Consider the following 72,089-nt stretch of genomic DNA (forward strand, 5'->3'; position numbering starts at 1 on the left):
GCGAGTTCTGGACCAATCAATATATAAGGTCATATTAGTAATTGTATATTTTAATTAAATTAAAATAAAATAAAATCAATCAAATTCTCTTAAATTTAGGATCAATTATAAAAAAGAAGGAAATATTTGATTTTTTATTTTTCTTATTAATGAAATATAAAAAACATTTTTATCAAAAAAAAAATTTAAAACTAAAAAAATTTAATTTTTTTTTTCTTAAAAAATAATTTTTTTCTCCTATTTCACGTTTTTTTTTGAAAAAATTAATAGAAATCCAACCCCAAATCAATACATTTGTATTCATAAACGATTTTTTTTTTCAAAAAAACTAATACTACTACAATTACAAATGAATACGTATCAATTTACAAGTAATCCATCTCTCTTTTAATCAACCGAAAATAAAAGGGGTGTAAAAATTATCATTTCTTCATAAAAGAATACCTTTAATAATAAATAAATACACTTATTCACACATGATTACACTGCTATTTACAAATGAATACATTGTTATTAACAAATGAATACCCTGGTATTCACAAATGAATAAAAAAAATACATCTAATCATAAATAAATATTCCCATTCACACATGATTACACTGCTATTTACAAATGAATACATTGTTATTAACAAATGAATACCCTGCTATTCACAAATGAATACCTCTCTCACGCATTTCATCAAACAACCCAATCGTCCCAGATACAAAGCCAATGAACCCAATGTCAAATACGCCCTCCACAACCAAATCAATAACCCACTGTTCTACGTTTACATAAGTCAATTTTGACTTTTATGGTTTTGACTATGTAGAATAATCTTAACCATTCCGACTTAGCTTTATCACAGATTGCGAATTAACCGGTGTCTTAAGCCCCGAATGTAAAACCCATTTAGTGATTGCGAACCAGTCATCAAATTAATTTCGATCAAAATCAGAATCACTATAAACAACCAAGAATTCGATAATCCCAGCAAAGCAATTCAGTCTTCACATCCGATTGGTTCGTCCGTTCATCACCAGACTTCGAGATTAGCATTCAATCAAACACCAAATCGATTCTTCAAAGATCGATTTCACTCACAGATCATTAGAAATTTTCATGTTCGAGACGAATCAAATTAATAATCATGAAATCAAATTGACTATAAGAACAGGAACGAGAAAATTGATGAAAAAAATATGATCTTGGATTAAAATTAACAAAACTCGATTCATGAGAATTGATATACACACGATGAAGACCATTAACCTCAAAAAAATCATCGATTGTAGATTTAGAACAGGAGAATTGATATACACCCATGTGCGTTCGATTTATTCCCTCTGTATCTCGATTTCCTTCAACCAAATTACCTCAAATTGTGTTTCATGCTTCGAATCCACTCCCGTCTCCTCGTCTCAGATCCTCGTCTCTTCTGAGACGCCTCAATGGTCGGGGAAGTCGACGTCGCTGCACCATCTTCGGCGAAGCTTGCGTTGTCGGGGCTAGGGCAGCAGAAGGAGGCGGCGGCGTTGCAGATTGGTGAGAGGTAAATGGATTGTTGAAGATCGAAGACGAAGGAGAAATGGGGTGCTTTCTGGATGAGTAGAGAAACAAAGCGACTCCATCAATAGTCTTTATCTTCACAGTAGCTTGCAGGTCCGATTAGGGCTACAAAAATCGTTTGATAGGGGAATGAATAGGGAAACGACATTCTTTAATGGAAATAAGAATGGTAATGAGAAATTATAGGATTGACCTAAAGTTTCAATTACTGTTATACCCTTATGCCATTTTAAAAGTTACACTTTACTACCGATAGTTTTAGAATCAACATAAATTACCCGTTTGATAATAGCCTTAGATTTGAATACTTAAGTGGCCCAGATGTGTTCTCGCGTTCTCAACCTTTTTGGTGTTCTCAACTGATCCTACTCCTATATATATATATATATATATATATATATATATATATATATATATATATATATATATATATATATATATATATATATATATATATATATATATATATATTAATCAACGAACCAATGAACCAATCCAAAACGTCGTAATTTAAAGCGATCAACGGCAAAAGGAGGGTTGTAAACTTTTATAATGGACGCACATGTATCAGATTATAACAAAACCCACTTCCTTTTTTTCATTAAAAAATTTTTTAGGCCAAGTTTTTTATCGAAAAAAAAACCGAATATACCGTTGTTCACGATTTTTCGTCCTCTTTCCATAGAGATCCATGATGATATATAAAAAACGATTTTTTTTTCGAAAAAAACTCACTTAATTTTCTTAATCTTTTTCAATATTTAAGTTTATTTTATCAAAAAAAAAACTAATTATACCAAAAATATTAATTTTTTGTACTCTATTAATAAACATCAACACCGATTAAAAAAAAAAAAAACCTCGAACAGTGTAGATTCACACTGTAAATATTTCAATTTTTAACATTCACAATATGAAAAATCTCGAACAGTTCATACTCACATTGTGAATCTGAATTACTATTATGCACACTGTAAATCTGAGAGGGTTCAAAAAAAAAAAAACCTTGATCAGTGTAGATTCACACTGTGAATCTAAACTGTAAATATTTCAAATTTTAACATTCACAATGTGAAAAACCTCCGATCAGTTCAGATTCACACTGTGAATCTGACTTATTATTATGCTCACTGTGAATCTGAGGAGGTTTACAATGTGAATCTGTACTGAAATATATGAATTTTGATATATTTATTAATTTTTTTCTATAAAAAATAGACCTTAACTTTTTTCATCAAAGAAAATAAAGTGGGTTTTTTTCGAAAAAAAAAGTTCGTTTTTTATATATCATCATGGATCTCTATGGAAAGAGGACGAAAAATCGTGAACAACGGTATATTCGGTTTTTTTTTTGATAAAAAGCATGGCCTAAAAAAAATTTTAAACGAAAAAATGTGGTGGGTTTTTTTTGTAAAGGTTGAATTTTTTGATATAATCCGGTGTGTGTGCGTCCAATGTCAAAGTGTCCATCTATTTACTTGGCCGTTGATCGTTAGGATTTTCGACGCTCACGATTGGTTCATTGGTTAATTATGGTTCTCTATTGAACCTCACCATATATATATATATATATATATATATATATATATATATATATATATATATATATATATATATATATATGGGGATAGGGAATATACATTACAGCCCCACCTAAGCTTAGGTACTAAACCTCTAAAATATGTCGTTTTAACATGCTAAATATGCCCGGTTTGGTTTCACTTGGTAAATATATCATCCTCCATAACATTTCTTTCTTTCATTATCGTTTTACCATCTCTGTTTTCTTTCCTCAATTATCGTTTATTACTTCACCCAAGTGAACATTACTAAACCCTAAACCTAAACCCTAAACCCTAAATTTAAACCCTAAACCCTAAACCTAAACCCTAAACCCTAAATCTAAACCCTAGACCCTAAACCTTAAACCCTAAACCCTAACCCTAAACCCTAAACCTAAACCCTAAACCCTAAACTCTAAACCTAAACCCTAAACCCTAAACCTAAACCATAAACCCTAAACCCTAAACCATATTGTGTCGATCTTGAATTTACATCTTGAAGTATTAACCGTGAATCCATTAACCGTAATCTTTATATAGTAAAATAATGTATTTTCAAGAGGTTTAGTACCTAAGCTTAGGTGGGGCTGTAATGTATATTCCCTTTTCCCTACATATATATATATATATATATATATATATATATATATATATATATATATATATATATAATGGTTACAGAAATCGGGATTAATCGGCGATTAATCGTGGATTAATCGTTTGGCGTTCTCCAACCGTCGAGGATTAGGGCATTAATCGGAAATTTAGGATTAATTGAGTTTGGCGGGATTAATCGGCCTTGGCGGGATTAATCGGTCAACAAAAGTCAACAAAAGTAAAAAAAAGTCAAAAAAAGGTCAAAAAAAGGTCAAAAAATTTTAAATTTTAAAAAAAAAAATTTTAAAAACCAACTTTCTTTTTTTACTCCAAAATTTTCAAATTTTCAAAATTTCAAATATTATACCAAAATGTTCATATTTTCGTATTTCCAAATTTCCAAATTACAATTTTTCTTATTTTCTAATTTTGAAGTTTTTGTTGTTCTTAAGATATATTAATATTTAATTAATTTTAATATGTTATTAATAATCTATGGTCCCCGATTAATCCTCGATTAATCCCCGCCAAGACCGATTAATCCCTTAACACCAGTCGACCGTCGAGCTACCGTCAAACGATTTTTACAACCTTTATATATATAACAACAGTAAACCTCACACGAGTTAACTTTGTTCACCCAAAAAAACTTAGGGAGACACTACTTTTTAAACATGCATGTAGACCAAGCTAACCATCTTCAATGAGAAGCATTGGTCATCTAAAAGTTAAAGCGTATGGTAATAGCATCTAAAGTAAATACTTTTATGTGTCTTATCTAAAAATCTTTTATCATTATATAGGGTTATAAATAAATCGATCTGCTGCACACGAATAAGGATTTGTTCATATTTGTTCAATTTAGTGTGATTGAACAAACAAACGAACACAAGAAAATAAATGAATCAAATTTTATTGTTCATATTCATGTTCGTTCTTTTAACAAATTACATAGTTATTGTTCGTTAAAATGTTACACTACCATAAATGACTATGAACGAAAACAAACAAACAAACATAAATAAACACAAAAGAACATAAGCGTCCAAATCAAAAAATATAAAACTTGATCGTGAACACTTATAAAGTCGTACTTTTAATGTCATTTTTCATATATTTACCAAATCTAAAAGTTATAAAACTTGAACCACTTTTAAAAGCACAATTTCCACTCTCACGAGTTGTAATAAATAAATATCAATAAAGCGACATAAAAGAAGGTTCACAAAAGTAAATGTAACACTTAAACGAACATAAAAGAAGGTTCACAAAGCAAATGTAACACGGTTGTACGTGTTCGTTGCTTTAAATTATAAACATACAAAATTTTTTGTTTATAGTCATTCATTTAATAAATAAACAAACTTTTCACCAAAAATGTCACAAATGTTTCACTGAACATTTTATTCGTTACGTATATTATATTGTTATATTAAATATAACCCGCACCGGTTTATATATGAGTAGTAAATTTGGGTGCCTTTACACCCTAATAAACTTTTGACAAAACTTCATAAATGACCCCTATGGTATTTCGAAATCTGAAGTTTAATCCCTAAGTTTAAAAAACCTCATAGATGGTCCCTTCAAAACTTTTAACAAACATCCCTTACTCACATAAAAAGACTTTTATGACATTTCTATTTCTTTTTAGAATTAATACAAAACTTCATAAATGGTCCTTGTGGTATCCTGAAATCGGAAAAGGGCAACGACATCGCGCTTTCTTCGGCACAAGCCCTTGATTTTCCACGAGCCGTCGACAACATTGTTCTACGATCGATGCATCTCCCTCTTTAAACAAAATTGAAATCGGCATGAGTACAAGATGCTCCTTCTTGTTCAACCCATTGAAGTTTTTGTAAGCCCTGTCACCACTAAAACCCTACCTGGTCCTTATTTATCGATGATTCTTGCAACCACATCCAGCAGAGGCCGATTCAGAGGCCGCTTAATCCTAGCCATGATTTCCTCTGCTGTTGATTCAAGTATTCTAACATCGATTGAAGCTCTAGTTATGGAGGTTTGATCGTCAAAGTTATACCTTGTTTTGAAAGCCATTTTCGAAATCCTAAATATCTATGCTCGTTTATTTGGTTTAATCGATCCAAATCGGAACTGGTAAACTCTAGATCACCAGTCACTCGTTTATTTGGTCTATGTATTCACCTCTTCCCCTTACTCTGTCCTTTCATTCATGTTTCAGTTTCAGTTTCCCTACCTAGGATTTCTTCATAAACTGATGATTCCTCCTTAGAATCACCTATTCTTGTGTTATCCTGATTTGAAAACATTGATAGTCTGCTGAATTTTTCGTTTTCTTCTGGGATTCCAGTGAATTGAAGACAATTACTTTGATTCCTCAAGGAGTCGGAGCTGCAACAACGCTCCCGTCATCCACCTCATTCGATAATAAGTAATTGCAATTCTCTTATATTTTTTATGTAGATAAAGGAAGTTCCCAAATTTATCAACTAAATCTTCATAACAAGAATCATTAGCATTAACATCAATTCAGAACAAAAGAAAAAAAAATCAAGATGGGGGTTTTACATATTTGGATTTGGGTTAATGTCATAAAAAACCCTCAAGTTTTCAGAGTTTTTTCGGTTTTGCCCAAAGTTGAATTTTATGTTCGTTTTTACCCTCATATTTCCAAAAAATGTTTGGTTTTACCCTTTTAGCGGTGATAACAGGTTTTCCAAATTACAATTATATTAATTTCGCAAAAAAACCCTTAAGTTTACAATTTTTTTAAAATTTACCCTAAAATTTATAATATTTTTATATTTTTACCCTAAGAATTTTTTTCACATTATATGCATTCATGTAGAAAAATCATATTTATATACGAAAAAAAGTTATTAAATCTTGTATTTACCTTTTTTTAAGGTTATATAATATATATATATATATATATATATATATATATATATATATATATATATGAGTTTTTTCCTAGATAAACCGTTTAAAATTTAAAAAAAAACAAGTAAATATGTTTTTAGAACTACAAATACGTATTTTTATGTATTTAATATATATATATATATATATATATATATATATATATATATATATATATATATATATGTGTGTGTGTGTGTGTGTGTGTGTGTTTTATTAATATTAATATGTATTTTAGAAGTACATATATTTGTTTTTACGTTTTTATGAGTATATACATATATTTTTGGAAGTGTAAATATGTATATATATATAGTGACATCCCCAAATTCACGGCCAGAAAAGACCGATTTAATTTATACTTTTCAAATAATTTCAAAGTAATCGTTTGATTAAAAGAGTTGCAGAATTTGTTCCCAAAACGAAATATGATAAAATAAGATTTACCAAAGCATTTCTTAAAGAAATGTATTTTCATTATATAACAAAACTCGGGATGTCATGTTCCGATACAGACCAAAAGCATAAACGACACATTATAAGCCTTACAACAGTTATATACTCTACAGGCCTATAATCAAAATATCTTGATAAGTCGTTCAACTTATGCCCTCGCGCCACTACCTGTAATACAAAGAAAACTGAGTGGGTCAGGCTTGGGAGCCTGGTGAGCATATAGGGTTTTCAACCCACAATAAATAAATTTATTAATTTCATCAAACAATAACAACCTGATTACCCATTCCCGTTATCCTCACTTTACGTCCCTAAAACAACTATCACAAGGGACCTAGTCTAAGGATTTTCATCGGGGCGACAACACTGCTTTGGGGGTTTCCCAGCAATTTATGTCAAATAAGGCAACCATGTGGGGGATGGAGTACAACAAATGAACACCCAAGCTCATTAACACCTACAGGTTGCGAGTCTGCCAGCGTTCCACAGGACTATCTAGAAAAGTTCGTGGTCGTCATCCATTCTCCGCTAGATGACTGGATCACAATAACATCGAGGCCTCTCATCATTTTATTTCATCACACATCAACTATCTACCCATATTTTACCCAATATTTTTGTAGATAAAAATACATATATATTTTAAAACCTGTATAAAACATTCATTCAACATTCATCTCAAATAAACAATTAATATAATTACACATAGCATGTATTTTATAGAAGATACTTCATATCTATGTGTAAGATGAAAGTGACTACACACTCACTTGATTTAACGATAATCGGGCAGCACTTCCTTTCCTAAAACGATCGTTTCCGATGAAACCGATAGCTTTTTAATGAAAAACCGGGCCTTGCGAAGGTTGAGCTTCAAAACCGAAAAGATAAATTTCTCGGGCTCTTCGGGCACTCCGGAACGTGTTTCAGGTGTTGGGTATGATTCTGGGGCTTTGGGGGAAGTCGAAATGATAAAAATATTGTTTAAGGGGTGAAAAGTGGCAATTTTCCAAAATTACCCGGGAGATCTCGCAACCCTTCTATTTATAGGGGGAGGCTTCTGACCGAAGGGAGCACGTGGCTCGCATGCGAGGGTGCCAGGTGTCGGATGCGAAGCAAGGACAGATGGCGCGCATGCGAGGCGAGGCAGTTGGCGGACACGCGTCGTCTTCGGATTGGTCCAGCGCTCCAGATGACTCACTTGCTTCGGACACGGGGCGACTCGCAAGGGAAGGGCGACGTGGCTCGCTGCGGACGCCTCCACAAATGCGATACGCGTCGGATTTCGGCTGGACCGCGCATCGGATGAATCATCGGGTCTGACACGAGGCAAGCAGCGAGCGAGGGTGATGTGGCCGAACCTGAGCCATGCGAAATTCCTCGGTTTTAGCATTTTTCTCGAATTTTGTGTCCCAAACTTCTAAAATCCATAACTTTCGCATACGAGCTCCGTTTTTGACGTTCTTTATATGCACGCGTAGGTAAAATTATGCTCTACAAATTTCGTTTAGAGTCCGTCGGCTAATTTTGATTTTATTTTTAATATTATTATTTTTAACAGACCGGGACAGGAAAATCCGTTAAAAATTCACAACTTCTTCATCCGACGTCCGTTTTCGTCTGTCTTTTTACCGTTGTACTACTAATGACGAGACCTTCGATTCTCGTTTCAGTTGTGTCAGCTAAAAATCACTCGATCTAATATTCGAGTTTTTAGCTATCTACTACTAAGCTGAAACTTAGAAAAATCATAACTTCCTCATACAACGTCAAATTTGGATGTTCTTTTTATGAAAATTATCGGTTTAACGAATACTACGACTTTTATTTAGATCGTTAAGGCTAATAATCGTTCTATCGTAAATTCACTATTTACGTCACGCAATGGCATACCGGTTCTGTCGCGAAACTTTGACAGGTCATAACTTCTTCGTTATAACTCGGATTTCGGTATTCTTTATATCTCTGGAATCCTTGTTTCGGCCACTATAACTTTCTTAATAGATATCAGCTTTATCTATTATTTATTTTCGACGCTTATTTTTATTTTTAATTCATTAATCATAATAATTAAGCAGATAAGCACATAATTCCTCTTTATTATTTCAAAATGAGTTACAAAGGTTAACCTAGACTATTACGTCAATATTAATGCCTAGCCTAGAAACACGGGCCTTACGTCAATATTAATGCCTAGCCTAGAAACACGGGCGTTACATGTATATATATATATATATATATATATATATATATATATATATATATATATATATATAATGTGCTATTCAATGAGAATTAAAAAGAAAATAGGTTGTTTGGTAATATTGTGAATACGTTCTACTTTACACAATTATTGTTATTTTCATACATTCTCACTAATTCTTATTCATTTTTGTTCTCACGCATTATTTTTCATTCTTACAGAATACAACTCAATAAACATTCTGACAACATTATGACAGAATGAGAATAATAAAAAAATCTATAATAAATTTATAGTCGATTTAGTTACTGAGAATGCGTAATAATAACAATAGTTATATAAGATTAAACGTATTCACATTATCAAACATCATATTTTCTTTGTTGTTCTCAGAGAATAGCACTGTACACACGTCCGCATAATAGATATCAATCCACATCTGAACCTAGGTCTCTCTCTCTCTCTCTCTCTCTCTCTCTATATATATATATATATATATATATATATATATATATATATATATATATATATATATAACAGTAAAAAAATGTAAATACAATGTTTAATTAAACATTTTTTTGTATATAAATATGATTTTTTTGCATGAATACGTATATTATGAAAAAAATACTTAGGCTAAAAGTGTAAAAAAGTTATAAACTTAAGGGTAAAAACGTAAAAAAAAAACTATAAACCTAATGGTTTTTTTGTGAAGTTAATATAATGGAAACCTGGAAAAACTGATATCACAGGTAAAAGGGTAAAACCGAACATTTTTTTGGAAAATGTGAGGGTAAAAACGGACATAAAATTCAACTTTGGGCGAAACCGATAAAATCCTGAAAACTTGAGGGTTTTTATACCCTTTGGATTTTATCAAGAATCTTGACACAAAAGTTTTGTGGTTACATAAAATGTAACGTCCCAAAAATTTATAGTAAAATTTTTATTTTTAAAACAATAAACCATACAAACGAGTTGTTCAAAACCGATCAAGGCAAATATATTATTTAAACATCAGAGTAAATATTGAAAACTGCCAATGCAGAAAACTTTGGTGGATGCGGAGCAGTCATGCCGGGCCCTTCCATTTCGTATCAAAAATACTTGAAGTCATAAACATAAACTGTAAACACAAAGCTTAGAGAATTCCCAAAGTACCACATACCATAAGTAAGAAAGTGAATGTTATGGGCCAAATCATCATCTTACAATCATTTCCTGCCCTGGGCCAAATCATGGTCTTACCTTGCAACGTCGAGGGCCAAATCCTGGGCTTACATACAAGTACCAAGGGCCAGATCCTAGTCTTTCATGCAATTGCCAGGGGCCAGATCTTGGTCTTTCATGCAATTGTCATGGGCCAGATCTTGGTATTTCATACAATTGCCAGGGGCCAAATCCTGGTCTTTAATGCAAGTATCACAGAGACAGCTAGCATTCTACACAACAAAGTAATGGGTCGGCATTGGTGTCTTCGACCCATGGATCTAGTGAGGAGACTCACCTCACAGTCCGAAAGAATAGCTGCACTGATAACTGCTCTAAAATTTATCTCTATCCGTCACCTATACAATTAACAGGAACCCAAATATCAAACTATAAATAAAATTACCCAAAATGCATGTAGGTCATACTTGGTCAAAATCCTGATCAAAGTTAAAAGCCAACCGAGTCGATCGGGTCAACTCAGTTGAGTACACTGGGCGTATTCAACACGTAAGTGGGGCGTACTACGCCTTGCCCAGAAGTCGAGGGGCTGACCACGTATGTGCAACGTACCCTTTGGTACGCCCAGCGTACGCGGCTGCCATCCTTCCAATCCATTAAGAGCTTAATCCTTTAAGCTCTTTCGCCCAAAATCCAGATCTAACCCTCAAATGATATCCTTAACCATAAAGTTTCCAACTTTATGGTCTTGCATGGCTATTAAGTCTTCAACATCCAAAAACCCTAACTTCTTAACCCATTAAGACGTCTAAGACCATGCATGGAGGAAAACTAGGGACTAACGTCACATTTTTATGTTTCATAATGACTCCATAATGGATAAAGTTTCCAACTTAATTCATTAGCATGGTCCAAACAACCAAGATCTAGTCTTTAAGTCTCAAAGAGACCAAAAGTGCATGTTTTTCAACTTAATCCATTAACTCCAAGTCTCTAACCTGTAGAGCTGAATCAGTATGATGTTTAGATGGATAAAGTTTCCAACTTTATCCATAACAAGGTCACAAACTTTGAAGATCTAAACTTTATGCACTAAAGTGACCAAAAGCTCATAACACCCAAAATTATCTTGATCTTACAAATGCATCATCAAGATTCAAGCTTTATACCTCTAGAAGAAAGATCAAAGTGAACAAAGTCTAAATCTACAAGATCTAATGCAACCAACACTTCTCCAATGAGCTCCTTCGTCTCCAAGATGCACCAAGAACACTCCAAAGCACTCAAAAACACTTTCTTTTACTCACAAGGCTCAAACTAGGGTTAGGGTTTCAAGGGAGGGTGTTGGAGAGGTGGAGGCTGAGAATGGAATGAGTTTGGGGAAGTTAAGGAGCTTAAATAGGGCTCAAACCACGAAAATAAGGTTTAGGCACTGATCGCGTACGCCCAACGTACTCTAGGTACGCCCAACATACTTCAGGTATGCCTAGTACGCCCATCGTACATCCTGTACGCCCAACATACTAGACTAAGCCCACAACTTTCCTAACTTCAAACGGTCATAACTTCTTCGTTCCAACTCCGTTTTCGATGATCTTTATATCCACATAAAATTATTGAAGAGCCCCACAATATTATCTAGACATCTTGGACTAAAAACTTTCCGAACAAAAATCCATATTTCATGTAAGAAGTCCGAAACATCACTTTTCCAGTTACCTTTTGACTCCAACACAAACCAAACTCTTGGATCCCGTAATGTACATTATCCACATCTAAACGGGTCTAAACCTCTCTTGTTTCCCAAAGCCCGAAGCCTTATGATATTTGATCTTCAAGTCACGGCCCCAAATTATACAACGAGTCGGAACAGGGTGTTACATAAAATCGAGTCAAGATCCAAAATCAAAAGTTTTGTGATTTATCATCGTCTTTCTCTCGGTTGTTTGGACTACACAAAGAAAAGATGGGGCTGCAGATGTGGAATAAGAAATGTGGGGGTGGAGGTGTTTTTTTGGGTGATGTGAGAGAGAGAGAGAGACCCTTTATAAATTAAACAATTATATATATATTTTTTAAATAAGACAAATTCATAAATGGTCTCTATGGTAGTGAAATGACATAAATGCCATTCAGTTAACGGTCAAAAGCTAATGGAGTTAGCGAAAATGACCGTTTGTTAAAAGTTTTGAAACCACATGGACCATCTGTGAAATTTTTTGAACATAGGGACTAAACTTCAGATTTCGGGATACCATAGGGACCATTTATGAAGTTTTTTCTAGAATTAATTTTACCTAATCCTATAAAAAAATAGAAAAACAAAATAAATAATTCATTGGGCCCACATCTCTCTCTCTCTCTCTCTCACTCACTCACTAACACACAAGTAAGATCCCTGTAAAGTCAACTTCCAACATCTTTGACCACAACCTCTGAACCACCACACATCTTCTACTATTTGTACAATTATCTCTCTATCCTCAAATCATCCACCCCCGTCCGTTAAATCCCAAACCATCTTTTCTTCCGTTCATCATCTCTGATCGAAATCATTACTCTCCACATCGACGATCGTCTCCTTTTTCGATGCGTCTTTGAACTGAAGTTGATTAAATAATGTGACTTCACGGCCAGAAAAGACCGATTTTGTTTATGCTTTATAAAAATCAGAGTACCTCTTTTAATAAAAACGTTGCGGAATTTGTTCCCAGAAAAACATGATAAATACGTTATCAAAGCATTTCCGAAGAAATGTATTTTTATCCATTTTAAAACATTTGGGATGTCATTGTCAATACAGAAACATAAGCATAAACAGATCTTACATTCATTTACACTAGTGATCTATATCTCTTTTAAATCCCTCAGTGTAAAGTAGCTTCATATCGACACCTGTGATACAAATAAGCTTGAGTGGGTCAGGTTGGGAAACCTGGTGAGTACATAGGGTTTTCAACCCACAATAATTTAATTATTATGTTTAAACATCAAACAATCAACCCAATTACCCATCCCCATTATCTTCCTTACTCTTAAGGATCTACCCTAAGAATCATCTATCCTGCATTCGTTCATTTCGAAGCCCATTGCTTCAAGGGTTTATATGATAGACACTAAGTCCATAGCTGCCAATGCTTGTTCGTAAAGCACTAATTTCATAGCTGCTAAAGTTCATTCATCGGGTACTAAATCCATAGCTACCAGTGTTCAGCTAATAGGTACTAAATCCATAGCTACCAACGTTTATTTAACAGGTACTAAGTACATAGCTACCAACGTTTATCTAATAGATACTAAGTCCATAGCTACCAATGTTTATTCGATAGGCACTAAGTCCATAGCTGCCGATGTTATTTGTTAGGCACTAAGTCTATAGCTGCCAATGTTCACTCATATCATCTTTCATCTCTTATCATTCATCTACCCATGTTTTACCCAACATATTCGTAGATATAAAATACATATACAGTTTAAATTATTTAAAACATGTATAAAATCGTTCATCAAGCATAGAAAGCAAGTATTCAAATAATATACACACATAGCACGTAATTTATATAAAATACTTCATATCTATGTGTAAGATGAAAGTAACTATGCACTCACTTGTTAAAGTGATGATTCCAAACTCGGGCAACGCTTCACTTTTAACGATTCTATTTTCCTTTGACGAAACCTAGCATTATTATCGCTAAATTTTAGTCTAATATTTACCGTGACTAATTATTAGTCTTAGCATTATTATTATTATATAAGCGTTTAAACAATATTTTCCAACCACTATATACAGACAGGGGCAGACATAAAACACCGGAGGGCAGGACCATTTTGGCATATAGCACTTCTGAAATCCAACAACCCTATGCGGCCCTTTAAACCAGATTCCCTGTACCGCAAGTAGTTAAAAAGATATTATAACGACACTTATATAACCCATAATAATAGCTCAAATAATTATTATAAGGTCCTAATAACGTTACTATATTTAAATAAAAGCTATATTAAAAATTAGGTAGGCGTATCTTACCTACGAGGGGGTTTGGCTAGAAGTCAAGCTCTGCAGGGGCAGGACTTCCGAGCCGAAAGCTCTTCTTCTCGGAGCCGTCGAGCGCTCCGGGGCTTTCTTTTAGCGCTAGGAGAGTTTTTGGGAAGTTTAGAGAGAGTGTAGAGAGAAGAAAGAATGTGAAAGGTGTGAAGAAAATGAGGGTGAGAGAGGTTCTATTTATAGGGTGAAATATGGCTGAACTTGGTGCCACATGTCACCATCTGGTGGCAAGACTTGGGGAGAAAGCAATGGCCAAGATTGTGCCACATCACCCATTTTCGCACAGCACACTTCCGACTTCTAAAATCCGTAACTTTCGCATACGAGCTCCATATTTGACGTTCTTTATATCCACACCTAGGTAAAAATAAGATCTACAACTTTCCTTTTGACTCCGTCGGCTAATTCTCAACTGATCTTAAATTTAACAGTAGAAGGTGACTACACTGTTAAATGTCCGCGTAAAATTCATAACTTCTACATACGGACTCCGTTTTCGTCTGCCTTTTTGTCGTTGAGTTAATATTAATGAGATCTTCAATTCTCATTTAGGTCGCGTTGGCCAAAAACCGCTCGATCTAAAATTCGAGTTTCGGGTTGTGCACTGCTAGGCCAAATCTTAGAAAAATCATAACTTCCTCATACGAAGTCAGATTTGGGCGTTCTTTTTATGCACGCTCTCGGTTTAACATATACTACAACTTTTGTTTATATCACTAAGGCTAAAAGTCCTCTATTGTAAATTCACTATTTACGTCGCGTAGTGTCGTGCCGGTTTTGTCGCGAAACTTCGACAAGCCATAACTTCTTCGTTATAACTCGGATTTCGGCATTTTTTATATGTACGGAACCCTTGTGACATATTCTACAACTTGGTTAAGATTACTCCTTCTAAATAATCTTCCATCAAAAACTCATTTTTGATGCTCATTGTTTCTAAATTGACTAGCCCGAATCTGCGGGCGTTACAAATAGAGAGGAATCAAAATTATTTTTCTGCAATTGAAACTCACACAAATTAGGGTACGAACTAAGAGAGGAGGTTTAAAGTAATGTAGATCTATGGAGCTAACGATACCTCTATGTTCTCTCGCAACTTGCTTCAGGTCTCCACCCCTATCTCTCTCATCAGTTTAATGTGTGCTAATGTTGATTTGTTGTTTATTGTTTTTATAGTTGTAATGCAAATCGTGTTCGATGGCCAAATAAGAAATTGAAAGAATGGTGAATCAGGGTTGAATCGATGTGTTTGTTGTGTATGATTGGTACCACCAAGAACTCCCAAAACGAAATTTCAGATAAGAAACTAATTCAGATCAAATTTAGATTTTGGTTTCATATTAGAAATCGATTCAGATTAAGATAAGGTTTCAGAAATCAATTTTTTGACAGTGACGGTGAAGGAGGATGAGGGAGGATCAAAATAAGGTTTGATTCTGGGGCTTCCGATCTCGTCAAGACTTCGAGGATGTTTATAGATTTTGGGGCTTCATACGCTCGTTTCTTGGATGTTAATTTTATCGAGAAGGAAAGATGGAGATACACAGCTTATTTAGTTTGCTGCTATAGGCAACACTCGATGCAACACCTTAAAGCAACGATGTTATGGATGAATGCACCAAAACCAGCCGTTAATCAATTTTTTGAGGAGTTCCTTTGGTTTATTTATAGACTCTAGCTTACAACAAAATAGATACACCATTGTTCCTGTTTAGCCGGTGGCAGGAAGCCATTAACGGTGCTGAGATTGTAGGAAATGTAGACTGAGAAAAAGATGAAATCAACCTCGAAGATTTATAGAAGTAATCGGAAAGGGGATAATGAATTGCGACAAATCCTATCGTTTAGATGCTGACACCATCGTCTCTATACAAGATCGATTCCAAAGTTTCCTCCTCCCACCCCATGTGTTTTCTCTCCAGGATGGTGGTCAACCATTTTGCTGAAATCGAACCAAAAACATACCTAAAAATCTCCAAATTAATGGCGATGGCGGAAAGATGGAAATTTGGTGACCTTCAAGATGTAATCGAAACGAAAATCTGATGAAATGGAATTGATTCCAGTCGCCTTCAACCTAACATGTGCAGATTATATACACATTGCTTTAACACCTTGAAAAAATCTATTAACAAATTTGTTGTGTGTGTTTGTGTGTGTGTGTGTGAGAGAGAGAGAGAGAAAGAGAGAGATGTAGGCCCAATGAATTATTTATTTTGTTTTTCTATTTTTTTAAATAGGATTAAGTAAAATTAATTCTAAAAAAATAGAAAGGGCATATAAGTCTTTTTATGCGGGTAAAGGATTGTTTGTTAAAAGTTTTAAAACCATAGGGACCATCTATGAGGTTTTTTGAACTTAAGGACTAAACTTTAGATTTCGAAATACCATAGGGACCATTTATGAAGTTTTATCTTGATAGTTATGTTTACAATCCTAATTTTAATTATAAATAGAGAAATTAAATCTTTCTACATGTTACAACTTACAGTATGGGTGAGCAAGAACAGAACCGAAAACCGAAACCGCGCCAAAAACCGCATTTACCGCTACCGCAAAAAACCGCAAAGCATGGTACGATACGGTTTTAGCTTGAAAAACCGTGCAAATTTACCGAAACCGCACCACAAAATTTATTATATAATTAAATTATATATATAATTCTATATTTGATAATTTAATAAAATTAAAGTATAAAGATAAATATACATATCTGTTTAGTTATTTACAATTGAAGAAAGGGAATTAGAGGGAAAACTGAAAAGAAATGGGGGGAACAAAAATACCACTTCAAAAAAAAAGTCCTTATCTTTTCACTTTTTCAGCCCCTCAAAACTCTAACCCTAAAATCACGTATACTACTTTTCTCTTTCAGCCGACTTCCAAAATTGATATAATCAAAATTTCCTGTGGTATCTTCTCTCGCTCGTTGTCATCGAAGTCGAGTTGTTGACCCCTCGCAACTTCGTTCGCACCAGCAATAGCAACTAGCAAGCAGCGAGCTAGCGACCTGCACAGTGAATCCAACGACTTGCTCACCAGCGACCAGCACTCCGGTCTCTGACGCATCTAATCGACACTCTAAATCTAGGTAAGATTAATTTTTTTTTGGCTGACTCGATGCACAACTATTCTGAATCTGTTCGCATGATCACAGTTAGTCGAATTTGAGATGATTTGAGTTTTAATTTCTATTGAATTTGATTCAATTTGAGCTGATTTGAGTTCTGATCTAGTCGAATTTGAGCTGATGTCTCTTGAAATGGTGTCCAACTCTGTTACTCTGATAACCTCTCGTCTATTCTCTTTCCTGCTATAGGCATAGCTTCTATATTGTCCCAGTTTTAGGCATCAGATGACACATTCGTATATTTTCTTTCATTTTGGAAGGATTGGGCATCCATTTCACGGTTAAAAGCCATGAAAGTCTTCAAATTTCATAGTTGTCTGTGTGTAATTGTTTATGTTTTTAACAATATGGCTCTAATTACAGTGTATGTTTGTTGTTTTAGAATGGCTACAAATGAAAGTGTAATAGATGTAGACGATCAAAATGATGAAGTTGAAGTCCCTGTAGAAGAAAATAAGCAAAAGTTGAAGTCGGTTGTATGGCAACATTTTCCATATAAGAAAGGTGCTAAAAAGTCAAAATGCAAATATTGTAAAAAGGTTTTAGCTTGTGGAACTAGAGATAATGGTACCTCTGGGTTACTAAGTCATCTAAGAAATTCTTGTGTAAGATCACCCCTTTATAAAAAGGAAAAAAATGATTTAAAAAATCAGTCAACCTTAAACTTCAAGCCCAAAGAGACGGAGGGGGTTGGGTCTTTGGCTAAGCATTCCTTTAGCCAAGAGAAGGGTAGACTAGGCATTGCTAAAATGTGCATTAAGGACAATCGACCCTTTAGTATTGTTGATGATGAGGGCTTTAGGGAGTACTCGTGGGAATTGAATCCCGAGTTTATTATGTCATCTAGAGGGACTGTTGCTAGAGATTGTATATCTCTTTTTGAACAAGAAATAGAAAAAGTCAAAAAAATGTTGAAAGGTCAAACAGTGTCTCTAACTACCAACACATTGTCATCCGTTCAAAACATTAATTATATGTGTCTTACGGCACATTGGATCGATGAGTTGTTTAATCATTACAAGGGCAAAGCGGAAAAAAAGAATGTACCAAACTCACAATATCCGATTTTTGGTGAAAAGTCAAGTATTAGTGAGATGGATATTGATTTGGAGCTAGAGTTTGACAAGTTTGATGATAGGGGTCAAGACATTAAGACTAAGGTTGATATCTATCTAGCGGATAGAAAGGAAAAAAAGGGACCCAAAGTTTGATCTTTTGGGATGGTGGAAAGCAAATTCAATCAAATTTCCTATACTATCCAAACTAGCTAGTCATGTTTTGGCAATGCCAATATCAACAGTTGCATCGGAATCAGCGTTTAGTACGGGTGGTAGAGTTATCGACAAGTATAGAAGTTCACTTAATACCGAAACCGCGGAAGCTTTGATTTGTACACAAGATTGGATAAGATGTACAATGGTTGATCTTGAACTCGGTTGCTCTATGAAGAATAAAGACATAGATGAGTTTAATGAGAAGATGGCGAGTTTAAAAATTGGTAATGTTTTCTTTATATGTTTGTTCATATTTCAAATATACTAATATATTTTTTTTGCTTTTTTTTTCTTCTAGGAAGCACTAGTGGAAAATGATGGATTTTGGTTAAGTTGTGGAAGTTGTGGAATTTGGCTATAGATGTCTATTGTCTGATCCATAGTTGGAAAGTGAAAAACTGAAAAAACTTTATTTTTGTTCTTTAATCTCTTGCAAGTTTATCGATTTTGGGCCAATCTAGTGGCTATGTTGTTGACTTGTTTAAACTTGTAATTTTCTACTTTGACTTGTTGCAATTTGTGCCATTTAAATGGCTACTGGCCTACTGCCATGGTTAAGTAGTAAATGATATTATTGGCTTTTAAGATGCTAAATGAATATGGTCATTTACTTATTTTAGACATTTGAATTTTCCTAGTATTGGGCCATTTTAGTAATTTGCGGTTTAAAACCGAAACCACACCATTACAAACCGCAACCACAAATAAAACCGCAAAAACCGTACCGCAATAAAACCGCACCTAACAGTTTTACATAAAGAAAAACCGCACCTAGCGGTATGAGTTGCGGTTTTAGGCTAAAACCGCACCATACCGCACCATGCTCACCCCTAACTTACAACAACAATAACCATTAATAATAGTTATTATTAGCTTTTTATTATTTAATTTATTGTGGTTCTACAACTTACATCAACAACGACCATTAATAATAGTTGCTTTTTATTATTTAATTTATTAGGGGTAATAAGTGAATATGGTATATCGACATGAATAATCAATTAGTTGCTTCTTTACTATTTCGCATTTGATTTGCATATCTTTTATTGTGTGTGATAATAAATGAAACAATCAAAACACACTACAAGAATAATGGTCGTTTTACCCAAAACTTTCATGTTAGAATGAAAAACACAAAAAAATTAAAAAATTAAAAAATTAAAAATTAAAAAAAATTAAAAATTAAAAATATCAATTAATGGGAAAGTGTAAAACAAAATCAAAACCTTAACGATTAAGCATATTTTAGTGTTGTATATAGAAAAAATTAATATATTAATGAACACTCTTTCTAACCTTGAACTGAGTTCATATTCATCTCATCTTTAAGATCATCCTACTTTTGGCTTTTTCCTTCACATACTGCACAAAATTTTGGTATTTAATCCGGTTGAAGAAGAACCCAAGCGTATAGTTCAAATTCGAAACGTTTAAAGAAGTTCTCATACAAATATGGATACTTGCAACTTTATTAAGAATTTTTTTTGATGATTTAGAAGAAACCAAAATAGTCTAACATTAATACACAGAAAAAAGCTCCGACGGGATTCAGTTCTCTAATCCGCCATTAAAGATATTCGCAAACGCCTCCATTTCCACACTCGAAAAACACAATCCAATTTCAACATCTTGTGTTGATTCTTTACATGCATTGATAGAAACCGATCCATTATAGTCAATCGAAACAGCTTCATACTTTTTCACCTTCCCCCATCCAAAATCAATGCCATAGAAATCGAGCTTCGGTGTCCCCGCAACACCAATCTTCCTCGCCGGAATCTTGAAACCATCGTGCCACCTCTCCACATCTTTCAAGATTCCGTCCTTATTTTTCACCATTTTGCTTATAGCCTCTCCGATGAACTTAGCAGCGATTACAGATCCATTTTCACCGGCTAAAACTGTGTTTTTTATGGTTGCGATACATGGCGCACCGCAGTTACCAAAATAGGTCGCCGGCACCGGCGGGTCAAAACGGGATCGACAATCGACGGTGAGAATGAACTGTTCTAACTCGTCTTCACCCTTTTTTTCTCCCATTTTGACTCGTGCTTTCGCAATGCAACTCCATATGTAACCACATGTTACTGTAAAAGATGATATGTATTCAAGTTCTGGCTGTTGGGTTAACACCCGTTTCTTCAATTGATTGATATTTGTTCGGGTTAACACGAATGTTGCCCGGACTTTATCAGAAGAACAAACAAGGGCAGGAGGTTGATAGAAAGTGTCAAGATTTGTTTTGTTCAACTTATTTTCATCTAATTTCGGGAAGTCAATCAATCTTTCGTAGATTGGTTGAGATCCAGTCGCTAAGAATGATTCATCTCCACCAGATGTAGCAATCGAACTCCAAGCTTTCAAGAAACCGAAACGGGTGTTGGCGTCACCGAGGCTATGATGATTCGTCATTCCGATGGAGATTCCGGCGTCCCGGAAAAACGTCACTTGGACGGAGAAAAGTGGGATTGAGACGTAATCAGATGCTTTCACGGCATTTCCCAATGGAGGAACGAGTGGATAGAAGTTTTCACATTTTCGTTGATGATTTCCTGATAAATCATCAAAATCAAGATTACATTCTGCGATAGTAAGAGTAACGGAATCACCTTCTACGTGTTGAATTTCTGGTTTTCTGATGACACCGGAAGTATTAGGATTGGGGAATACAATCAAATTGCCAACGAATGGGAAAAAGTGCTGAAGGGTGAGGGATAAAGAGTGTTTTAAATTGGGAACAATGGTTTCCATGAAATGGGATTTAGAGTGGGGGAACTCGTAGAAGAAAATATGGTGGACCGGAGGGAAGAGTAGCCATGTAATGTCGAAGAAAGTAAGCGGAAGTGAGCGGTGGCCAATGGTGGCCGGTGGTGGCGATATTTGGGAGTGTTCAAGAACTGTGAGATTGGGATCGGAAACCATTGGAACAATTGACACAGGAGTCAGGACATGGGTGGTGGGTGTTGACGGTGGAGGTGGCGGTGGTGCGTATGTATATATGGACGAAGTGGGGGTTAGAACAAGGTGGGGGTTAGGGGGGAAGGGGGAATTGTGTTCATGAATGAACGGTGGTTTGGTAGATGTTAGTTATTTGTTAAAAATAAATAAATAAATAAATAAATAATCTTAAGTTCTTAACTACAACTAGTTGTTTGCGGACATTTGATTGTTAGCAGCCAGATTTCCAATATATTCGTAATTTTTGTTTAGATAAAATTATGCAACTGATCCTTGTGGTTAAACAATCGTAGTAGTAAGGAAAATTATTAAAATTTCTATGTGGTTGGTTGCCCATGTGGTTTCAAATACTTGATCGTATGAGCTTTTCGATCACAAAAACACTTTTTTGTCTTTTTCATTTCATTTTTTAATTTCATTGTTGATTTTTATTTTACTGTTTTTTACTTGATCGTATGAGCTTTTCAATCACAAAAAACACTTTTTTGTCATCATCACCGTTAAGCATTGTTAATCGACGATGACGGTTCTTGTAACCGTAACACGATGGAAGTTCGTAACGGCAGCAAAACCTTTCAATTTCAATTTAACGACAACATCGTTGTACGCCGTCACAGTTTCCTTAGGTGAATCAAACGTCAATAGTGAAACTCGTTTCCATTTATTCAGAGCACAAATATTTGCCGCCCATCGTCCCAACGGCCTCCGACGAACTGATAATTGTGGGAAAAAGCCTCACGTGAGGTGTGTACGGTGTCAAGTCCCGTTAGGTACATAGGTGAATTTAAGAGTAATTTAGGACTAAATAACTAACACACCCCTCAGTTTGAACATAGCGTTTACAAATGTTTAAACTGTCCCGAAAATCTAAAAACAACTAAGTGGAAAGACCCTTAGTAAATATATATGCATACTCATAAGCTGAAGGCACATGCAAAATATGTGCATGTCCAATAGCAACACGTTCCCTAACAAAATATAAATCTATTCCCACATGCTTGGTACGTTGGTGTTGTACAGGGTTAGAAGATAAATACATGACACTCACAAACCGTAGCTTTAGATAATGGACAAGATAACTCAAGAAGAAGGTCACGAAGCCAAGCAACTTTAGCAACGACATTTGCAACCCCACAATACTCAGCCTCAGCCGAGGAACGAGAGACGACATGTTGTCGTTTGGAAGACCAGGAGATGAGATTAGTGCCAAGATAAACACAGAACTCGGAAGTGAACCGAAGAGTTTGAGGACAACCGACTCAATCAACATCAGAGTAAGAAACCAAGCAATCAATAAATGAGGGCCTAATAAAAAGACCATGAGATAAGGTACCCTGAATGAAACATCCCAAAAATATGGTCCAAAAATTTCGTTTTTAATTATTCATAAAACCATAAATACCATCCATCATCTAATAAAAACATAAGTAATGTATCTCAAATCATCATCATAAAATATTGTATCAAAATCATATGTCAAAATATCAGAGTCTAAAACATCTCAGGTTGAACAAATGGTGCGTGCACTGCAATCATCCCGAGCTCTTCCCTTTGCTACCGGAAGTACCTGAAACCAAAAATGAAAACTGTAAGCACAAAGATTAGCGAGTCTCCCCAAACTACCACATACCAAATAACATACAACTAGGAGACACGGGTCCCGCCCACACTCATGGAGATACGGGCCCCGCCCACACTCCGTTGGCTATAAGATACGGGCCCCGCCCACACTCAGTTAATAATCATACATACAAGTATCACACAGACAACAAGTATAGCTAAATCTTTTAATCAGTCATATATCCATGCTTAAGCTAAACTATGAGATATGGGCCCCGCCCACACTCGGCTAACTGGGAGATACGGGCCGACCTTGGTGCCTTAGACCCGTCCTACTGGAGGAAAACTCACCTCGCAAAGCTGACTGCTGAAATATCGAGTGAGGAATCTATGACGGCTGCTCCCACGACTCCCCGTCTATTATTATCACAATAACTCTTAATCAAAAACCTGATAATTCTCCTTAGGGTAAAATGACCACTTTACCCCTGGTCAAAGTCAACGCTTGGGTCAAAGTCAACCTTATGGTTGACCCAACTCGTCGAGTTGCTCCATCAACTCGTCGAGTCCTAGAACCTGAAATCACGATCTAACTCGTCGAGTCTCCCCCCGACTCGTCAAGTTCCAAGGCTACTTATAGTCGCGATCTACCAATTTAACTCGTCGAGTCCCTTCACCGACTCGTCGAGTTCTACCTTAAGCTAAAATGGGACAAACCAACTTAACTCGTCGAGTCCCTCTATGGACTCGCCGAGTTCCTCTGTCTGATTGAGCCATCTCAATGGATTAAGCTCCTACCCTTCAGATCTAAACTCCATACTTCACCTACACGTTGGGAATACACTTTTAAGGGCAAAGTTTCTAACTTTACCCGCTATTAGTCCTTCTTAATGGGTTTAGCTCAAACCCTAACTCTCTAGAACATAAATCTTGGTCCACAAGCCATAATACTCTAAACCAAAGCACACTATAATAGATCTAGGCCTTGGACATCATTTGGACACGTAAAGTTCCAAGCTTTCCTTCCATGCATGGCCTTTTAGGGCTAAAAAGACCATAATAACTCTTTTAAGCTTGCATGGGGCTTCCATGGTCATAAATTTTGCACCTTTATGCCATGGAACTCCTTCTAGATCCCAGATCTAAAATGTAAGTCACTTGGGACGTCCAACTCCCAAAGACCAAGGTTCTTGAACCAAAACCCTCATAAAAATGGAAGTAAGTAGATCTAATGAATGAATGATCAAGTTAGAGACTTGATTACCAGAAAGTCGTGAGGATGGAAGGAAATCCCTGGATCTACTATCTTCTCCTTGAACCTTCTAGCTCCTTCTTCTTCTTTAGGAACTAGACGTTACACTCAAGATAGCGAAGAATGCGCTTTAGGAAAAGAGGTAAGGTTCACACAAATCCTACATGAAGAGGCAGATTGGCTGAATGACATAAGCAATACCAGGACGCGTGAAGGTGAGATATTGTAGAGCACCAACAAGACTCCTGTAAAGAGTGGGATCAGAAACAGGGGTAACATAAGGAGATAGTTTGGATTTTGTGTCAGTAGGGGTACTGAACGAGCTGTAGGAGGACATATCATCACGCTATAGAATTTCCTTGGAAAAAGTAGTCTAAGATAAGAACAGACCCTTGTCAAGATGAGAAGCGGCTATACCACGAAAAAAGGAGAGAGGACCCAAGTCAAACATTAAAAATTCAAAGGAGAGATAAGAGATGATGCGAGAGATAAGAGAGGAAGAGGAGGTAATGAGGATAATATCATCAACATATAGGAGAAGAAAGATGTGCTTAGAACCGTTGTGGTAAGTGAATAAGGAACAATCTGAGAGACTACGAGTAAACCTAAGAGATGTGATGAGAACAGCAAAACACTGGTATCAGGCACGAGGGGCCTGTTTGAGACCATATAGCACCTTCCGAAGGCGACATACATGATGAGGAAAGGTGGGATGAACATACCCAGGAGGTCGTTTCATATATACCTCCTCAAATAGGTCACCATGGAGGAAAGCATTTTGACATCCATCTGATGAATGGGCCTATTTTTGGATATCACGATGCTCAGAACAATGTGAATTGTGGCGGGTTTGATGACCGGACTGAAGGTGTCATCAAAATCTAGGCCAGGAAACTAAGAGAAACCTTGAGAAACAAGGCAACCTTTATAGCGTTCAAGGTTACATTGTTGTCAAACTTATGATGATAGATCCAATGACTGAAGGTGTCATCAAAATCTAGGCCAGGAAACTAAGAGAAACCTTGAGAAACAAGGCAACCTTTATAGCGTTCAAGGTTACATTTGTTGTCAAACTTATGATGATATATCCAATGACAACCAACAATGTTGGCATGAGGAGGAGGAGTAACAAGTTACCAAGTGTGATTGGAGTGAAGAACAGCCATTTAAGAGTCCATATCTGCCTTCCAGTTTGGGTCACAAAGGGCTTGAGCAGTGGAGTGAGGGATGAGAGAAATATCAGCGATGACAGACAAGTTAAAAATATTTTTAAGTCAAAGAGATCCAGTGCACAAGCGAGTGACCATAGGATGGGTCGAAGGAGGAGGAGTAAGAGTAGAAGGAGTAGTGATGCGAAAGTACTACTACTAGGAGAAGCATATTCACTGGTAGGGTTCTTAGTAAGAGGAACAAAAGTGAGGATCAAGGGAGTAGGGAAGTAGAATCATTTGAATGAAAAGTGGATGGTTTGTCATGAAAGTTATAATACGGGAAATAATCTTCATCAAAATTGACATGACGATAGATTATTACACGTTGCGATATCAGGTCAAGATAGCGATATCCATGATGATCAGTGGAGGGGCCAAGGTAGACACAAGTAGAAGATCTAGGAGAAAGCTTGTGAGAAGTAGTGGAAAAGAGGGAACCGATGAGGGACGATAGGGTAGAGATCACCAACACTATCACATCTTTGGATAAAGCATCTGTGTTAAAATCCTTCATAATGAAACCAAAGGGGTCAAACGTTACAGAGACATAATTATCAGTGATGAATTTACGAACCGAAATAATATTTTTAACAATTTTGTTTGAGATAGACACATTATTTAAAGTTAAACGATTATGAGAGTGCATAAAAAAAGTTTGACCAATGTGAGTGTGACATCCCCATTTTCACGGCCAGAAAAGACCGATTTTGTTTATGCTTTATAAAAATCAGAGTACCTCTTTTAATAAAAATGTTGCGGAATTTGTTCCTAGAAAAACATGATAAATACGTTATCAAAGCATTTCCGAAGAAATGTATTTTTATCCATTTTAAAACATTTGGGATGTCATCGTCAATATAGAAACATAAGCATAAACAGAACTTACATTCATTTACACTAGTGATCTACATCTCTTTTAAATCCCTCTGTGTAAAGTAACTTCATATCGACACATGTGATACAAATAAGCTTGAGTGGGTCAGGTTGGGAAACCTGGTGACTACATAGGGTTTTCAACCCACAATAATATAATTATTATGTTTAAACATCAAACAATCAACCCAATTACCCATCCCCATTATCTACTTTACTCTTAAGGATCTACCCTAAGAATCAAATATTTCTCGTTCATTCATTCCTAAGGATCATCCTAAGGAATCGGCACGAAGTCCATCGTCACCGGGGTTTAGGCACTAAGTCTACATAGTCGCCAGGATTTATACTACAGACACTAAGTCCGCATAGTCGCCAGGGTTTTAGGCACTAAGTCTGCATAATCGCCAGGGTTTATACAACAGAAACTAGGTCCGCATAGTCGCCAGGGTTTTAGGCACTAAGTCTGCATAATCGTCAGGGTTTATACAACAGACACTAAGTCCGCATAGTCGCCAGGGTTTTCGCACCAAGTCTGCATGATCGCCAAGGTTTAGGCACCAAGTCTGTATGATCGCCAAGGTTTAGGCACCAAGTCTGCATGATCGCTAGGGTTTAGAGTACACCGGGTGAACACATCGTTCACAACACCTACAGGTTGCGAGTCTGCTAGTGTTCCACTGGACTGTCTAGAATAGTCTGTGACTGTCATCCATACTCTGCTAGATGACAGGGCCAGCATTTGGGAACAAGGCTTCTCACATCGTCCACCTCTCACCCTTACCTCATGGTCTATATCACCTCTCAACTCATCATCCAACTCATATTTCATCTACCATGTTTTACCCAACATATTATGTAGATATAAATACATATACAGTTTCAATCATATAAAACTTGTATAAAATCATTCATCCAACATAGATAGCAAGTATACAGTTTATATGCACACATAACACGTAATTTATATAAAATACTTCATATCTATGTGTAAGATGAAAGTAACTATGTACTCACTTGATAAGGTGGTGACTCAGTACTCGGACAACGCTTCATTTACTTGAAAATAATTTCCTTCGACGAAACCTACTATTATTACCACTAGATTTTAGTCTAATATTTACTGTGACTAATTATTAGTCTTATTATTATTATTAGACAAAATTACAAAAATGGTCCCTGTGGTTTGCCAAAAGTAACAAAGTCAGTCCCTATTAATTTTTTTATGCAAATGGCCCATGTGGTTTGCAAAACTTGCATAGATGGTCTTTTTTACTAACGCCGTTAGTATTCAGCCATTAGGGACTGAATTAGCAAGGGTATTTTCGTCTTTTCAAGTATAAAGGGACTGGATTCGCAATTTTGGGTAAACCATAGGGACCATTTTTGTAATTTTGTCTTAAAATGATAAAAATGAGGGGAGGAGGATTCGACCTTGGGACCTCCTTCCCCCCTCCTTGTATCGAGCCAAAGCTCTAACCAACTAGGTTAGAGCCAAACTTGTTATATAATTCCGAAGATTAATTAATATTATATAAAAGCGTAAATAATTAATAATAAAAAAAACATATTTAAAAAAAAAGTTAATAAAATAAAATATATTTTTAGCAAATTGTTAAAGAATATTTTTTACAAAAAATTTACTTGTTTTTTTACGTATTTTTTTTACATAAAATATTTTTTTAATGTATTTAAAAAAATACGTTTTCGTATACTATGTTATTACATTGTTATTGCTATGATCCTAAAACATATTTTTACGTTTTAATATAACGTAAAAATGTGTTTTAGGATCATAGCAATAACAATGTAATAACATAGTATACGAAAACGTATTTTTTAAATACATTAAAAAATATTTTATGTAAAAAATACGTAAAAAAACAAGTAATTTTTTTGTAAAAAATATTTTTTTACAATATACTAAAAATATATTTTGTTTTCTTAATTTTTTTTAAAATATGTTTTTTTATTATTATTATTAATTATTTACGCTTTTATATAATATTAATTAATTTTCGGAATTATATCACAAGTTTGGCTCTAGCCTAGTTGGTTAGAGCGTTGGCTGAATAAGGAGAGGGGAAGGAGGTCTCAAGTTCGAATCCTCCTCCACTCATTTTCTATTATTTTAAGACAGAATTACAAAAATGGTCCCTATGGTTTACCCAAAGTTGCAAATCCAGTCCCTTTATACTTGAAAAGAAGAAAATACCCTTGCTAATTCAGTCCCTAACGGTTGAATACTAACGACGTTAGTAAAAAGGGCCATCTGTGCAAGTTTTGCAAACCACAAGGGCCATTTGCATCAAAAAAAATTAATAGGGACTGACTTTGTTACTTTTGGCAAACCACAGGGACCATTTTTGTAATTTTGTCTTATTATTATTATAGAAGCGTTTAAACAATACTTTCCAACCACTATGTACAGACAGGGGCCAGACATAAAACACCGGAGGGCAGGACCATTTTGGCATATATCACTTCTGAAATCCAACAACCCTATGCGACCCATTAAACCAGATTCCCCGTACCGCGAGTAGTTAAAAAGATATTATAACGACACTTATATAAGTCATAATAATAGCTCAAATATTTATTATAAGTTCATAATAACAATACTAATTTTAAATATAAGCTATATTAAAATAGGGTAAGCATAACTTACTTACAAGGGGGTTTTAGCTAGGAGTCGGGCTCTGCAGGGGCAGAACTTCGTCGCTGAATCTTTCTAAGAAAGATTCGTGCAGCGCTCCAACGCTCAGTTTATATACTAAAACTACAGAAAGAGAAGTCGAATCACGAGGGACCGAAATGCTCGGGGGATAAGAAGAGAAAGACTCTTGAATCAAGAGAATGGTGCAATAAATATGAGAGTCCAAGCCTCTTATTTATAGTAATTGAATTTACAAAAATTACCCTCCATAATTACTTAATGACCTTATAGTTATATAAACGACTAAACACCCATTCATAATACTATTTTAAATAGATTTAACGATATTTGTACTAAACTAATGTCGAAAGTACTCAACACTAGTCTTATAATAACCGCATCTTCGATACCTTTCTAATGATATATACATTTGTATATATATGTGTACGTATATATGATTTATACTTTATTTTAATACGTAAATATGCTATTATAATTTGTAACTCGTTCATACGAACTCCATTTTTGACGTTCTTTATATCCACGCGTTGGTATTTACGAGTACTACAACTTTCATTTAGACGCCGTCATCTAATTCTCATTCTATCTCAGATTTACAAAATTGTATCGAATTTATCGCGCTCGAAGAGTAGGGACCAAGTTTCGTCCATATATTTAACATACGAGCACTACTCTCGACATTCTTTATATCCACGCGTAGGTAAAAACAAGATCTAAAACTTTCATTTAGACTCCGTCGGCTAATTCTCGATTGATCTTAAATTTAATAGTAGGAGGAGATTATACTGTTAAATGATACTGCAACTCTCATTTAGGTCGCGTAGGCCAAAAATCGCTCGAACTAAAATTCGAGTTTCGGGTCGTGCACTGCTATGTCAAATCTTAGAAAATTCATAACTTCCTCATACGAAGTCTGATTTGGGCGTTCTTTTTTTGTATGTTCTCGGTTTAACGTATACTACAAATTTTGTTTAGATCACTAAAGCTAAAAAGTTTTCTACCGTAAACTCACTATTTACGTCTCCCGGTGTCGTGCCAGTTTTGCCGTAGAAGTTCGTCGGATCATAACTTTTTCGATATAACTCGGATTTCGGCGTTCTTTATATGTACGGAACCCTTGTAACATATACTACAACTTGGTTAAGATTAATCCTTCTAAATAATCTTCCATCAAAAACTCATTTTTGATGTTCATCGTCTCTAAATTGACTAGCCCGGATCTACGGGCGTTACAGTGAGTGACGGCGAGTATAGCACCATTACCAATCATTATAGATTTAGATGTACACGGTGTTAAGGAAATCATGTTACCTGAATTGAAATACATATGAGAGGTGACATCTGAATCCATGTAAGCATTGTTTTCTGTAGGCGTTTGTACGGACATGGCTTGAACAACATATGCTAGATTAGTGAACTGCCGAGAAGTGGATTGTACATGGCCACCAAAAGAAGCACCACCGGAAAAATTGGGTTGTTGGAACGAAGCTGGAGGCTGTTGAGAAAAAAATCCAGAGTTTGTGTGATTTTGTTGAGGAGCCTGTCCGAGAGCAGGAGTTGCTGAAAGTGAGCTCGTTGCATAAGGTGGTTGCTGATAGTAAACAGACTGTTCGCCGAGAGGTTATTGGCAGAAAAGATGCGCATGCGAGGGAAACAAGGAAGCGAGCTACTACTGTGAGGATAAGGAAGCATACGGATGAGCAGATAACGTCAGCAGGTTAAACCCTAGAGAAGAGGCGTTGACCGATCACAATTAATTAGGGTTAAACCCTAGCTCTGATACCATTATAATTGTGGGAAAAAAGCCTCAATGTGAGGCGTGTATATCAGTATGTATATTATCAAATAAAGTTACAATAAGGTCCATAGTCTATACAAAAAGTATCAAAAATAGTATAAACTAACACGAACACCTTTAAATTTCTTCTCTATAAATCCTGACATTTCGGTCCTGCCCATCCTTCCATAGTCTCCTTTTCTTGTTACATTTCAGATCTATGTTGATTGAGCATTGATTTTTTTTAAAGGATTTTGTTGGAAATTGTGTTTAAGAGCTAAATGTAAGATTTTGATATATGTATTTGATCTGAGATCCATTTTTATAGTGGCTTTGATTTGTGGTTAGGAATTGATTTTAGTTTCACTTTTGATTTTAGCTTAACTCATGGAGGTTGTGGTTATGTTCGAGTATTTTGGCTGTCTCTAAATATCTGCTTGTTATGGTGTTGGTAAAAGTGAAGTTTTAATTGAGCATATAGGGATAGCTAATGGAAGTAAGGGTGAGGAAAGAAGATTGTGAAGAGATGGAGAGAGATACTTTATTTATTTTAATTTTTTTTAAATCAACTAAATTAAAAATCATTTAAGAAAAATCTAAAAGAAAATAAAATTAACAAAAAGGTCTCTTTATAAGTTTGGGTTAATGACTTAGGAGGGTAATTAGGTTTACAGTTTGTCCGCATTAGGTCACTAAGGTTTTTTTTGTGCGCATAAGGTCACTAAGGTTGTTATTACCGTTTAAAAATAGTTTTTTACCGGTTTCTCCCTGTTTAGCTTAGTTGGCAGCTTACATGTCCGGTGGCATGCCTATAACCACCCCATATTTCTCGTGCCCTAAATTGAAGAGTTGAATAAGAACAGAAAAAGATGTCGCAAGCCTCCATCGCCTCCACCTCAAACAACCAAATCATGTGCTACTGTGGGCTATTTTAAAAACTCTATTTTAAAAACTCTACCACAGTTATGACTTCATATAAGTGACTTAATCTGAAAAGTCATTTCCTCTTGCATCCAAGAAGCCCACAACCGAAAAGGACATGTAGGTTCTTTATCTTTGCAACACTTCACTAAAAGTCTGTTTTTATCATTCTTTTCATACCACAAATCATAACCATGCTTAACAGCATAGTTGGTAAGACATTGTTTAAGTTCAGCAAAATTGGTGAATTTCATACCTAACACAGGAGCCATTTCATCCCATTGTTGCTCAGAATTGTGCACAGGGTATACAGGTGGTAGTTGCTCAACTTTAGACTCTTTTTCCTCTTCAACATTTGGGCAAAGTTTGTTCAAAAACCTGTCTTTCTTCTGAATAGTTGATGTTGCCCTTTTCATCGAAAAATCCTCATCATCCACCTCGTGTTCCCAACACTCTTTATCTAGTAACATTGAATCAACATCTTCATCTGCGTTGAAGTTGGTACATCTTCAACTTCAGGCTCTTCCATTTCAATCCAGTCAAACAGGGGTTCATGAAAATGGTCCACATACACAGTTACTTTCTTTTTCTCATGAAGACACTCAAGAAATTCATGGTAATCACATTCGTTCTGCAATGTGGCCAATCCTTGACACAATGTTTGGCCATCTGGACAATAGTATACATCTTTGCACATTCCTCTAGTAATCACGTTGAGGTGAGCAATGAATTCAGCATACCCCTTCCCCCTGAAATCGGCGTACATTATCTCCTTTTTATCTGGATCAAAATAGATAAATGGTTTTTTGATGAACATCCTGTTGTACTGGACTTCAACGACCGGTGTATCATGTTCAGCCATCTGATCGTGGATTGATCGAAGTAAGAACAGTGGGTGGGGACGATCGAGTGAGAGTGAAGAGAAAGTGAGTGGGGATTCGTTTTGCCCTAATTTAAGGAGAAGAAATATACATTAAATGTCACCTAATAATCCACGTAATGGCCTAATAACCACGTAACACCCGTATATAACATGTATTCACTTTGTAACCGGTTAAACAGGTAAAAAACTATTTTTAAACGGTAATAACAACCTTAGTGACCTTATGCACACAAAAAAAACCTTAGTGACCTAATGCGGACAAACTATAAACCTAATTACCCTCCTAAGTCATTAACCCTATAAGTTTTTGAAACCATATGGATCAAACACGTAAAAAATTTTGTAGTTATCTTTACTGCATGTGTCTTGAAAAACTACAAGGAGGAATCATACAATGTTTGATTGTAGTTTATTTGCAAATAGCATTTCATTTAATTTAGTGATATTAGGATATAAAGAAGTACTTTTTAATATATCTACTTAAACTTTAATAATATATATTTATACTATATTATAAATCATTTGGTTCCAAAGTAACACAAATTTATGCGGTACAATCTATATATATATATATATATATATATATATATATATACTAGGTGTGAGACCCGTGTATTACACGAGTTTAGTAAAAATAAAAATTTAATATGAATATATAAACATTAAATATTTTATAAAATAATGTTTTCCATAACAAAATGTAATCTTTTGGAGCATTTATGAAAGAAATCAAATCGTTTGGAGCATTTATGAAAGAAATCAAATCGTTTGGAGCATTTCTGAGAATTTATTATCAAATTAATAGAATGATAACCTTACATATATAAAACTCATTAGATTTTTTTTGGAAATTTATTTTAAGAAAATTGAAATCCCCAAAAAAGGACAAGTGGAAAATAACAATTTTAAAAATTTTAGAAAATGACATTTGTCAAGATGAAGAAGAAGATGACAAGTGGCAAAAGTATTTTCATTTATTAGGTAGGATATATATATATATATATATATATATATATATATATCCCTATTCTAATAAATGAATAGTGTTAATCTCATTTTGCCAAGTGTCACTCTAATACAACTTCTCATTAATATTATGTCATGTGTCATGTAGATATATTAGGCAACTCATTTCAAAATTCAAATTTACATTTTCTAATTATATGTTAAATTTGAAGTTATAATAACTTTAAAAATTTGATATATCTCTTAATTAATAATTTATTTAAAATGATTTAATTAAAATAATTGATTAATAATTATAAATTATTATTATGAAAGTTTAATTAATTTTATAACCCGTAACCACGGGTTATAAACTAATATATATATATATATATATATATATATATATATATATATATATATATCATTTTCTTCTATTTTTTTACCAAAATATAAGTAATCCCCTCAAAAACCACCAATTTCAAACGATGAGCTGAAAAATGGGAAAGACCACGTGAAATGATAATAACTAGGGGTGTTCGCGGTGCAGTTTGGTGCGGTTTAGAGTCAAAACCGCAAACCACACCACATATGCGGTTTGAGTTTTTCGAAAACCACAAACCGCACCGCGAACCATGTAAACCGCATTATGCGCTGCGGTGCGGTTTTGGTCGGTGCGGTGCGGTTTTATGCGGTTTAAAAAATTATATATGTTATAAAATTATTATACGATATAATCATAATGAAAATAAAAACATCTAAACAATTAGCACGAAAAACAAATTGTCTATCATAATTGTCACACACATAGAAGTTAAACTATAATTATCGTCTATACTCTACACAATTATCAATAATTAGAATTACTTTAGTTATGAAATCAATTCAAAACCATGCAATCTCATGAACTTCTATCCTTCAATCTATTTCTTCTTTTGTTTGTATATATATACACGAGCGATTGGTTATTATATATATATATATATATATATATATATATATATATATATATATATATATATATATATATATATATATATATATATTGCGGTGCGGTTTGAACCGCGGTTTCATATTTAAAAACCGCAAACCGCACCGCGTAGTGCAGTTTGACAAAAATAGAAACCACAAACCGCACCGCTAATGTTCCAAACCGCGTTATGTGGTGCGGTGTGGTGCGGTGCGGGCGGTTTATGCGGTTTGTGCGATTTTCTGCACAACCCTAATAATAACGACACCATAGGAAAAACCATGTGAAATGGTCATAGCCGCATCGTTTTGACATTTCTCAATGTTTTTGGGCGGTCTAAATAGGTTTTTTTTGGTTAAAGTGTTTATGTGAAAAAGAAAAAAAAAAGTGTGGTTGAATGGTTAGTATGTTATAGGGTAAATTACATGAATGGTCTCTATGGTTTAAGGTAATTTGCGCGTTTGGTCCCTAACTTATTTTTTTAACTTGGAAAGTCCCTACTGTTTGTTTTTGTTACGTGTTTGGTCCTGTCTTACCTAAAAAGACTATTTTGCTATTGATTTTTTAATTAATTTAAATAAACACGCCCCAACCCCACCCCTCTCACCTTACCTTACCTACCCCACCATTTTTTCCTATTTAAATAATAGTCTTTTTATGTAAGATAGGGACCAAGCGCGTAACAAAAACAAACAGTAGGGACCAAGCGTGTAACAAAAACAAACAACAGGGACCTTCCGAGTTAAAAAAATAAGTTAGGACCAAGTGCGCAAATTACCCCAAACCATAGGGACCATTCGTGTAATTTACTCATGTTATATCCTCATAAAAATAAACTCGAGTTTGACTCTTTGTTTCAGCAACCCCTCCACCCCTATATTTTAGTTTTTAGGCGTAAATTACATTATGTCCTTCATTTTCTAAAATTTATAGTATAGCCTTTAAATTTATGTTTATTATAATCCTAGCCAATTAATTAGGAAGTTTAAAAAAATTATGGATTATTTGAGAATTTTCAAAGTGTGACGTTGGATGTATGTATCTCTCCAATAATGTATACAATCTAATAGTGATATTGCATTCTAAAGTGTTGAAATATGGTATCAATTTATCGAACTAATCCAACATCGTATAACCGTCGTATGTTGCCATACTTTAGACATCATGACTTGAGTTAACTCCTCGACAACCAATATGTATATGGGACATTGATAGGAATATACACATGCCCAAAATAATAAATATCCAAATTCGTCAGTTGATAACTTTAATAAATATAAAAATATTAACGAAATTTATTCAAGTGATCAATGATCCACCAGACCGGTGATAGGGTCCCATCAGCATCCCTTGACCACTCGTCCCCCAGGAACTGATTAAAGAATCGTGTCGACATGAATATTGTTCATCATGCACAATTCAGCCTCGCATCCCATTTATTTTAACTAAACTAAAATGTTATGGATAAAAATAAAAGAGAATATTAGTGATTGAATAACATTTGTCACTTTAAATTTTTAATAGATATTTAAATTTTACCCCGTTGCTTACCAACCCCTCTCTACCACAGCTCCAAAAGGGTTGGAAAAAAGCATGTGACACTCCTTTATCACAAAGCATATGGTTTAATCAACAGATGAATGAGTATGAGAGGTACATGACCCATATGGAGGTGGACTAGTTTTATATGTATTTAATTATAATTTATTATAATTAAATTTAAATATAAAAATTTATCAATATATTAAAATTTAGCAAAAGACTTCTAGTCCAGCGGTATCTGGTGTTGCTCTGTAGGTGTCATTAAATCATCAACCTGGAATTTATTTGTTTCCATACTAACACCTTAAATTAAATATAGTATGTATATTAGCTAAGTAATACTATTACTATTAGTAAATAAACAAGTTAAGTAAAATTGACTCATTGATAACAACGAAGGTTCTGCTACTGATGGCTTCACATTTTTATTTAGGTGCAAAGAAAATTGGAAGTGTGAATATGTAACATATCAGTATCTTAATATGTTAAATCAATTTTATTTAAGTTATAAGTCATTTTTAACTAATTGAATAAAACAAAGTGAGTGTTCAATGCCCATTTTCCTCTTACAAATCCCATTTTGCATATAAAATAGGCTACTAAATAAAAATTTAATAACGACTAAAGAAGAGTAAAGTTCAATTTTGACGTAGATTCCATTAAAACATCTGGCATTATAGTAAAAAGATGTGGCTGCTGGGATTCGAGCCCAGGTCTCCACGGCCACAACGTGGAATTCTTACCACTAAACTACAGCCACAGATGTTTATTAGCAGCATATATATATTTATTATCTTCAATTCGTTTCGTTAAATTGAATAAGCTTATGTATTCAAGGGTTTAGTACTTTAGTTGCCAAAAAAACTGATATAAAATTGAAAACATTTGTTTGGTACTTGCAATATCAGGTGCATCAGATTATTTTATATATATCTTTTTATTTTTGACCAATGTTGTAAGTTTTGTTTCTATTTTTGTTCAAAAATTTTAAATTCGCCATAAAACTAGTTTTTCTTTTCCTTTTTTTTTTACAAATTAAATTTTTTAAAAATTTCAGAACTTTTTATAATAAAAAATACAACTTTTGTACAAATTTTAAAAATACTTTTATAACTTTATTTACAACTTATTGTAAAATCTTTTAAAAAATAAACTATTTAAAAAAATGCATAATCAAAGCAAAAATAGGCCGAATGTGGAAATAGGTTTAAATTCATAGACCCAAATAAAAAAAAAACAATCTCATAAAACCAACTTTATTATTGGATCCATATAATTTCTCTTTCAACAAATAATTTGAATAATAAAGTTAGTTTTATGAGTTTTGTTATTTGTTGTGATGGTTGGTTCTATGTTTTTTGATGTATTACTTGTATTTATTGTAAAACAATTTCAAAAATGTTATAAAAAAAAGTTCTAAGAGGTACTAAAAACCTCGCTTTATACAATCTGAATTAATATTCGTAAACTCATACCATTTTCCTACGGGCTAGAAACTCAAAATATAAGGTGACACCATCCATTCTCTTCATTAATATTAATCAAAAGAGCATGTAGGATTTGAATAAGCAATATGTAAGATCCTACTAAGGTCCCGTTTGATTCGTATCTTTCTAGGTCCAAACAGATCTTTCTGGCTGAATGGACCGGAAAGACTGTTTGATTTGCACAAAAGAAGGGGTCTTTCCCTGTAAGATATGTCTTTCCTAGAAAGCCCCAAAATCATATCTTTCTGGCTGAATTGGTTGGAACGACAATTATACACCAAACCCCGCCTCTTTCTTTCTTTATTGGATTATTAATTTTTTTAAATAACTTTTTTAAAATTTATTTTTTACTGAATTATTACTTCTTTTCATCATTCAGCACAGTCAATCAGATGTACAATCAAACAGCATGGTTTCTTTCCCAGTCAGAAAACTTTCTCAGACAACACTTTACCAGACAGCACTTTCCCAGACAAAAACTATCAAACGGGACCTAAGTGTGTTGATGGTCGAAACTTGTCAAAAGTTGAGAGTTTTGCTTATTTTCACCATCCCAAATTCTCAATATCGTTAATCACTTTAAGGACCATTTTATTGAAATTTACTGGAAAGGACCGATTCAAAGCATAAGAAACTTTGTTCAAACATTAATAACGATATTACATTTAAATTCACCAGTAAACCCGAGTTTTCGCTATTTTCATCTCATAAACTCAACTACAAGTCAATTGGAGAGGTGTTCTTACTTTGATGACATGCTCAATACATTCAACTCTATAAAGTTGAATGGATTGTTACGTCCTCATTCCACATTTCAATAATTTTGTCATTTATGTTACAATACATTGAACTTATAAAGTTTAATGAAACATATATTAAAAAATTTATACTGTTTTTTGTTAATTATTTTCTCATTCAACAGTTCAGTGCGCATTTTTTTAAACGACCGAATAAAATTAAAAAAAACTCGACTCTAGCAAATAGTTAGAGGAAAAACCCAATTACATCATAGGAGAAATTAAATATCCTCCTACTTATTCTTTCTACTTATCCTCCTATCACTTTAAGATGATGAAAAGTTTGATAAAAATGTATTAATTTGATTAAATATGACAAATGTCATCATCTTAAGTGTAGGAAGATGGTAGGAAAAAAAAGTAGGATGATATTTGATTTCTCAAAAGAAAAGGGTTTTGAATCCATAAATTTCAATCTAAATGAAAGTTATGCTTCCTATGTCGTCAACCCACCTAAAAGAAAAGGAAACAACATCATCAAAAATCCTATCTTTTCTCGGCTTCTCTGAAAAACAAAACTATTCCTAAATGTAAACATACACCACCATGTAGTAACCAAAATTGTTTCCAAAACCACCTTCTTAACTAAAGAACCATTTATCAAATTCAAGAACACACCAACATCGCCAACGGAGAAGACACTCGAGAGGTCAAGATCGCACCAATGGCCAACTCTAGTCATAACCGCCACATCAGCCTCACAATCCAACAAAATATGATTCAAGGACACTTCAAAGCTGTCACAGACAGGGCTAGGGCTGTAAACAAACCAAACAAACACGAATAAGTGCTTGTTCATGTTCGTTCGTTTAAGTTAGTCGAACAAATGAACGAACACGAACGGATAAACAAACGAGTTTTCTTGTTCATGTTCGTTCGTTTAGCAAATTACATTGTCCATGTTCATATTCGTTCGTTTATGTTCGTGAACATGCTAAACGAATATAAACAAACGAACATAAATGAACAAATATATACAAACATAATTGAACATATATGAACATAAATGAACATATAATATACTGATGTAATCAAACACAATTAAGCATATATGAACATAAAAGGAACTTATGAACGAACATAAACGAACGTAAACGAACAACATAAATGAACGTTCACTAACATAATTGAATGAACGAGTCCATTGTTCATGTTCGTTCGTTTAACTAAACAAACGAGGCTTTTTTCATATTCATTAATTTATTAAATAAACAAACATACATAAACTTTCCGCCGAACGGTTGACGAACAATTCATTGAATGTTCAGTTTGTTTACAACCCTAGACAGGGCATACATTATTAAACTGGCATATTTATACATTTGTTTAGGCATTATTTTAATACATTTAAGCTATATTTTGGTGAAATGTTAAAATATTTGGTACTTATAATGTTAAATTGTATTTTGCAGCAAAAAAGGATATTCTCAAGGAAAAAGAGTTAAAACTGAAGAAAGTTGGATACTTAGAGGACTGAAGCTGAAATTGAGAGAAGGAAGAAGAAATCGATCAAATTGAAGTTCCCACGACGTTGACAACTATATTCCACGACGTGGCATTCAGAAGATTCTCGATTCTTGCATAAAGATGTATTTCACAATGTGACGCATTACTCGTTACGTCGTGACCACGTATCAACAGAAGAATCCTCTACGAGCATAGACAGTTTCCCTGGCGCATACGAGATTATATATTACGATTTGTACGTCGTGACACACAGATGGTCACGACGTGGCGACCAATTTTATGAAAACTATATAAACCGATCAATAGATCAAATTTGAGGACTTTGGGTGAGAGTTGTTTGAGGATAAGCTAAGGACTGTGTAACACCCGTATATTCGAGCTACTAAATTAAGATATAATAAGCGTTAAAAATAACTTTTTGATAGAATATTATTTAGGATAAATAATCTTAACCAAAGTTATAGTATATATGACAAAGATTCCATACATATAAAAGAACTCTAAAATCCGACTTCATATGAAGAAGTTATGTTTCTTCGAAGTTTTACAATTAAACCGACACGGCTCTACATATCGTAAAAATTGAATTTTTGGATAGGTTTCTCTTTATCTTAAGTAATCTAAGCTAAAGTCGTAATAATCATAAAACCGAGAGTGTGCATATAGGGAACACCCAAATCTGACTTCATATGAAGAAGTTATGATTTTTCGAAGTTTCAGCGTAACAGTATACGACTCAGAAAACGAAATTGAAACCGGACGGTTGTTAGGAAAAACAAACTAAACAAGAGTTGAATATCTCGTCAATACCTATCCATCTATATAAAGATAGTCGAAAACGGATATCGTATGAGAGAGTTATGATTTTTATACCGACTTTAACAGTTTAAGTCTGTTAAAGATATAGCTTTACAAATAAAGTGAGAATTAGCTGAATGAGTCTAAATGAAAGTTGTAGATATCGTCGATAGCTACGTGTGGATATAAAATGCAAAAAAACGGACCTCGTATGAAAAATATATGAATTTTGAAGAAAATAAGATTTTTCGCATGCAGTCGTGCGCGCAGACAAGAGGCACGACGCTCATCTGACAAGCCACGAGATTGCGATACGTGTCAACACTCAGGAATCTCCACGTCACCCGGTCTAACCATATACGCGACGCGCACCGACCATATAAGCGGCGTGCACTCCGATTTTGCTATAAATACTTGTGATTTTCAGCTCATTCTCCATCCCTTTCACCCGAAATCCTCTCTAGATCTCTTTTGAACTTTTAGCCCCTTACTGACGAGTTCCCGACCGCTTTATCGAAGCCCTACGGTTTCAGATAGCTGGAAATTAGAAGCTCTCAGGTCAGAGTTCTACCCGCGTAATTCCAGGTTTTCATCAGAATACTTTGTAAGTTAAACCACACTTACTCTGCTTTAAGTGTAAATTATAATTATAGTCATAGTCGTTATTATGAACCTATAATTAAGATTTATCAGTGATTCCAAAGTCATTATACTGATTGATCTACTTACGGGGATGATGTCTAGGCTGGATTTAGTGAGGTGTTTAAAGTGGGAATTCCAAAGAGTATACTATGTATGACAAACGGACCCTACCTCCAATATGATCCTACCTAGTTGTTCCTTACATGCTAGATCTTGATGTGGAAATTGGGATTAGTGAGGAATCTAGATTATCATTAGTCGCCAGGAATATAAGACAAAGACTTAGTGATATGAACCTAGGTTACATTAAAGGAAAATCTAAGTACTGAAGCGAAGCGCTGCCCAAATTTTCTGTCGTCCACTTTTATCGAGTGAGTGCATAGTTACTTTCATCTTACATATAGGTATGAAGTATCTAAATAATTAAATATTGTATATGCTTATGTGAAAAGATGTTATGTGTCAGATGAAATATTATATGATTTATACCGTATATGTAGTTTTATGAATATAATACATAGGGTAACGAAGGGTAATGAAAGATACCATAGTATAAGGAAAGATAAGATGCCATAGTACGATGATATATGTAGGCAATAAGAATATGCCAACGATATAGAAATGGTACTAGTGTGCCAACGACGTAGAAATGGTACTAGTGTGTCGATGATGTAGAAATGGTACTAGTGTGCCAACGACGTAGAAATGGTACTAGTGTGTCGATGATATAGAAATGATAATAGTGTGCTGACGATGTAAAAACGGTACTAGTGTTCCAACGATGTAGGAATGGTACTAGTATACCAATGATGTAGTCACCTAGCAGAGTATATGTGATAATCACCGAACTAACTGATGACAGTCTCGTGGAATGCGGGCAGCAATGGACTTCGTGCCCATTTCATTGCATAGAAATCCCTATAACAGTACTATCAGCAATGATGATCATGATGAACCGTAAGATAGGACCTACTAACATGTATTGCGGATAAATCCCTGTAACAATATTGTCAACAAAAAGGGCTTCTAGCCCAGCAGTATCAGGTGTTGTCCTCCTTGCTTGAGGTTGAGGGCTCAAGTCCCGTTATGGACATAAATGGAATTTAGGATTAGATTAGATAAGTCGTTAAAAAAAACAATATTGTCAGCAACGATGATTAAGATGATCCTTAGGACAAATCCTTAGGAATGAAAATAGAAAGAAAACCTACTGACACGTATTGCGGAGAAATCCCTGTAATAATATTGTCAACAACGATGACTATTATGACCTTTAGGTAAGAATAAAGAAGAAAACCAGGATGTGTAATCCGGTTAATTGTTTGATAATTAAACATATTAAATATATTATTGTGGGTTGAAAAACCTTATTTACTCACCAGGTTTCCCAACTGACCCACTCAGCTTCTTTGTATCATAGGTAACAGTACAAAGATACATGAATGAACATGAATGATGAGAGATTCAAGGAGATGTAGACTGATAGTCTAAGATACTCTAAGACCTATTTATGCTTATGTTTTGTATTAGTTATGACATCCTAAGCTTTTATAAATCATTGAAAAACATTTCTTAGGAAATACTTTTATGGGGCTAAATTTCGCATTTATAAATAAACTCTATTTTGAATAAGCATAAATAAAAAGTTTTAAAATGACCATAAAAATAGGGATGTCACAGACCGTGACCAAAAACCTCTAGAGAACCATTGGAAGATCAGAAATCGTTTGGAGTTCAAGCATTGAATAGATTTAGAAGAAGAACAATATTCAATTATTCGGTTTGCTAGTTTTTACTATGTCTTATCTAGCTAAATCAGATTTACTGCTTGTTTCTGCTTTAATCATTGGCTAATCACCCTATACTTTCGTTTGGTAATGATGAACCCTTAACCTATGTGTTGATTTCAAATTTATGGATATTTTATGTTGGTTTTACTAGTGTTTGATAAATCATAATCCTTGCATGTTGAAGTTCTAGCTTATATTGCTTATTTTACAAGTTTTGCGTAGTTGATGATCACTCTATTTGCATAAATTTGTTATCTAATTGTTTATGAACATTAAATAATTAGATCTAGTGCTTGAACAAATCTTAGAGTTAGGTGAATAAAAGTTAGCTACTTGAATTGTGTTAGAGAACATAGTTAATCCATAATTTGTGATTGATTTACTTGTCTTGATCTTTGATAGGGAATTCATAGATTTATCATTCATAGTCAAATTCACACTTATATCAAATTTGTGTCTAACTTGTACTTGATCATTGCATGGTAGTTCATAAATTGGCAAAAAAAACTAGGAATCAAAACATGATAACTAGTAACTTAATAAATTGGTAATTAATATAATTTATCAACTAGAAATCAACCATAAGAGAGGGGGAATTCAGAACTAAACGGAAGTACTCTTTAATCTTGAATTAAAATTGTTTTCTTTGTTTGCTTAGTCTTAATAGTTACTTAATTGATAGTTGTTTAATTTAAGTTGTTGGACTTTCAAAATTAGTAAAAATCCCCTGTTTAAAGTTATTTTCTTAGTTTAACTTTTAGTAGTTATTTTATTATTTAAATATCGTTCATGTGTTCGATACCCGACTTACTTTACTATAATTCGACCAGGTACACTGCTTAAATGCGATTAGTTAGTTAAACTTTGTTAGGTTTATAAATTAAAAACTAGTAGGTATATAATTAGCACATCACAATACTAGGAATATCAATCCAACGCAAAATAAGATTATCTATCATAGGAAGTCAATTCAGTGAGCCTATTAAACTCCAAATTCATTGCATGTAACTTTAGCATCCTAATATGGTTGTGTTTAATCTATTATATACCAAGTAGGCATTTTATCTTATTCAACTATTCCATTCAACCATGCATTGCATATTTAAGGCTAAGTACCAAAATAGCATTGTGCTTTAATTCTCAACATGCCTAGATTTTTATGAGTGGAATCTATTTGATTTGCCATCTTTGTTTACTTATTATCACTCATTTTACAAATTAAGATCATTTAAATCCATTAATGACACTTTTCACATTTTTAACATTAAAACCGTCTAACCGCAAATTACATTGTTTCATCTACACCTCATAACTTATCAAAAAAATATTACTAGGTACATTTACTAAAGATAATAATGTCTCTGGAAAATTTGCTCCTTACTATGGACGCTCCATTTGAGGAACGTTGATTCGATCAATCTCTACTCAATGTCAACAATACTTCTTCACTTCACAAAAATTTGGTCGTCTCCTCTCATCTTTTCTGGAACTCAAGTATTGGAGATTCGGGCACTTCTGTTTTATCTTTTCATAGGTTGCATGATTTCATTCGATACAACAAGGAGCTTAACTTCATATTTTGTAATTCTTACGAAATTAGTAACTTCATATTTTGGATACTTCCCTAAATACGTAGGGTATCAGTCTCTTAACCATACTACCTACAAAATCATTCTTTCCTATGGGAGTGAGATTTTTTTCCCCGGTCAATAACCCACCCGTACCCCATGTCATACTCGTTCCTCAACCTAGCCCCCATCACTCGCTCCGAATCCAAAGCCTCTTTTTATCAAGGTTATCAAATTATAATAGATTGCTTCATTTAACACGAACCATCAAATCTTTTTTTTTTTCATTATGTTGTATTAAATTATGTATAAAATCAAAAATGGATAACATGTATCTCGTCCTTACTATTTGCAACTAAAGGCCCAAAAGTTGAAAGGAAAACCAATGTTCACTTTGGTAAAACCAGTGGCGTACACACACCAACCAATTACATCATAAATTTGATGTTTTTAAGAAAAAACAATAATCCAAAACAAAATTTGTGTTCATAACAAAAGACAAAAACATTATCTACTTACATCATACCCGTACCAAGCCTATCACCAACTTGCACACAATGAAAAACCACCAGCTTCTCCCACTATACCTCGGCCTCCATAGCTTCATCCACTCCGGACTTTTAAAATTACCAAAATACCCCTCTCAAACTTAAAGGCAATCAATCAATCATGTGTCCCCCGTTCAAAAAGCAAATCATCTTCCGTACTAATGCAATCAACACCCTCCACTTAAATCCTCACACATGGTCCAGGGGTATTATCGACAATTGACATGGAAAAAAAGATATAAAACCTTCCGAAACAAAAATCGCTTTTTCCAATCCACACCCAGTTTTGCAAAAAACATGGTGCTCTTTTTCCATCTCATGCAGCCTCTATTTATACTACAAACTTGAATTCCCAAATCCCAATTTATATCATCCAATTACATTTGAAACGCATTCGATTTCAAAGTTAACAAGAATCAAGAAACATGAGTTCAACAACCAGAGCATGGGTGGTGGCCGGAACAGTTGGATTAGTGGAGGCGCTAAAAGATCAAGGCTTTTCCCGGTGGAACTACACCATCAGAACCATCCACCACCATAACAAACCCAACCTCCGATCATTCTCTCAGCCCAAGAACAAGAAGTCATCTGATAAAGCAAGAGAGTCTGAAGAGTCGTTGAGAAAAGTCATGTACTTGAGTTGTTGGGGTCCTAATTAACTAAAATTCTAGTTTATGTTCCTTTAATTAAACTGTGTACATGATATATTATTATAGATTTATAACATTCTTGGAGATTAGTGCATCCATTAATAAAATACCAACAAATTACTTCAATAAATGCTCAAATTTTAACGTTTTTACATATACAATATATTAAAAGTACAATACCTCAGACACCAGCGAGGGAAGGGATGAAATGAAAACAGCTTCCATTGATGAAACGACGATTCTCACGTGTAAAGTCAGAAAGCTGAAAGATGGTCTTTGGGAAGAAGCCTCCATGAACACACCTACGACTCTCAGTGGTGAAATCACGAAGCTGGGAGATTGTGTTTACCACGAACTTGTATTGTATAAGTTTCCCAGGAAGTTCGAGAACTATAAATGATTCTTCTTCTTTTCCTCCAAGAACAAGCGATTGCACCATAAAATGAAGCCCAAGGCGAGTCAGCATGCTTGGGTAAACCCTAATAACTTCTTCAAGGTCGACATGATACTTGATTGACCACTCGGAATAATCTTTTTTAATCTCGTAAACATTCAACCTTCTGAACCTACAGCAACGCACAACAAGAAGCATACCTTCACGAGATTCTGCTAAAAACTCATCGAGAATTGTGCCATAGACGGTGGTGTCAGGTGTATCTATGTCGATGTAATGAAGTTGCTCTGAATCAAGCTTCAGATATACGAGCCGATTTGGAAAGCTCATCCAGTGAATGGCGTTGTGTCCGTAAACACCTCGATCTAGATCTACCAAATCGTCTGTACTTTCGTTTGAGATCTTCCATTTGCCGGATTCTGATGAGTAAATCTCGATCATCATGACTCTGTACATATAATTGCATACGACTTTGTAATGAGATGATTTTGATGAATCGAAAGCTAATGTCATACAGCAAATACCATCCGGATTGAAATTGTTTAGTTGTGGAAGCGTGGTGAATCGATTGGTTGTGGGATTGTAAACGTAATACTTTTGAAAATCGTTGGCGCAGAGGAGTAAACCATTGCAAGATTGTAAAATCTTAATAGAACCTGAGTCAAAACGGAGGGTCGTAAATGGAGGTCTGTTGACCAAATTCCCGAAATCCAATGGCACGTAATGATATTTATAACGAGCGTCCCAACCTTCAAAAAAGAGACCAGAAGGGGGATCGGGGTTAGGGTTTCGGAGGAGACAGAAACTGGAGCTTTTTATGAACAAGTTCCACTGTTTCGATACGGACGTTAATTGTATGAGTGAAATCACCGGTAACCGGAGAAAAATTTCGGTTAAAAGATCTTCGCTACAAGCAATGAGATCAGCAGCAGATGAATTTGAAGATGAAGGACCTGAAGTTGAATTGGCTTTTACATTTCCTGTATCCGTTGACCTTATGAATGTTAGGATTCTTTCGTTGGTCTCAGTTTCCAAAGCCGTGGTAACCGTCTCCGGTGACATAGAAGTTTCCGGTGAACCTCCAACGAGGTGTTCCATGAGAATTGAGAAACACACAATAACGGAAGGATGCAGAACTCTTTTGGCGCCTCTTTAATTGTGAAATTTGAACGCCTCATATTTAACTCAAATGGGGGGTTTAATTTCAAAGTTTTAAAGTTTAAATGCGTTAGATTGTGTTTGATCACAAAATAGTCCCCCTACTATTGCTTGATTAGCAGTTTCGTTCCATGACTCAAGTTCAATAAATAAATGAGAAAACTGCATCAATGGTCTCTGTCTTTTCACTTTGTACCCAAAATCTTTTAGCTTGCAGTAATAATTTATTTGGTAGATATTTGGTTGTAATTTTGGTCCCTAAAATTAACATATTTTAGTCAGTTAACCTAGTTAAAATAACCATTATGCACTCCAATTTATAGCTATATTTAATTAATATTTTTTGAACAAAGTTTTGGTGCATCGAGTAGTGACATCCGATAGGACTGTATGTCAAAACACCCAACGAACCCGGGTTCGATCCCTGCCCACCCAAAGAGATGATAACAACATCCTTAGCAACTCAGTTTCTCATTAAGAGGTTTCACTGCTTTGGACATGGATAAAACTCGACACCAGTCCCCCAGAAACCCTGGGAAGGAAAACTAGAGTGTGTCTTCGCCCAGTTGAACTAGACCTCATTGACATTTATATTTAGTTATTAATATTTGTAATAATTATAATTTCTATTTTATTAAATACAAGGAAAACCACACACGCTCCATTATTCTTCATCATTATGAATCCGTTAATCTCTCTCTCTCTCTCTCTCTCTTTAATCACAACTGGTTTTTTCTCGATAGTTATTATTATAATTTTTATATGAATTTCTGTTGATGTAACTAATTATGGTTATAATCTCTGATATCAAACACCCCCCCCCCCCCCCCCCCACACACACACACTTGTGAATTTTGAAAATTTTAAAAAACCAAATCTCAGTCACCTACAATCTACTGTAGGGTTGTCATGCCAACAAATTAATATGGGGTAAATGGTTAAAAAGAATGTTTTTTGGTCATTTCTATAAATGATCAATATATTATGTTTCTATGGAAATAAATATAAGACGTTTACATAAAATATATAATATTATAATTATTTTTTGGTTTTGGAAAGAAACCGAATAACTGGATAAAATACAAAAAACTAAAAAGTTAAGTTCAATTTTCATTAAAATATTGTATATTATAAAATGGTTTAAATATCATGTATTTTATATAAGAGAAATTAAATATCTTCTTATTTTTAATTAGTTTTTTTATTTAACCATTGATAATATTTTTTGTAAAGAAAGAACATTTTCCTAGTAAGAAGTTTTGGAAACCCATTGAAAATATTTATTTTTTGTTACTTTTTTAAAATTCAAACATTTTAAGGTTAAATAAAACAATCAAATGGTTAACCAAACAAATTCTAATTATAGCAATTTTATAAATTTAAAGTTTTATGTAATTATTAAAAAAATAAGAATCTCATTTATGTGATAAAATTTATTTTTAAACTAAACAAAAATATGAACTATTATTAATTTAATATTTATATAATAGGAAAATGACTTTGTAGAGAATTATTAGTTATGTATATTTAGTTATTTTTATCTTTTTTTTTCATTTTTCTTACATAATCTAAAGTTAAACTTATATTTTTGTTCCATAAATATATTTGTGTAGTTATAATTGATTTACATGTTCAATAAACATCATTAAGCTTATATTTATTGTTCAAAAAATATCATTAAACTCATAGTTTTATATATAATTTACCATTAAATTAATTTTTGTATATATTTAAGCACTTTCATCTTTTTCGACAATCATTGGTGTATGGTTATCTTCTCCGGACAACACATCTTAATGTGAGTACACCTAGACATCTATAATTGGAAAATAAACATCATCGTCAGTTAAACCAAGTGCGCCACAATGAAGCTTCACACTCACTCTTACTTACAACATGCTCGGTCGAAAGACAATATATAACATCCCAACCGTCAGGTATTATTAATATTTTTCCTTTTAGACTTCATGTTTAAGGTCTACTCGACGAGTTGGCGCTATGACTCGTCGAGTAGCAGCGGGCCAGGACACGTCAATTAATGAGTGACTCGTCGAGTCGGCATGGGACTCGACGAGTAGGAGCTGGCAGTGGAAACCCTAATTTTCAGGGTTTTGCACCATATATATTGGACCATTAGCGCCTCCCACTGTCCTCTATCACCCTCTTGAGACCCAAAAATCCTAATTGATGTGAGTGAGAGCTTGGAGAGTGTTTTGGAGCTTTGGGAGTGAATTTTGTGAAGGAAACTTGTAGATCAAGAGGCCAGCATCAAGATTTTCGTGTGGATCCAGAGTCTACTTCAGTTTGGGCACGTTTTGGAGGTAACCAGCTGTTACCTTAACCTCTTTTCTTCTAAGAATCATTCATATGTGAAAACTAGGGCTTTCTTTAGTTATTCATGAAGGGATTTTGGTATGGGAGCTAGATCTGAAGTTGAAACTTCAGATCTGAACCTCTTTTGAGTCCTAAGTCCATAAAGTTTCCAGCTCTTGCAAGGATGAGATTTTCCAAAGGTGTAAAGCTCCATTAGAAGCTTAGATTGGTCATTTAGAGCCTTTAGGGCCTTGCATGTGTGTAAAGTTTGCAACTTTACGTGTTAAACATGCCTTAGAAGCTTGGATCTGTAATCTGGAACCTTGGCATGGCTTAGAAAGTGTCTGCATGGATGAACGTCTGCAAGGACTCGACGAGTTGCATAGTCAACTCGGCGAGTCATATGAAGATGGTCGTGAACTCGTCGAGTTGATGAACAAACTCGGCGAGTCCGTTGAAGATTGCCTTGAACTCGGCGAGTCGTTCGAAGACTCGGCGAGTCGGCTAGGGTTTCTCCTAATTCTTGGACACGTATGAACTCGGCGAGTTAAAGGGGAACTCGACGAGCCAATCAATGATTTCACGACTTCTCGAGTTCAGGAAGGACTCGATGAGTCGGTGAACTGCACTCGACGAGTCGAGTCAACATGGAATGTTGACTTTGACTGTGGACTTTGACTTTGACCAAGAGTTGACCAGTTGACTTCTGAGAGTATTCTGGTAATTTGGAGATTTACGAAAAAGGGTTTTATGGTAACGATAGGTGGTGGAGTTCGTGTTGGTGATCCGGGAGTTGAGCTTCTAGTTTCAGACGACAGTTGCGAGGTGAGTTTTTCCTCAATATACTCAAGGGTCTAAGGCACCAAGGCCGGCCCTTTGGATTATTATATGGTCATGTTATGCTAGTATAATCTGTTAGATCGGTATCCTAGAGGGTAGGATAATATTATATGATATGTGGTATGATCTGTTAGATTGGCATCCTGGTAGATAGGATGGTGTTATGTGCTATGTGGTAAGATCCGTTAGATCAAGTATTGTCTATAGACTGTTATGTGATTATCTATTATATGTGCACATATTTGTTTGGCGGTTGAGGCTTATCTGCTCGGTGCGAAGGCCAATAGACTTGGGCATTCCAACCTGTAGGTTGTGGGCCGTGAGTATTCCCTCCCGAGGATGATTGGACTCAGAGTATGTGGGCAATCCAACCTGTTGGTTGTGGGCCTGGGGTATTCCAACCTGATGGTTTATTGGACCCATAGTGTATTGGCAATCCAACCTGTTGGTTGTGGGCCTGGGGTATTCCAACCCGTTGGTTGATTGGACCTATAGTGTGCTGTTATGATTCTATGTGTATTGTTGCGGGTATGGGTATTTTGGGGAAACTCACTAAGCTCTCGGGCTTACTGTTTCAGTTTATTGTTTCAGGTACATTAGGGCATCGCAGCAAGGCGAAGGCGTGATCGTACAGCTCCTCATGTTTTGTCTATGTTTCTGGGAAAAACTCTGATATTATACATTTTGAAAACAAAGTTGTAATGATTTTTAATGGTTTGAAATGTTTTTAAAAGTTTAAATTGGTTTGAATTTTTGGGTGTTACAAGTTGGTATCAGAGCCTTGGTTTGAGTGAATTGGAGGAACATGCGTGTTACTCTAGTCTCAAATCAAGGAAAGGATTTTCAAAATGATTTCTTTAAAAAGGTTTTCAAAATAAGTAAAGGAGGATGCAGGATGTACGATCAGTCGGAGCCAGTAAGTAGCCCCAAAATACTATACGGTTATTTGATATGTTAGAACATCATGCTAGTGCTAGGCTAGGGGTCTTCAGGAATTGCATGATAGAATTGCCTGATTGTATGATGCCTGATAGCCTAGGGTTTCCCTTATATGAAATTGACATCATTACTGTAGTTGCTTAGTGTATGCATCACGGCCGTACATAATTAAGATCTTATAGCCTAAGAATGTTTGATTTAGCCTTATGTTCTGTTCTTGTTTGATTGGGAGCTTAGGGAAGGATTGGATATTCGAAAGTCTATAGGGTCTAGCGTTATGTATGACTGGCATACACTAGGGCTGCAGGGGTTGGTGGACGTTTCATGGATGGGTGAGTTGTAGGGAACCGGTAGGTCAGTTGTGAGACGGTTAGCCTTCCTCTAGGAGTGAGGATTGAGTGTTCTCTATGATATGTATGTTGTTAGGGTGTTGTGGTGATACTTGAGACAAATATGGGTAGGCGTGGAAGGTAGTATGGGCCCGTACTACTGAAAGCACAGGACCCATACGCGTAGCAAGGTAGTCACAACCCCTAGGGATTAGTCGGGAGTTGGTTCCCAGTTACTTATGCGGATTGTCTGATATCTTCCTGTTATGTTTCAGAATGGCAGTTACGAGGCGTTTCTCGTCGGGGTCCGGATCAGGATCAGGACAGGGTGATCAGGAGGCCCCAGTGGCACCTGAGGCTATCAGCCAGGAGGGGCCGATGTTGATAGAGGATCGGGTCAGGGAGATCATCCGCGAGGAGGTGGTCGAGATTATCTGGGGTCAGATTCCGGAGTTGTTTGGGACTACTAAGTCCGCTATGATGGAGTATTTCGACGACAGATATGCAGCCCTCACTGAGAGAGCTGCCGCTGCAGCCACCGCGGCTATAACAGCGGCGGGAGGGGGAGCGGGGCGAGTTTTTCAGTACAGGGACTTCGATAACATGAAGCCCCCTACTTTCGATGGGACGCAGGATCCCATCAAAGCTATGAGGTGGATCTCAGATGTGGAGGGGTGTTTCTTCACCTGCTCGTGTCCTACTGACCAGAAGGTCAGGTGTGCTCTGAACCTGCTAAGGTCCGGGGCCAAGGACCGGTGGAGACTTGTGACTGGGTCGTACACTGATGACCAGAGAGTTGTTGTTACTTGGGAGCAGTTCAGAGACATGTTACGCGCCCTTTACATTTCGCGGGTCGAGCGGGAGCGTTTAGCACGGGAGTTTCTGAGTTTGAGACAGGATGGGGAGTCGGTGACGGAGAACACCCGTATGTTCACTGAGAGGGCGATGTTTTGCCCGGAGTTTGCTTCCGAGCAGGCTCAGATGACCCATTATCTGAGCATGCTCAAGACTGAAATCCATCAGTTTGTGTCTACCCAGCGATGTGATACACTTCTGGAGTTGCAGGAGGCCGCTAGACGGCGTGAGTTGGATATTATGCTGCAGTTGAGGGAGCAGCGGCAGGCCTCGACACAATCACAGCCGGCCCCAAAGCGGTCCAAGACCGCTGATACGAGGACTGGGGGACAGCCAGGCCGCACTTGTGGGAAGTGCGGGAAGGCTCATTCAGGGATGTGCCGGACAGGGAGTGGGTGCCACCGATGTGGCAAGCAGGGCCATTTGGCCAGGGATTGCAGGCAGCCGACTCCAACTTCCGAAGTCAGGCTTTGCTATCATTGTGAGCAGGTGGGCCATATGAAGGCCCAGTGTCCTCTACTAGCCGCCAAGCCGGCGCAGGCTCCAGCGCCGACTACCTTGAGAATCACGGATGGGAGACCAGTCAGGGCAGAGCCTCCGAAGGCTCAGGGTCGTGCTTTCTAGTTGACCACAGAGGAGGCCAGGGCAGCGCCAGATGTGGTTGCCAGTATGCTTCTCCCCTCTATCTCATTTATTATAATTGTGTTATGCTTATCTGTTGTACCTGTGATTAGGTACATTTTTAGTGAACTCTTTGCCTGCTTTGGTTTTATTTGACTCGGGGGCGAGTCGGTCTTTCGTATCTCAGTCATTTAGTAACGAGTTCAGTGTGCCAATGGGCGAGTTAGAGTGTCTGTTGCGAGTGTCTATCGCCAACGAACACGGGGTTTCTGCTTCTTCGGTTTATCGAGGGAGTGATTTGGAGATTTTCGGGGTGTCCTTCCTGATAGATTTGATTCTGATTCCCACGGGGGAGGTGTGCGTGATTGTAGGCATGGATTGGCTCAGTCGGTTCGGTGCTATGATTGATTGCGAGGGCCAGCGAGTGGTAGTTTGAACCCTAAGTGGGGGAGAACTGACTGTATATGGTGAGGGCACCAGAGTGGGATCAGGGTTTTGTTCAGCTGCCAGGGCTCGGCAGTACATTCAGCATGGGTGTGCGGGTTATCTAGCGTATGTGGTAGATACGCGGGTTAGGGATCAGATTTCGGTTTCCGATGTACCGGTGGTCAGGGAGTTTGCAGATGTGTTTCCGGAGGAGTTGTCGGGGATACCTCCGGAGAGGCAGGTCGAGTTCAGGATCGACCTGGTGCCAGGTATGACCCCTATCGCTAAGGCGCCGTACCGATTGGCACCGCCAGAGATGCAGGAGCTGTCGTCACAGCTATAGGAACTGCTAGGCAAGCAGTTCATTCGTCCGAGCAGTTCTCCATGGGGAGCACCGATTCTTTTTGTCCGAAAGAAGGACGGTTCGCACCGGATGTGCATTGACTACCGGGAGTTGAATAAATTAACGGTGAAGAACCGTTACCCACTCCCAAGGATAGACGATCTCTTCGATCAGTTGCAGGGTGCATCTTGGTTTTCCAAGATAGACTTGAGGTCTGGGTATCATCAGGTCGGGTCAGAGAGGAGGACGTGGAGAAGACCATGTTCCGAACTCCTTATGGACATTACGAGTTCGTGGTGATGCCGTTTGGGCTCACCAACGCGCCAGCGGTGTTCATGGACCTGATGAATCGGGTCTGTAGACCGATGCTCGATCGCTCGGTCATAGTGTTTATAGATGATATCTTGGTGTATTCCAAGACCCGAGAGCAGCACGAGGAGCATCTGCGGGAGTTGTTGGGAGTTCTGAGACGAGAACGGTTGTACGCCAAGTTCTCGAAGTGTGAGTTTTGGCTACGATAGGTCCAATTCCTCGGACATCTCGTTAACCAAGAGGGGATTTTGGTCGATCCGGCCAAAATCGAGGCGGTTATGCAGTGGGAGGTTCCGAAATCTCCCTCAGACATCAGGAGCTTTTTGGGATTGGCAGGGTACTACCGGAGATTCATATAGAACTTCTCCAAGATTGCGGTACCCCTAACTCGTCCGACGAGGAAGGCGGTGGATTTCCGGTGGGGCCCTGAGCAGCAGAGGGCGTTTGAGACCCTCTGACAGCAGTTGTGCGAGGCCCCAGTCTTGACACTCCCGGAGGGGGTTGAGGATTTTGTGGTGTTCTATGATGCATCCATCACAGGGTTAGGGGCGGTCCTCATGCAGAAAGGATGAGTGATAGCTTATGCGTCGCGGAAATTGAAGCCGCATGAGACAAGATACCCTACGCATGACTTGGAGTTGGGGGCGGTGGTATTCGCCCTGAAGATATGGAGACATTACCTTTATGGGGTCCGTTGTACCATTTACACGGATCACAAGACCTTGAGACATATCATGGATCAGCCGAACCTGAACATGAGGCAACGCAGGTGGCTGGATGTAGTTAAGGACTACGATTGCGAGATCCTTTACCACCCTGGTAAAGCGAACGTGGTTGCGGATGCTTTGAGCTACAAGTCAGCTGGGTCTTCCACCCCAGCGGTATGTATAAGGTTAGCGGTGGACTCCCCGCGGGTGATCATAGATGCCCAGGTTGAGGGCATGCGACCGGAGAATTGGAAGTTGGAGAGGATCAAGGGTGAGAATACACGGTTTGAGCAGGATAGTCGGGGATTATTGACCCGATGTAGTCGAGTTTGGGTTTCGATGTCTGGCGGGGTTAGGCAGACGGTTATGGAGGAGGCTCATAAGTCTCATTTCTCTATTCACCCGGGGGCCACCAAGATGTTCCGGGATTTGAGTTTGAGCTATTGGTGGCCGTGCATGAAGCGAGAAATCGCTTGGTACGTCGAGAGGTGCTTGACCTGTAGGATGGTCAAGGCCGAGCATCAGAGGCCGCATGGCAAGCTGCAGCCCCTGGAGATCCCCATGTGGAAATGGGAACATGTCACAATGGATTTTATTACCAAGTTGTCGAGGACGACGAAGGGGTTTGATGCTATATGGGTCATCGTGGATCGATTGACCAAGAGTGCCCATTTCTTGGCCATACGGGAGAGCTCATCGGCCGAGAAATTGGCCGACTTGTACGTTCGCGAGATCGTGTCTCGCCATGGGGTTCCCGTTTCCATTGTCTCTGATCGGGATGTCAGGTTTACTTCCCGCTTCTAGCAGAAGTTTCACGAGGAGCTGGGCACACGGTTGCACTTCAGCACAGCCTTTCATCCGCAGACTGATGGTCAGAGCGAGCGGACCATTCAGACCTTCGAGGATATGTTGAGGGCGTGTATCATCGATTTCGGTGGGAGCTGGGATTCCCACCTACCGCTTGCAGAGTTCGCCTACAACAACAGCTATCATTCCAGCATTGGCGCCCCGCCATTCGAGCTGTTGTATGGGCGGAGATGTCGCACCCCGGTTTGTTGGGGTGAGGTTGGTCACAGGGTGATGGGTCGGACGGAGGTGGTCTTCCAGACTACCGAGAAGATTCAGCAGGTTAGACAGCGGTTGCAGACCGCTCATAGTCGGCAGAAGAGTTACGCTGACCGACGCCGATCCGAGTTAGAGTTTCAGGTCGGTGACATGGCACTCCTGAAGGTCTCGCCCTGGAAGGGTGTGATCCGCTTCAGGAAGAGGGGAAAATTGGCTCCCCGATATATTGGGCCGTTCAGGATCATTGCCAGGGTTGGCAAGGTGGCTTACAGACTAGAGCTGCCGGAGGATCTTAGTCGGATCCACAGTACTTTCCACGTTTCGCAGTTGCGAAAGTGCATTGTGGACCCGGAGGCAGTGGTGCCACTGGACGACATTTAGGTTGATGAGCGCCTGAGTTATATTGAGAGGCCGATTGCCGTTTTGGAAAGGAAAGTGAAAGTCATGCGCAACAAGGAGGTTCCGTTGGTAAAGATACAATAGGAGCATCGGAGGGGATCCGAGTGGACATGGGAGTCGGAGGCTGAGATGTGGGAGCATTACTCGGAGTTATTCGCTACAGCTGACTTCGAGGACGAAGTCTAAGTCAAGTGGGGGAGAATTGTAACATCCCAACCGTCAGGTATTATTAATATTTTTCCTTTTAGACTTCATGTTTAAGGTCTACTCGACGAGTTGGCGCTATGACTCGTCGAGTAGTAGCGGGCCAGGACACGTCAATTAATGAGTGACTCGTCGAGTCGGCATGGGACTCGACGAGTAGGAGCTGGCAGTGGAAACCCTAATTTTCAGGGTTTTGCACCATATATATTGGACCATTAGCGCCTCCCACTGTCCTCTATCACCCTCTTGAGACCCAAAAACCCTAATTGTTGTGAGTGAGAGCTTGGAGAGTGTTTTAGAGCTTTGGGGAGTGACTTTTGTGAAGGAAACTTGTAGATCAAGAGGACAACATCAAGATTTCCGTGTGGATCCAGAGTCTACTTCAGTTTGGGCACGTTTTGGAGGTAACCAGCTGTTACCTTAACCTCTTTTCTTCTAAGAATCATTCATATGTGAAAACTAGGGCTTTCATTAGTTATTCATGAAGGGATTTTGGTATGGGAGCTAGATCTGAAGTTGAAAATTCAGATCTGAACCTCTTTTGAGTCCTAAGTCCATAAAGTTTCCAGCTCTTGCAAGGATGAGATTTTCCAAAGGTGTAAAGCTCCATTAGAAGCTTAGATTGGTCATTTAGAGCCTTTAGGGCCTTGCATGTGTGTAAAGTTTGCAACTTTACGTGTTAAACATGCCTTAGAAGCTTGGATCTGTAATCTGGAACCTTGGCATGGCTTAGAAAGTGTCTGCATGGATGAACGTCTGCAAGGACTCGACGAGTTGCATAGTCAACTCGGCGAGTCATATGAAGATGGTCGTGAACTCGTCGAGTTGATGAACAAACTCGGCGAGTCCGTTGAAGATTGCCTTGAACTCGGCGAGTCGTTCGAAGACTCGGCGAGTCGGCTAGGGTTTCTCCTAATTCTTGGACACGTATGAACTCGACGAGTTAAAGGGGAACTCGACGAGCCAATCAATGATTTCACGACTTCTCGAGTTCAGGAAGGACTCGACGAGTCGGTGAACTGCACTCGACGAGTCGAGTCAACATGGAATGTTGACTTTGACTGTGGACTTTGACTTTGACCAAGAGTTGACCAGTTGACTTCTGAGAGTATTCTGGTAATTTGGAGATTTACGAAAAAGGGTTTTATGGTAACGATAGGTGGTGGAGTTCGTGTTGGTGATCCGGGAGTTGAGCTTCTAGTTTCAGACGACAGTTGCGAGGTGAGTTTTTCCTCAATATACTCAAGGGTCTAAGGCACCAAGGCCGGCCCTTTGGATTATTATATGGTCATGTTATGCTAGTATAATCTGTTAGATCGGTATCCTAGAGGGTAGGATAATATTATATGATATGTGGTATGATCTGTTAGATTGGCATCCTGGTAGATAGGATGGTGTTATGTGCTATGTGGTAAGATCCGTTAGATCAAGTATTGTCTATAGACTGTTATGTGATTATCTATTTTATGTGCACATATTTGTTTGGCGGTTGAGGCTTATCTGCTCGGTGCGAAGGCCAATAGACCTGGGCATTCCAACCTGTAGGTTGTGGGCCGTGAGTATTCCATCCCGAGGATGATTGGACTCAGAGTATGTGGGCAATCCAACATGTTGGTTGTGGGCCTGGGGTATTCCAACCTGATGGTTTATTGGACCCATAGTGTATTGGCAATCCAACCTGTTGGTTGTGGGCCTGGGTATTCCAACCCGATGGTTGATTGGACCCATAGTGTGCTGTTATGATTCTATGTGTATTGTTGCGGGTATGGGTATTTTGGGGGAACTCACTAAGCTCTCGGGCTTACAGTTTCAGTTTATTGTTTCAGGTACATCAGGGGATCGCGGCAAGGCGAAGGCGTGATCGTACAGCTCCTCATGTTTTGTCTATGTGTCTGGGGAAAACTCTGATATTATACATTTTGAAAACAAAGTTGTAATGATTTTTAATGGTTTGAAATGTTTTTAAAAGTTTAAATTGGTTTGAATTTTTGGGTGTTACTCAATATAGTTTTTCTTCCTCACTGTAGCTCGTGTTTTTGTCAGCATCACACATACAATGTCTCTGACCTTCACAAATTGAGAACCTTAGGATAATTAGATTGAGATATCATGACTCTCCACTATGTACTAACGAACCCAACCAGAACAAACTTGACACCGATAAACATAACTTAATTCAAATAAAAATACGAGGGGAATTTTTTTATTATTTCAGATAATATATACTTAATGCGTATTAACAAGCGATATATTTTATTTAAAATTATTCTTTTAACAAATATTTGTTAAAACGTAGTTGCTATTTCGATAGTTGTTAAAAAGATATGATAGTTTTTTATTCTAATATTTAAGATTATTCGTTTAAAAAGTAACAATAAAACCTCTTAAAGTTGAATAAAAAAAGTAAAACACATAAACGAATGATGTAAACGAAAAACACATAAAAAACAACATTAAATAATTATATTTGATGTTTGATAGTTATTCGGGTTCTATTTTACTTTGTTTATTGGAGCAAAACATTAAAAAAACGTTATATAATATGAACGAACAAAACGTAAGACAAATAATATTTAATCGTATATTCGAATAAGACATCAAAAATATTAAAAGATTTTTAATCCACAAAAACAAAGCTAAGAATAAATAATATATATATATATATATATATATATATATAATTTAGATAATTAATTTAAAAAAATAAAAAAAATTTATATGAAATCTATAAAAGTTCTATTAAATTAAAAAAAAATTGATATAATATATTAATATTAATAAAGATGATAATAATAATAATAATAATAATAAATTGTTAAAAAAATGATAAAGAAAAAGATATAAATTAGTCTTTTATATGAAATAAAGACATAAACTGTAATATTCATAATCTATCAATTTTTAAATTTAGATACCAAAACCATGAATCTAACAAAAATACAGGGATCATTTCTGTAATTTACTCTATAGTTATGTTTTATGTTGAAAAGATAAATATTTTTGTGCGGCAGTGATACTGTCGCCGCATGGCTGACTCCAGAGTCCAGTGGGAAATTTAGCAGTCGAATTGGTTGAAAAAACCAGTAGTTTTTTCCAAGTGGCAGCCTCCTGTTTTTATCCCTAAAACCAGGTGCTCTTTTACTCCTTGTACTTCCTTGTAAACTCTATTTAAACCCATCCTTACATTTTCAAAATCATCGCAATAAAAAATCTTTGATACCACATCTTACAAGAAAAAACCCACTTGATTTCAGCATCTTCAAGTTTCTAAAAGCATGAGTTCAGGAAGCAAAGTATGGATGGTGGCTGGAACTGTTGGATTGGTGGAGGCGCTCAAAGATCAAGGCTTTGCAAGGTGGAATACCACCATCAGGTCCATCCACCACCACGCCAAGGCCAATCTCCGATCAATCTCCCACACCAAGAACCTGTCGGAGCCGGCAGCCATGGCTTCAAGCAGAGCCATGGAAGAGAAAGCGAAGCAATCAGAGGAGTCACTCAGAAAAGTCATGTACTTGAGCTGTTGGGGTCCGAACTGATAAAACAAATCTTTTTTAGCTGTTTTAGGTAGATAGATACTTAGATAGGCAGAAGCTGTACATGTAATTTTGCATGATGTGCAACCTTCAACAGAGAAAGAAAGGAAGAATTTGATCATGTATTATGAATCCAGTATTCAAGTTTTGTAAATTTACTTGTTGGAAGATTAAGATTTGATTTAGTTGTGCTTATGTTCTCATGTGTGTGATTTTTTCATTTATAAAGGCCATTCGTATAATCATACATGTAATAATAATTTCATTTTATATATTTGTTTTATGTACATTCATGGGACCACATCAACACGATCAACATAGATGGTGTTCATTTGCTAAAGATTCTATTAGATGCATTTTTTATGCATATGATATTAGATGATTTGGGTGAAGTTTTTATGGAAAAGTGGAGAGACAAATGTGGCCAAAGAAGCCTAACTTAAAACCCACCCTTAGAGGAATCTTGAAATTCAATAAACAAATCCCTAATGTATTTAAGTGTTATATGTTATGTATTTTTTTTTTCATTTTCGAGATATTTTATATAATTTGGTGGAATCGCTTTATTTTCATATTTTATAGATGTTTTTGTAAGGTATTTGAAGATTGAATCATGTTTTGTATCATGCTAGGGAGTTACGGTGCAAATTTTGGTAAGATCGTACCAAAACGGAAGAAGTTGGAATATTTGAAGATCAATCGCACTCATAAGTTTACTTGATCGAATGGGCCTTCCTCAGAGAAAAAAAATCATTTTCATAGTGTTTTTTGAATATAAATAACTTTAATAATAAATTATATATAAAAAAACTAATGACCAAATTTTATATAAAAAATATAATTTGTTACCTTTATGATAGGGTTATATCAAGTTAGTAACTAAACAGGCTATTGTCAAAATGATAGATTTTAAATATCAAGAAAGGGTATACATGTAAGAAAAAATATATAAAAACCAATATATATATATATATATATATATATATATATATATATATATATATATATATAAACATAATTCATTATCTTATCAAAGTATTTTGTTTGGTTTTGTATAGTACATCCACTTACTGCTTACGTCATGCAACCCTTGGATATTATCTCCATTGATAATTAAAAATGATTTGGAAAGAGAAGCCGTATTTGTTAGTTGGCGTCGAAGGGCATATTTGACAATTCACTGCCATAAAACCATTGGCTCTTCCAAGTCTCTGGCCTCCTGTTTTTACCGCTAAAGTTGGGGCTTCTCTCACTCTCTCCATCTCTATTTAAAACCAGTCTTCTCTTTCCCTAACTCATATCCATCAAACAAATCTCTAATACCATTCAAACTAGAAAACCCCTTTCCATTTTAGCATCTTAAAATAGTCGAAAACATAAAGAAAAGATGAGCTCGAGCACAAGCAGATCATGGATGGTGGCAGCAACTGTCGGATTGATGGAGGCACTCAAGGATCAAGGCTTTGCAAGATGGAACGCCACCATCAGGGCAGTTCACCACCACGCCAAGTCCAATCTCCGATCAATTTCTCCGACCAAGAAGTTGTCTTTGCCGACGGCCATGGCTTCAGGCGGAGGCGTAGAAGAGAGGGTAATGCAATCAGAGGAGTCGTTGAGAAAAGTCATGTATTTGAGCTGTTGGGGTCCCAATTGATCAAACCCTTTGCATCTGTTATTAATTTTAGGCACCTAGACACTAGATTAAATGTAAATGTAATTATGCATTGTGTATAACATTTATAATGAAGTGAAAATCGTTATTATGAAAATACAGCCTAATTTTGTGTCATGATTTGATGTTATTCCGAAATATACATTATTCGTTATAAAAAACATTTACAATGAGGCCTAAAATGCTAAATTTGGAAAACCATATATTAATTAGCGTTATATCTTTTTTTTGGAACAACAAATCTATTCTATTCTCCTCCTATATAACACCTAAATCTCCACCTATATCTCTCACGAGACTTGAACCCTCGACTTCAAGGAGGGAGGGCAACACCGGATACCGCTAGGCTAGAAGCCCTTTGGTAATTAGCGTTATATCTATCCGTTGATTGTGTTGACCGATATAAAAACAATGGGTCGATTTTTCTTTCTTTTATAAAACCCTACTTTTAGTTATTTTATTTATAACATTGTATTATGACAAATCTACCAAATTAAAATTATATCATTTATATAAAGTTTTTTCTTTGTATGTGTTAGGGTAAACATGTTGTAAGTTGCATAGTTAGGTAGTGAAAATGTTTTAAAACCATTTTTATTGAGAAATTAAATTGCTTCCTACTTTTTATGTCTACAAATGTTCCTATCCAATAAAATTATGACAAGTGTCATCATTCCATATTTTTTTAACTAACTCATTAAAGCTATATTAGTAATATATCAAATACAATTAAATTGGATGATGATTTGTCATAATTTTAGTGGGTAGGAATAAATGTAGGCATAAAAGTTAGGAGATAATTTAATTTCTCTTTTTTAGAGAAATTAAATTGTTTCATACTTTTTATGCCTACAAATATTCTCACCCAATAAAATTATGACAATTGTCATCATTCCATATTTTTTTAACCAACTCATTAAAGCTATATTAGGAATATATCAAATACAACTAAATTGGATGGTGATTTGTCAGAATTTTAGTGGTGAAAGTACATTGCAATTTCTTGCATTTAGCCTATATTTACGAAATTTAGGTCATATTCGGCCGATATATGAGTTGGTTGATGAGAAAACAAACATCCCACTTGCTACTTCATTTTATTATAACATCGCATTGCCTATCCAACTTCTTTCTATTATAGCATTGTATTTTTCTATTACAACAACCAAAAACAAAGTAAAATTGTTTAGAGTTGCCAATAATATCAATAAATGGTTATGTTTGTTGGTCCGGTAATAGATGAGAAATTAATGGACAAATTCTATTTTCTTTCATAACATCAAACATAGATAATTTTGTTGTTATTATTTGTAAAAAGTTAACTACATTGCCAATATTGGATAAAAATATAAGTATGTTGCTATTATTGGTTGAAAAGAAAAAGTACGTGCTATTATTTGTTAAATAGATAGCTATGTTGCTATTATTTGTAAAAATAGACAAGTTCATTGCTGTTATTGGATTAAAAGGTATGTTGCTATTATTGGTCGAAAAGAAAAGTATGTTGTTATTATTTGTTAAAAAGATAAGTATGTTGCTATTATTTGTGAAAAAAGATAAGTTAATTGCTATTATTGGATTAAAAGGTAAGTGTATTGCTATTGTTGTTTAAAAAGATAAGTATGATGCTATTATTGGTTAAAAATAAATGGGTTGATATTATTAGTTAAAAAAATTAACTATATTGGTACTATTGGTTAAAAAGATAAGTACAATGGTATTATTGATTAAAAAGATAAGTACAATGCATTAATAAGAAAAATAAAAACGCACACAAAAAGCATGTTGAAAGTACAACATCAATAAATAAAAGTATGATCTATAATTAGGCATGAATTACTTTAAAAATACAATGTTATAATTGGGCCATTTTTTTCATTGTACTTACAAAGTACAATGCATTAATAAGAAAAATACAAACGCGCACAAAAAGAGAAGTGCATTGCTATTATTGACACAAAGAAGATCGTGAAACTATTTCAATCATCATGTTGACATAAATCCCCAATTACATTATTAAATAAAGGGAAGCCTACACATAGGATTATATGAAACGATTTTTATGAAAATGTGATCAATAGGTTTATATAAGTGTTCGAACGCGCTACCCCTATACCACCACTATGTCCCTATATTCCAACACCCACACTCCGCCCCCTGTTTGTTTATCTCCTTGGAAATATGCAATAATCCAAAAACAGCTACCCATGCCACCACATTCGTCCCACACTAGGGGTGCAAACGAGCCAAACTACTCGTGATCTACTCGTTAAAAGCTTAACTCGAAACCGATTTTAAACGAGCCCAAGCCAAGCTCAAGCTTAATATTAAGCTTGTTTATTAAACGAGCCCGAGCTCGAGCCTATGTCACTAAGCTTGATTAGGCTCGCGAGCCTAAACGAGCCTATATATAATATAATTTATTATTATTTATACATATTAAAATAAAAACATATCTGAAGAATTAGGGATTTAGGGTATTAGTAAACGAACTTCTTAATGAGCTCGAATAGAGCTTAAGCTTATTTAGGCACCTATGACAAAAAATGAGTCGAGCTCTAGCTCGAGCCGAGCTTGCATAATTCCTTACGATTTCAAGTCGAGCTCAATACAATAAAGCTTGAATCGAGCCGAGTTCAAGCTCGAGCCAAGCCTGGCCAGGCTCGGGCTCGGTTCGACTCGTTTGCACCCCTATCTCATACATCCCTATCTTTCCCCAATATTTCAACTTCCACACTCCAAATATTGTTTATTTCAATAGAAAAAGGAAAAAAACTGACTATAAAAATATAAATATTTTTATTATTTCTATCAAAAAATTAAATATGTTGACATTTCTCTCAAATACATAAAAATGGTACAATTTCTATAAAAAAAACCATAAGCATTATTGTCAAAAAAAAAAAAAAAAATTAAGTATGTTGTTACTTTTGTCAAAAGATATTAGTTGGTTGTTAACTATGTTAATAGATATAGGTAGTGACAATTGTAGCTAATAAAACCACACAAGCAACTAATGCTTCTTTGGTGCCTCCACATTGTCATTTATCTCTCCAACATGAAATGATTTCTTTAATAATGATAAGTGAAGATAAATCGCTACTAAAACTTGTTCTCGTTGATCATTGTTCCCACATTTTATCATCGAAGATGTATGTGATAAAAATTCAGAATCTTTAGCATAAAAACACTTATCTTTAGATTTTGATCTTAAAATGAAACATCATTGCATTTTAAGATCTAATCTAAACCCAAGAGGTCTATGAATATGTAGATATGTAAATATTTCACCATTATCAGGTTGTACTTGCATTGAAACAGAGATTACAAATAAATAAAAGAAGCAAAGAAGAAGGGAGAGATGTAGAAGGCAATAATGTTCTCATACTCGAATTCAAGCAAACATCTCTTTCTCTATTTTGGTGCTCTCTTACATCAGTATTCCCTGCAACATGTCAAATTTGACTACATTCACTTGGTACAGACTTTGATTTTCAAAGTCTATTTGATATGAAATACGTGTTTTATCTGAAAAAAACAGGCCTTAGTTAGATTTTCGCAGATATTTTATATTTGTTCAGGTTGACATTGCGAAAAACTTGATTTTCACATATAACAATTTACCAAAATCTAAAAAAAAAATCTTATAAAATTTTTGTAGTTCTCATAGCTAAAATTGTAATATCTTTAATGTGTGTTTTGTATTAAAAAAAATAGTTTGTGGGACCAGACTAATTTATCTTTTTTTTTAAAAAAAATTTAATTATCGTAAAGATAAATATTTTTGTAAGGTAGTGATACTGTCGCTGCCATGTCATGGCTGAGTCCAGAGTCGAGTGGGGAATTTTAGCAGTCGAATTGGTTGAAAAAACCAGTAGTTTTTTTCCAAGTGGTAGCCTCCTGTTTTTATCCCTAAAACCAGGAGCTCTTTTACTCCTTGTACTCTTTCCTTCTAAACTCTATTTAAACGCATCTTTACATTTTCAAAATCATCGCAATCAAAAATCTTTCATACCTCATCTTAACAGAAATAACCCATTTGATTTCAGCATCTCCAAGTTTCCGAAAGCATGAGTTCAGGAAGCAAAGTATGGATGGTGGCCGGAACCGTTGGATTGGTGGAGGCGCTCAAAGATCAAGGCTTTGCAAGGTGGAATACCACCATCAGGTCCATCCACCATCACACCAAGGCCAATCTCCGATCAATCTCCCACACCAAGAACCTGTCGGAGCCGGCAGCCATGGCTTCAAGCAGAGCCATGGAAGAGAAAGCAAAGCAATCAGAGGAGTCACTCAGAAAAGTTATGTATTTGAGCTGTTGGGGTCCGAATTGATAAAATAAATCTTTTTTAGCTGTTTTAGGTAGATAGATACGGAAAATCTGTATATGTAATTATGCATGATGTACAACCTTAATGGAGAAAAGAACAAGAATTTGATCATGTATTATGAATCCAATATTCAAGTTTTGTAAATTTACTTGTTGGAAGATTAAGATTTGATTTAGTTGCTCTTATGATGCCATTGAGAAATCGAGCTGGTGAAGCCAACAATTTCAGTAATGTCTTAAGATGATGGGGAATTGTGTTCTTGTTCTCTACTGTGATTTTTTCATTTATAAAGGTCATTCTGATTAATCATACATGTAATCATTTCATTTTGTATATTTGTTATAATTAGTCATACATGGGATAATCATGATTTTAAAACAATCATATATCTTTCCTTCGACATTAAGATTGTGTTACATCATGCATTATAAAAAGTATAAAAGATTGTTCAATTGGGACCCCAACAGGTTCTTGGTGTTGGAGAATGATGGGAGATGTGACTCGACGTGGTGGTGGATGGACCTGATGGTGTAGTTGAGTGTCTCCACCAATCCAACAGTTCCGGCCACCATCTATGCGCTCTGGTTCTTGAACTCATTCCACATTTAATTTGAGTAGATTAAATCAAATGTTTTTTCTTTATTGTCTATCTTGGTAATGTTTGTGATTGATTTTGAGAACTAAATCGCCCCAAGTTTCATGGATAAAAACAGGAGGCTCAACACTTGAATGGCTAATGGTTTTTGGGCATGGAATTGTCCATAATGCCCTTTGACTTATAAAGTGATGTGGATCGTTGTAATCATCTGGTTCCTTGGATCAATCCAACAATTTTCTGCACATGATCATTTTTAATTGTGCCAAAGTTTAATAATAAATTCACACCACCCACTTCATTACTTCATATATAAGTTATTCATAGTACATTAACTTCATTAGAGTTTTTGATTGGTTACTATATCATAAATATAACTCTCTATTTCTATTAATCTTCTTTTACAACATATCAAAATTTACAGACAAATTTCACAGTTTAATAGAATATATTAATATATTTTTATAAAATCTAATTTATAACATATTTAATAATTAAAATTTTTTATTTTTCTCACAATAGTAAAAGTTAAATCATTTAATGTCAATTAGGCATGTCGTCTCTTTCAATTCTCTCGTTGAAACATGTATTATGAACACTAATGCCTAAAAATATAAGACTAAATTATATGTTTGATCCCTAATGTTTCGGTTTCATTCTTTGCATTGTTGGCCCACATATGGCTAACATTGCGTATTTAATCCTTTTTCAAACTAAATTATCATGTTTGGTCCTAACCCCTAACAAATTGACACTTAATCTCCCTCATGTCTCTATACACATAATGGTATTTTTTTCATTTCCCCCTTGTATCAAATTTCTTATTTCACCATTCTCTCTCCTAATTATGATTATGGCAGTATACATTTTCTTATTTCCTACCCCTATGCTTAGCAAGAAGCAGACCAAGGTAATAAGCATACATTTGAATAACGAACAACTTGTATTTACCTGCATCTTCACAAAATTTATTCTTAAAGCATGGAAAGAACTTTAAGAACACATTGGTAGCATAAAAAAATGTTAAGTTGTATAATGCATTTCCTTTATACCTTTATAGACCAAACCGACATGGATGATGTTTCTTTGATTAAGATTCTATTAGATGCATTTCTTATGCACAAGATATAGATGATTCGGTAGAAGCTTTAAGTGAGAGAAAGACAAACGTGACCTTTAGAAGTTCAACTTAAAACCAATGTAACTTTTGATCCGTAAGAAATTTGAAGATGTGTGATACATTAACGAAAAGTTCTCGACGGCCGAAAACTCCTAATACGTCGCCTACCCCTCAGTCAATCCCCAAATTTCATTATTTAGACCTCAAAATCATGATTTTCCCGACTTCGGTGCATTTCTATAATTTGCTTGATTAAGTTTTAATGACAAAACGGAATTTATCAAATTTTCATGTTTAGTTTACAATTTAATTTCATGTATCTAATGATATTTTCTCTTTTTCAAATTTGATTGTACTTGGCAAATTTAGCCACCGGGCACCATTCAACCCTTTAGAGGCATTTTGAAATTCAATAAACAAATCCCCTTTTAATATTTTTGTTAATATTGATTCCGTACTGTGTCAATTTTATGCACCATTTGGCATGTTTATTTCATACATTTGCATTGTATTTAAGTCTTATATGCTATGCATTTTTTCATTTTCGAGGTATTTTATATAATTTGGTGGAATCATGATGCTTGCACATTTCATGAATGTTTTGTAAGGTATTTGAAGAATGAATCGTGTTTTGGATCATGTTAGGGAGTTGTGGTTCAAATTTTGGTAAGATCAAACAAAAAACGAAGAGGTTTGAATTTTTGAAGATCAACCTAATCAAAAGATCACTTGATCGAGTGATCCTTCCTTATAGCCTCTACTTGGTCAAGCCACCTGGAAAAATCAAAATTATGTGTTTTGAAGACCCAAAAGCCGAGTGGGATCCCGATGCAAAATCAGCTCTGTCGAATGGGTTGTTAGTTTGTTTTCGGGCCTATAAATGCATCATTACCTTTTTATATATATTTGTAGGTTTGAAGACATTAGGAAATTTTTATTTTTATAAAAGATAATGTTAACAAAAAAATCACATTAATAATATTTTTATAAATATAACTCACTTTAATGATAAATTATATATAAGAGATCAATGCCCAAGTATTATATAAAAAACATAATTTGTTAGTTGTTATCTTATGTTAGGGATATATGAAGTTAGTAACTAAACAGCTATTGTATAGATTTTAAAGATCAAGAGTTAAAAGGGTATATAGAGACCAATATATACATGCAAAAACAATTTATTATCTTATCAAGTATTATGATGATATTATCCGTAGAAAGAAATGACCATCGTCCATCATTTGGATTTGTATCGTACATCCACTCACTGCTTACGTCATGCAGCACCTGAAGTCCTGAACTTTATCCATTAGCATTTAAAAAGGGTGCTGCTATTAAGACACCCTTTAAACATCCTATAGCATCTTTATCAAAAGTCAACCAATAGGTAACTATTTTTAATTATCTTTTTCAAAAAACAATGTAATTCTAACCAATAAAAATACTTTAAAAATTATATAGGGTGTCTAAATGGTAAAATAGGGTGTCCATTTAGCCAACCCCTTTAAAAATGATTTGGAAAGAGAAGCCATATTTGTTAGTTGGCATCGAGGGGGCATATTTGACAATTCACTTCCATAAAACCATTGGCTTTTCCAAGTCTCTGGCCTCCTGTTTTTACCTCTAAAGTTGGGAACTTGGGGCTTCTTTCACTCTCTCTCTATCTCTATTTAAAGTACCAGTCTCTCCTTCCCTAATTCATATCTATCAAACATATCTCTAATACTATTCAAACAAGAAAACCCCCCTTTCATTTCAGCATCTTAAAACAGTCGGAAACTTAAAGAAAAGATGAGTTCCACAAGCAGAGTATGGATGGTGGCAGCAACTGTCGGATTGGTGGAGGCACTCAAAGATCAAGGCTTTGCACGATGGAACACCACCATCAGGGCAGTCCACCACCACGCCAAGTCCAATCTCCGATCAATTTCTCAGACCAAGAACTTGTCTTCGCCGGCGGCCATGGCTTCAGGCGGAGGCGTAGAAGAGAGGGCGAAGCAATCAGAGGAGTCGTTGAGAAAAGTCATGTACTTGAGCTGTTGGGGTCCCAACTGATCAAACCCTTCGCAGATGTTATTAATTTTAGGCACCTAGATACCAGATTAATGTACATGTAATTATGCATTGTGTACAACGTTTACAAGGAAGTAAAAATCGATTATGATCAAAAGATTGGTGTATGATATAATGTTATTTACAATTTCACTTGATGAAATCAAGTTTTATAATTTGAGTGAAAGAATTGTAGTTCAGGGTTAAAACCAAATTTTTTTCCACTAGTTATCGTTGAAAAAAAAACTTTATTAGCATCATTAAACGTCGATTAACCTAACCATTGAATATGTGGTTGTGGAGCAATGTGGAAAGGTTGTTTGAGCTAGTAATATGTAATGGCATCTAAAATAACATCAATTTTATGAAAACACAATCTATTTTTATGTCATGATTTAATGTTCTTCCGAAAGATACATTATTAGTTATAAAAAACATTTATTTGACCAAATATTAATGTTAAAAAAAACAAGAATTACTTTAATATTAACTTATGGATTTTAAAATATACATGATACTATCACAAAGAATTCAAGATCTGACACATATGCGTATGAATTGATTTATAATCTTAGGTTTATGTTTCTTGGTTTAGACATTTCATTGAATTGTTCTATTCATAGTTATACTATATACTTCCCATTTCTAATTTCTTCCAATAATTTTATCAGATTAAATCTCACACAATTTACAAGTAGAATAGTTAAAAAGCTAATTATGTTTTTCTTTAAGTACGGTGCACTTACGCATCTTCTTAGAGTTTTACTTATGAAAGCAAACCGAAGAAAAATGAAGGAAATATGTTATCAAGGTTTTTTTTTAAAGAAAATATAAAAAAGTAGGGTTATTGAGTGTTCTTTAAGGATTCTAAGAAAAAGGATGGGAAGAAAAAGATATACATTTCTCTTGGAAGCTATTTGTATTTTGTATCACACTGATATTGGATTGTGTTGTACTGATGTGTGATAGACTATCACTCACTCTTAAAGACGAAAAGTTGATGAGGTAAGACAATGTTGTGCCAGATGCAAACTCTGACACCATATAATATATATATATATATATATATATATATATATATATATATATATATATATATATATATATATATAACATCACTCCACATCATCATCAATCCATTTTCACAATATATTCAATATTGATCGGAAATTATGTTCACTAGTGAACAAGAGAAAGAAGCCAATGAGAATGCATTCATTTTGGAGCTAACCAATCAAAATTCCGGTAAGCATTTGTGAAGCTAGTTACTCCACACCACAACTACACTCATTGGGGGCGGTGTTCAAGTGTGAACATCCCCTACACATAGATGTTTACGCACATAAACACCCCCAATACCTCCATGGCCTAATACTATCTGCCTAAATATGAGCTAGTTGGGAGGGGATCCGTTCATTTCTATGCTTTTTATTTCCATTTATTTCTCTTTCTCTCTTTCCTTTCGTTTGTGAACTCGAGAACATAGCCTATATATATATATATATATATATATATATATATATATATATATATATATATATATATATAACAACTACCCTATGTTTATTATTGAGTAAATTACATTTTTGGTCCACATGTTATACACTTTTCTCAAGGTTTGGGTGTAGTTTTGAAATTTGACACAATTTATCCTTATGAT

General features: G+C 35.7%; 4 protein-coding genes and 1 non-coding gene across 5 annotated transcripts; 2 read left to right on the forward strand and 3 right to left on the reverse strand.

Moving 5' to 3' along the window:
• Positions 1-20,350: 20,350 nt before the first annotated feature.
• Positions 20,351-21,940, reverse strand: LOC145166115 (malonyl-coenzyme A:anthocyanin 3-O-glucoside-6''-O-malonyltransferase-like). Its single transcript, XM_079085048.1, has one exon. It carries the CDS (start codon positions 21,819-21,821, stop codon positions 20,448-20,450), a length of 1,374 nt encoding a protein of 457 aa, XP_078941174.1. The 5' UTR covers positions 21,822-21,940; the 3' UTR covers positions 20,351-20,447.
• A 15,216-nt stretch (positions 21,941-37,156) lies between these two features.
• Positions 37,157-37,228, reverse strand: TRNAH-GUG (transfer RNA histidin (anticodon GUG)). The gene has a single exon. It is a non-coding gene; the product is annotated as a tRNA-His (tRNA).
• An 8,632-nt stretch (positions 37,229-45,860) lies between these two features.
• LOC145162444 (uncharacterized) lies at positions 45,861-46,261 on the forward strand. The gene has a single exon (XM_079081589.1). The coding sequence runs from the start codon at positions 45,991-45,993 to the stop codon at positions 46,222-46,224; it is 234 nt and encodes a 77-aa protein (XP_078937715.1). The 5' UTR covers positions 45,861-45,990; the 3' UTR covers positions 46,225-46,261.
• A 135-nt stretch (positions 46,262-46,396) lies between these two features.
• Positions 46,397-47,707, reverse strand: LOC145163757 (F-box protein At5g07610-like). Its single transcript, XM_079082537.1, has one exon. The coding sequence runs from the start codon at positions 47,705-47,707 to the stop codon at positions 46,397-46,399; it is 1,311 nt and encodes a 436-aa protein (XP_078938663.1).
• Positions 47,708-69,993: 22,286 nt separating this feature from the next.
• LOC145162445 (uncharacterized) lies at positions 69,994-70,547 on the forward strand. Its single transcript, XM_079081590.1, has one exon. The coding sequence runs from the start codon at positions 70,169-70,171 to the stop codon at positions 70,430-70,432; it is 264 nt and encodes an 87-aa protein (XP_078937716.1). The 5' UTR covers positions 69,994-70,168; the 3' UTR covers positions 70,433-70,547.
• The last annotated feature ends 1,542 nt before the right edge of the window (positions 70,548-72,089 follow it).

The sequence above is a fragment of the Lactuca virosa genome, chromosome 3 (assembly GCF_052849685.1).
Source record: "Lactuca virosa cultivar CGN04683 chromosome 3, Lactuca_virosa_CGN04683_v6, whole genome shotgun sequence".
NCBI lineage: Eukaryota > Viridiplantae > Streptophyta > Magnoliopsida > Asterales > Asteraceae > Lactuca > Lactuca virosa.

What these genes read in the sequence shown, in the direction of transcription:
- LOC145166115 (XM_079085048.1), bottom strand. Translation starts at nt 21,821, where the DNA reads ATGGTTTCCGATCCCAATCTCACAGTTCTTGAACACTCCCAAATATCG.
- LOC145162444 (XM_079081589.1), top strand. Translation starts at nt 45,991, where the DNA reads ATGAGTTCAACAACCAGAGCATGGGTGGTGGCCGGAACAGTTGGATTA.
- LOC145162445 (XM_079081590.1), top strand. Translation starts at nt 70,169, where the DNA reads ATGAGTTCCACAAGCAGAGTATGGATGGTGGCAGCAACTGTCGGATTG.
- LOC145163757 (XM_079082537.1), bottom strand. Translation starts at nt 47,707, where the DNA reads ATGGAACACCTCGTTGGAGGTTCACCGGAAACTTCTATGTCACCGGAG.